This window comes from Medicago sativa, chromosome 8, assembly GCF_051527215.1.
Source record: "Medicago sativa cultivar Bolivia chromosome 8, Bolivia_mono, whole genome shotgun sequence".
NCBI lineage: Eukaryota > Viridiplantae > Streptophyta > Magnoliopsida > Fabales > Fabaceae > Medicago > Medicago sativa.
This window is the reverse complement of record NC_140756.1, coordinates 55,928,095-55,998,860: the sequence shown is the minus strand read 5'-3', so window position 1 is coordinate 55,998,860 and position 70,766 is coordinate 55,928,095. Positions and strand designations below refer to the sequence as shown.

At 34.6% G+C, this 70,766-nt stretch overlaps 7 protein-coding genes, 1 long non-coding RNA gene and 2 pseudogenes across 14 annotated transcripts in view; 6 read left to right on the top strand and 4 right to left on the bottom strand.

Moving 5' to 3' along the window:
- The window catches only part of LOC146899708 (FBD-associated F-box protein At4g10400-like), a 3,914-nt gene extending 1,837 nt beyond the window's left edge, over positions 1-2,077 (top strand). The window contains exon 5 of the mRNA XM_085737760.1: positions 1,724-2,077. The gene's annotated coding sequence lies outside the window, so the exon portion shown is untranslated. The remainder of the gene's footprint in view (positions 1-1,723) is intronic.
- A 2,217-nt stretch (positions 2,078-4,294) lies between these two features.
- LOC146899707 (F-box/FBD/LRR-repeat protein At5g56420-like) lies at positions 4,295-8,063 on the bottom strand. Of its 3 annotated transcripts, none has more exons than XM_085737757.1 (5): positions 7,407-8,063; positions 6,769-7,177; positions 6,526-6,675; positions 6,101-6,389; positions 4,295-4,602 (listed from the first exon to the last, which is right to left on the bottom strand). In XM_085737757.1, exons 1-4 carry the CDS (start codon positions 7,898-7,900, stop codon positions 6,102-6,104), a joined length of 1,341 nt encoding a protein of 446 aa, XP_085593883.1. In that variant the 5' UTR covers positions 7,901-8,063; the 3' UTR covers positions 4,295-4,602; position 6,101. The 3 variants fall into 3 exon arrangements, with proteins under 3 accessions (XP_085593883.1, XP_085593884.1, XP_085593885.1); XM_085737758.1 differs by having other exon boundaries at positions 4,295-4,597; XM_085737759.1 differs by having other exon boundaries at positions 4,295-4,592.
- A 12,935-nt stretch (positions 8,064-20,998) lies between these two features.
- Positions 20,999-24,977, top strand: LOC146899706 (FBD-associated F-box protein At4g10400-like). Of its 3 annotated transcripts, none has more exons than XM_085734625.1 (5): positions 20,999-21,587; positions 21,692-22,166; positions 22,254-22,403; positions 22,529-22,817; positions 24,649-24,977. In XM_085734625.1, exons 1-4 carry the CDS (start codon positions 21,115-21,117, stop codon positions 22,814-22,816), a joined length of 1,386 nt encoding a protein of 461 aa, XP_085590751.1. In that variant the 5' UTR covers positions 20,999-21,114; the 3' UTR covers position 22,817; positions 24,649-24,977. The 3 variants fall into 3 exon arrangements, with proteins under 3 accessions (XP_085590751.1, XP_085590752.1, XP_085590753.1); XM_085734626.1 differs by having other exon boundaries at positions 21,010-21,587; positions 24,633-24,977; XM_085734627.1 differs by having other exon boundaries at positions 21,010-21,587; positions 24,053-24,977.
- A 1,659-nt stretch (positions 24,978-26,636) lies between these two features.
- On the top strand, positions 26,637-31,935 carry LOC146899705 (F-box/FBD/LRR-repeat protein At5g56420-like; annotated as a pseudogene). The gene is made up of 5 exons (XR_015023207.1): positions 26,637-27,188; positions 27,268-27,691; positions 27,790-27,939; positions 28,055-28,340; positions 31,109-31,935. The product of XR_015023207.1 is annotated as an F-box/FBD/LRR-repeat protein At5g56420-like (transcript).
- A 4,273-nt stretch (positions 31,936-36,208) lies between these two features.
- Positions 36,209-43,403, top strand: LOC146899704 (ABC transporter C family member 14-like). Its single transcript, XM_085737756.1, has 11 exons — positions 36,209-38,478; positions 38,583-38,903; positions 39,023-39,109; positions 39,408-40,031; positions 40,122-40,286; positions 40,857-41,151; positions 41,443-41,657; positions 41,842-42,147; positions 42,329-42,392; positions 42,499-42,738; positions 43,105-43,403. Exons 1-11 carry the CDS (start codon positions 36,382-36,384, stop codon positions 43,197-43,199), a joined length of 4,509 nt encoding a protein of 1,502 aa, XP_085593882.1. The 5' UTR covers positions 36,209-36,381; the 3' UTR covers positions 43,200-43,403.
- A 3,675-nt stretch (positions 43,404-47,078) lies between these two features.
- On the top strand, positions 47,079-52,120 carry LOC146899703 (hydroxyproline O-galactosyltransferase GALT6-like). Its single transcript, XM_085733947.1, has 7 exons — positions 47,079-48,143; positions 48,951-49,183; positions 49,256-49,546; positions 49,658-49,786; positions 49,885-50,058; positions 51,100-51,207; positions 51,634-52,120. The coding sequence occupies exons 1-7, from the start codon at positions 47,330-47,332 to the stop codon at positions 51,841-51,843; spliced, it is 1,959 nt and encodes a 652-aa protein (XP_085590073.1). The 5' UTR covers positions 47,079-47,329; the 3' UTR covers positions 51,844-52,120.
- An 860-nt stretch (positions 52,121-52,980) lies between these two features.
- On the top strand, positions 52,981-54,643 carry LOC146899702 (glutathione S-transferase U17-like). Its single transcript, XM_085737754.1, has 2 exons — positions 52,981-53,425; positions 54,054-54,643. The coding sequence occupies exons 1-2, from the start codon at positions 53,102-53,104 to the stop codon at positions 54,429-54,431; spliced, it is 702 nt and encodes a 233-aa protein (XP_085593880.1). The 5' UTR covers positions 52,981-53,101; the 3' UTR covers positions 54,432-54,643.
- A 1,299-nt stretch (positions 54,644-55,942) lies between these two features.
- Positions 55,943-56,606, bottom strand: LOC146899701 (histone H3.3). Its single transcript, XM_085737755.1, has one exon. It carries the CDS (start codon positions 56,521-56,523, stop codon positions 56,113-56,115), a length of 411 nt encoding a protein of 136 aa, XP_085593881.1. The 5' UTR covers positions 56,524-56,606; the 3' UTR covers positions 55,943-56,112.
- A 1,337-nt stretch (positions 56,607-57,943) lies between these two features.
- Positions 57,944-65,856, bottom strand: LOC146899700 (uncharacterized). Its single transcript, XR_015021938.1, has 2 exons — positions 65,213-65,856; positions 57,944-58,388 (listed from the first exon to the last, which is right to left on the bottom strand). It is a non-coding gene; the product is annotated as an uncharacterized LOC146899700 (long non-coding RNA).
- LOC146899699 (protein FAR1-RELATED SEQUENCE 5-like) lies at positions 61,028-65,856 on the bottom strand (annotated as a pseudogene). The gene has a single exon (XR_015021937.1). The product of XR_015021937.1 is annotated as a protein FAR1-RELATED SEQUENCE 5-like (transcript).
- Positions 65,857-70,766: the final 4,910 nt, after the last annotated feature.

Here is a 70,766-nt window from a genome sequence, read left to right as displayed (position 1 = left end):
ATCAGCCGATTCGTGAAAATTTTAAGTTCAAAGTTCACTCAAATAGATTTTCATTTCAAACTAGTATAGCTATCGTGCTTTCCAACAAAGATATGAGATATATTGTGAATAGTAGAACAACTGTGACCATAACATATCGAGAGGGAATATAACTGGTTAAAGGTAAGAAGGAATCATTGACAGAATATATGTGGTTTTGTTGTGGAGTTGCACTTGTATGCTGAGGATGTGGTTTGAAGCATCAATAGGGGCGTTGATGTTAGTGCAAATAGATGAAGTCTGATGCAGAAAATTTATGTTTTGTTAGGTGACAACAACACTTGCAAGCAATTAGGCCCCGGAATCACACGCACACATCACAAAGACAACAAACATTACAATTAGGCACTTAACCAATAGTTTCGTACAAATCTAAATGTATCTCTATTTTTCTAAACTAGACAATGACCCCTTTCATAAACATTAATAGATACCATTCTACAGATATCCTAGCAGCACAAAGTCTTAATTCCCATTTTTCATATTGGAAGTGATTCAACACGCTGTTCATGCCTGAACACATTTTCAGGATCCACTCTAGTCTTTATCTTAACTAACTTGTTGAAATTATCCTTAAAATACCTATACCCCCAACACTTGCTTCTATATAGCTTGTATTGTTCTTGGAGTTACTTCCCCAATCAAGATCCCTATAAGGGATCATATAGTTATAAAGCTGACTCCTCTTTCCACTATATGGTTTCCATATCATCAAAGGGCTATCTTCAATTAACAACCTTTGCCACAATCCTTCAATACCAGTTTCTGGTTTGCCTTTGAAAAGAATTTTAAGTGGTGTATCACTTGGGAAGCTTGCAATATAGAGAACATATTTTATCCAACTAGTTTTTGACAAGTTTTTCCTTGTCTAACCCAATTCAGAAAAACTTGTTTCCATGACTTGAAGAAATGTCTTCGAGATTATTTTTCCAACACTTGTTGTTTGTTTCTAACTGCTGTGCAAATGTTTTAACTTGAGGTAGGTGTCTTGCGCCTCCTACTTGAGCTGCGCTTCGTGAGCCCATGTGAAGATCATGTTTAATAGATTTATGAGTGTGCGTGTGTATGTACTCTCCACTTAGTTGTTTTGTAATTTCTCTTTTACTTCCATAGTTTCTCCTTTTCTTTTTCAATAATGACACTAGCTGATCAAGACCCTTTGGGGTATATCAGAATGTATGTCACAGTTAGTTGAAACTACTGACTGTATCAGTTTGTTAGCCTACATGGCAGCTTCTAGATCAGCTTGCAAAAGAAATTTCAGATCGTAAAAGTTAGTGCCAGCTTAGAAGTTATTGCACTGCGGTTTAATCTTAGGTTGTGCAAGTAAAAGTCAATTATATAGGTGACCAACCTCATTGTAAGTAATTCTAGATTTAGAATATTTAATAGAAATACAGTTTTGAGAAATGTGTATTAGCTCTTTCTCTCAAATCCAAAATGATCCCCAAACATAATGAAATGTACTATGCCAATAATTTTATTAGCTAACTTGGAAATTGTTAACTAATGTTAAATGGAATGATTTGCAAAACTTGATTATGCATATTGATTGTACGAACTACTAACAATAGATTTATGAAGCACGGTTTTTGCAAAGTATGGCTAGTCACTTTTAGTCTTCCATGTTGGGAATAAACTTAATGAAATTTGAATAACTTATTTCACTTTATGGCTTCTGCAGTGTGCTTTGCGGCTTCACTAAGAAAATGATGACATTGGGAGCAAAACGTATGATTATGTATTTTTCATTTCAGCAAGTTCACAAGTCTCTGGCAGTGGAAGCTATTATAACTTTTTCTTCTTGGTGATTAGGGAGTCTCGTGGATGATTAGTTTAATACTTGTTATGGGAAATTAGTCAAGGCATTCTCTGTCTCATTATCTTCTCAGTCTGTTTCTTTTTAACCTCACTCCCAACCTCTAGTGTGTTACTTGAATATTCCATGTCATTGTATATATCCTCTCTAAATTTCTTTATCACTAGAAGACAAATATCTTATTATAATTTTAATGAGGTAAAACGAGTTGACGTAAAACTTGAATAAGTTATTTGATTATCTGACTATCATACCCATCTAAGAAAACAATGTTGGTATTCAATGCCGGCGTGGTGCCATTAATGTTGTGTGAGGTGTCATGTGATAGACCATATGCCTTGATATGTTGGTATGATTCCACTCTATTTTACGAATAGATTTGGAGGAATGCGTTTCTTGGTTAAATGCAATGATTTGTGTTTTGAACATGGGCTTAGTTTAGTGTACATTATTAAATTGTCAGTCTAATTATTTGCTAAGCACTTCATTGGAACCAGACGTTTTATGATGCATATGAGTCCCCGTTCAGTTTTTTCGCACTTGTATATTTGTTCGTGTGGTTGAAAAGTTGATACTGTCAATGATCAAGGTCAAGAGGCAATGCTTATAATTCATTAGTTGTGGGTATTCTCTTTGCAGGAGCATTCTGTTTTTTTTTTTTTTTTATTTTCTGAACAAAAAATTCTATAATGCAAACTGTGAGATTCAGATCTAATTAGGGAGCACCAGTCAATCAGGAGCATTCTTTGTGATTTTCCAAAATCAGAAGGAAGCTTTACAGAATAATTCTCTTTCTGAAAAACATACAAATAACGTTTATACAAATATTGTCCATCTCCCCTAGCGAGTGTTTTTCTACTCTTAAAACTAACGATGTTGTATACAATAGTGTCCATCTCCCATTTGATCTCTCTACAAATGGTATTTAGTACACCCTATCTTTTATCATATTCAAACTCTACTCATTGTCATCTTTGTTGTGACCGTGAGAATCTCTAACCAAGCCTTCACATGCGGTGTTCCTCAAAGAAGCAAATAAAGATTCATCCACAATGATCTTTTATAACAACAAGAAGGGTGAGGTGACCCAGAAATACCTACCAGCAGTTATACTAAATGTTGGAGATAAGGTTCGTTGTTGATTCTTCCAAGTCTCACTAACTGCAACACTAAAGAGTAAAAATTACAATCAGTTGAGACGTACCAATATTCTTGGTACTTGGATCCTCTCCTCATTCTCTCCTTCTCCCTTCTTCTCGAATTTGAGATAAATTCTAGTTAAACCAATTATGTAAGCCTAAACTAAAGAACTACCACAATCTGAATCAATTAAAGGAGACTAAAATCCCCTAATATCTTCGCAATCTCTAAGGAAGTGCATGATAGATTCAAAAACATTTTCACACCTTAAACAAGTATCATTAGATGTCATTTTCAAACATATATTTGAAGAGAAGTGTTATATGGCACGACGTGGGTCTGGGTCATGATTTCTTAATAGTAGTTATGCCTAAAGTCGCCTTAATTCAAATATTTATTCTTGGGCAATATTTAATTTAATACTTATATACTTCTAATCACAGATCACAATTATATGGCATTTTAACAATGCAATGCATCTTTCAAAAAAAAATAAAAAAAACAATGCAATGCAATCATCTTTTATTACATAAGTGACGGTGCTTGGTTCTTGAATGGAATTTTGAAGGTGTTTCATGCAAAGAGCAATGGTTTTCTGTTGTTTCTAAAGTTCTACCTTATAAAAATGGAATTCTCAACAACTGCGCTGCTACTACATTGAGCCAGAGAAAATGCTTTTGTATTTGAGCCCCATGTTTAGCATCCATCAGAAAATTAATAAGAAACCGCAACATACATTTGAATAAGGTACAGAGCGTGATGACCAAAGTTTTAAATAATGTCATTTACACCTTTTCAACTATCTGCATACTCTACATCTTTGCAAAAAGAAAACCACAAAGTACGAGGATGCAACTAAATAATATCTTATCTGATCCCCTTCTTAGGTGGTCTTGCAATTCTATGCTGTGTTTGAAAACTAATACTGCAATTTATTAACTTGAATTCTAAAAGAAGCCATTGAAGCACACATTTGTTCAATAATTTTAAATTTTGCAAACAATGCTTACTCAAAATGACATGAAATATTTATCATGACAAGGGAAAGGGCATGCTCAGGAGCCTCTAACTAACAAATAAGAATGACTCAAGACAGCACAATTCATTCAAAATCAACTCTCAAACTTCTATATCGGCCATTGTGGTTAGATTCAATTGATTTACTTGTATTTATTTGTTCTAAAAACCTTGAAAATTATAATACAGAAACGTTATGACTTGACTTGTCTAGAACTACAATGACTACTATGAACAGGAAATCAAATTCTTTAGATCAAAATATGCAACAAGATAAAGTTTGAACCTCAAGATTCGTACCATATATATATATATAATGGTGACATTACAGAGTTGTGGTCATTAGTCAATCTAAGAACTGACTCCAAATCCCATAATTATAAAGTCAAGAACATAAATATGACCTTATTGGCCAACCCAAAAAAAAAAACCATACTAATTTCCACAGACTTGTCACTGAAATGCAAACTACATATTTATATGTTTTGCTTTAAATATCATATTTTTTATGAATCCCCAAGCATCTAACCAAACAAGATTCTGCCAGCTTCAGAAATCATTGCACTCCAAACACGCACTGCACTGCACTGCCAAACATATACCAAAAAAGTTATTCAAAGCATGTAAAATTTACTGTCAACAAGACTGAAAAATTAGAATCTGCAAATACCTAAACTATCTGCTATAATGAGATACAAAAAATTACCAAGTCCACATGATTTCAATCTATAGACATAATGAGGTTTTACAAATCAAAACATATAGCATTATATAATAATTTGATTCTGGTAAGATATCTAATAACCAAGAACAATCAAGTCAAGAACGGTAGCAGCACATAGCAGATTATTTGAGCTTTACTGTTTTCCTTTGCCCAGAGACTATTGCTAGTCACAAAATTGAGTTTTGGAATGCATGCTAGGCCAATTTTAAGACTGTAAAAGCATAGACATGATCTTAGTCAGAGAAACTACAACAGATAACTATTGCCCAACTAAAAATTAGTTGTTTTCAATTCCAACCATGAAAGTTGAAACAACTAAATTACCTTTCAGCATCCAACTCTGCAACAAAAGCAATGGCAGTCTAACACAAACGATCTTCAAATGAAACGTAACATATATTTGTGTGAACTTTGTATGAAAAATTTGCTAAAATTGGTTAGCATCAAAATTAATTAAATATTTTTACCAAAAAAGCCAAACAGCTGCATAACATATAGTCCAGGGATACCTTTGACGAATGCAAAACATTAACAAAAAAAGGGAGGGAAAAGGTCAAATGCCTTGTTTCATAACTACCTCCTACACCATGAAATTTCATCAAAGCTTGGGCACATTTAAAGCGTTACTATGTATTTCAGAATGGAAAGAACCTCTTGAATCCTAATTCCTAACATAAATTACATTAGCACTTTTCCTTTTAAACAGAAGAAACTATGGTTTGATAATATTTACTCTAACAATCTATACCATAAGACCTGGTCAATTACAAAAAAAAAATATGGTTGAACCTACTAACCTACTAATTTACAACTAGTACATAAAAATGTAGGAGAAAAAGTTACAAATAAGGAAATTCTTAACTGATTCATTAGCCAAAGAAGTTTACCTATTTCACAAAAGAGGAATGCTAGCAACACTCTTTTCAACACTCTCTCAGACACTCACTCTCTTATTAGGTGATTAGGTGAAATCAATGTATGTCCCACCAAAACGTAGGATCCACATTGATTTAACTCAATTAGAGAGTGAGTATTAGAGAGTGTACAAAAGAGAGTGTTGCTAACACTACTCTTCACAAAATATTATAACACTATTACAGTTAAATTGAATGCAGATTTTCTGCAATATTTGTAAAACATGACATTTGTTTGTTTTTTTGGAAAGCATATTTTCTCTTATTTTAGGATATGATAGATGATAGAACATTATTGCGGTATTTGATCCATACTCCACTTAGAGGTACAAGGATTGATTGATTGATAGTGGCATACATATAGTAAAATCAAGTTAGAACTAAAACCAGCCACGATTAACTTTGACTCGGTAAGACAGATAAAAAAGAGACAGTGAGAGTTATCACCTTAAGAAGATACAGTTGGGTCAAATTTAAGTTGGCAGTTGACAGAGCCCCTTGGTATATCGGTTAATCTTTTGACAGAACAGTACTTATTTGTTATGTCCATTGAAGTATCAACAAAAATAAGCATTGTCTCCAAAACAAGTCCGTTCCTCAAAATATATTCAGCAAATGTCAGCTCATCTTCAAATCCTTGATATCCTTCCATGTGAATATAGGTCAGGTGGGATTTGAGACATCTAGGAACTGTTGTTGACTGTGGCTCCCATGTTCTTAAAGGTGATGGTTCCTCCTACCAGCAACAAAGGACAGGGACACCATGACTCAAATGTATACTTGTGTGTGTACTATACAGATACAAACACACATACACACGCGCACACACAGACCAAAGATTGATTGAATTAAAGTTGAGAAGTGAAACAAACCTTGTTGCTCTTAATTATGAGAACTTCAAGCATATGACATTTATCAAGCACGTTGAGAAGAAGATTTGAGTTGAAGCAAGGGAGATAGAACTTTAGATGGTTTAATATGTGAAATTCTGGATAATTTAGAACAGTGGCATGAAGTGGCCGCTGCTTGTATATAATAACAAGTGATGGCACAATGTTAGTACAGAACTACATATACAAGTACATATATATAAACCATAAAAGTTTAAACTTCACCTTTGATGTCAAATGATTCAAATCTAGATGTAAATAATCATCAACACAACGGTCTTTGAGAATAGGGTCGACAAATTCACTTTCAGCCAGAGAAAAGACATCAAGAAATGCTTCCATCATACTGTGAAAGTTGCCAACAATGCCCAAACTGGAGTAATGTAGATCAAAGTAACTCCAAGTGAAACTGTCATTGGTGGATTTCAAGCTCTTGGAGCTGGAGGAAATTGGAATGGGAACCTCTTGTGTATAGTAAAATGAAGTCTTCAATGTTTCTAGGCTGGGGCAGTTAGAGAGAAAGGCAGCTACTGAATCCACGGTGCCATTTTCGAATTCCAGGTTCTTGAGTGATGGAAAATGAAGTGAAGAATGTTGAAGTTGAAACTTTATTTCGACTAAACCACCTAGAAGACTGCAGTGTTTGCAAAGGATAGACATTAAAACAAGAGTATTGTTAACACTTTTCATTTCCACAGTTAAAACATTTTGTCAATTTCATAGTATTAAAAATTAATTTAAAACAGAAGTCAGCTAAATTATAAGCTTTTGTTTTCATCTCATTCTACCTTAATTTTAAATATAATGATGAAACTAGAAAGAAAAAAAATCTAAAAATAGCAAGTAGGTTGAAATTAGGTTACCAGAGGGAAACGAGATTTGTGCAATTGATCAAGAGCAGAGGGAGGTCTATTGGAGCGTCTGACCAGAAAAACAGTTCTTGAAGGTGGGGCCCAGTAGCAGCACGGATCCACATTTCAGCACATTCGCTTTGAAAGTCGCCGTTATCACTGAAATCCCAGCAGAAACGCAATCTTCGAATATCGCGGGATTTGCGGAGGATGAGCACATTGTTCACGAATGATGCAAACCTCCTGAAACTTTTGAATGTTTTGAAGCTTTCCCTCTGACCTACCTCGTAACCTTCGAAGTTAAAACCCTGGATATCCTTCCAGAGATGCCGCCACCGGCGAGAAACAAGGCTCATAGTCCAAACAGAGATTCTAGTTGGAAGGAAAGACATGATATGACACAGGATTGGGTCTGGTAGACTACTCAGCCTGTCGGCGTGGTCGGTGTCTCTCCCGACTTCTTTTATTTCTTTCCGTCGTCGTTTAGAGCTTAATTTCGGCGCCATCGCTGTTGTTACGGTGACCAACAGCAGCTGCTCTGCTCCGATTTGAAACTGTAACTTTGTTTTCTTCCAATTCTAACCTAAAACCCCAAATGCGCCATTCGCTTCTTACAAAAAGTATAAGCCCTCGCATTCCTTTTTCTTTTTCTTTTTTTACTCGGATTCTATCTATTTTTATTTTTGGCTAAAAAAATATGTAATAAAGTTCCTGACCCCACTTCTATGTTGATTTGGCACAATTTTGCCTATATGTTACTCGTTAACCGTGCAAACTTCATTATGTGGTACTCCCTCCGTCCTGTAATATCTGATCTATTTTCTAAAAAAAGTGTTTTAAAATAACTGAGTCATTTCAATTTTCAATACAACTTTCATCATTTCCAATACAATATAACTCTAATTAATACCACTTTCATCATTCCCAATACAATATATTCCACTTTCCCCTTTATTTATACATTTTTCTTAATCTGTGTGAAAAACCAAACTGGCTCAGATAAAACGGGACGGAGGTAGTACCTATGAAGCCTGGATACTCCAAAACGGAGACGTACCCGTATCCGATACGTATCGGATACCGATATTCCACGGATACTCGCGGATATGCACCCACGAAGTATCAAAATTAATTATTTAAATTTTAAAAAAAATATTTTAAACGGATACTCATATGATACTATACATAATGATACTTACTTCACATATAACTATCCTACGAAAAGATGGAGAGTAAAAAAGTGAGACAATGTTGTAAACATTCAGGAGAGATGTATATGATTCAATTTTAGATATGAATAACTATAATTGTTTCTCAATTTAGATATGAATAACTAGAATTGTTTCTCGATGAACCACTTAAAATTATACTTCTTGTGGATGAGGGTAACGAGAGAGAGGTGATTCAGTTAATCAACATTAGATAAAATTTATGTTGAATTCTTTTAATTAATGTTTATTTTCTTCAAGTTTTTACATACATATAAGTTTTAGTATAAATTTTTTGTTAATGTATCTTAGCCGTGTCGTATCCTAAATTTTGAAAAATTCACGTATCCGCGTATCCGTATCGTATCGTACACGCACCTGTATCCATACATGGGCTTCATAGCGTGGTACACACATGGCAATTAAATTTAATTAAATATTTATAAAATAAAAAATCCGAAATTAGTTTTTTATTCTAATTGTAAATAAATGTTGACTAGGGTTTCACCCATTGTGGGATTAGGTGCCGGGCCTTTTACGGTAGGACAGACGGCCATAAAGATGCGTCAAACAAAGTGGTCAAACATGAGAAAACGTGTTCTGACAATCAACATGCTTTTATACCATTTGCTTTTGACATTTTTGGTTTCCTAGTGTAACATCCCAGACGACTTTCAGGATTGCCGACTGACCCCACAAATCAACACGAGTCTTTTCAGCGTGTTTTGTCCTCACTCGCACGCTTACCGGGAAACTTCCCGGTAGGTCACCCATCTAAAGACTAATCCAAGTCAAGCACGCTTAACTGTGGAGTTCTTATGGAATGGGCTACCAAAAAGAAGATGCATCTTGTTGATATAGGTAGTATCTAACAATTCTTATAAGCCTTTCTTCAACCATGTAGTCCCATACCTACACGGCCTCAGGATCCCTCTCATTCGGATGTGATTCGGTTCCTCTAGAAACTGTTGGGAGCCGCTCATTGTCGTGCCTTGTGCACCGGCGATCACTCCCCTGCTCTCGTCAGCCGTGGGTGTTACATGCCCACCAGCTTCCGCCTGGTTTGTCCCCGAACCACATCGTACTGGGAGAGAAGTCAAGCACGCTTAACTGTGGAGTTCTTATGGAGTGTGCTACCAAAAAGAAGATGCATCTTGTTGATATAGGTAGTACCTAACAATTCTTATAAGCCTTCATTCAACCATGTAGTTCCATACCTACACGGCTTCAGGATCCCTCTCATTCGGATGTGATTCGGTTCCTCTAGTAACTGTCGAGAGACGCTCATTGTCGTGCCTTGTGCACCGGCGATCACTCCCCTGCTCTCGTCAGCCGTGGGTGTTACACCTAGCACCAGAGGTTGTTGACATTCTACATAGAGTTCAAAAAGTCATGCATAGCAATGTCATGTCTCTTAGGTCCATGAATCTTGTGTTTACGATGGTTGGTTTTGTCATCCAAAAAGGCTTAGCGGCGCAACTTGTTGTCTGTTTGCCTTCTATTCAAGTGTAAATAATGGTTTATATATACAAAGGAAATATTGTTAATTCACTCTTTAAAAAAAATCGAATTTTAATAGAATAAACATCAATTTCATAAATTCCTCCTTTATTAGTCTTCATGTTCATCCCCAAATTGCTCATTCTCCACCCAAAAAATTCCGAATTGAAGACTCACTCATTTTAATCAAACGTTTTTCTGAACAAAATTTTCTTCTCTACTCCTAAAAACCACAACATTCATTCTTTTGGGATATGTTTTCATTTACTACAACACAAACACTGTTATACAAATTTATCTTCTTCTCCTCTCTCTCTCTCTCTCTCTCTCTCTCTCTCAAGATCAATCTCTTCGGACACTAGTTATCCCAAATCAAAGCCACATGCCCACACCTCACTCCTGTGTTGTTACATTCATTGCACTCACTACATATCCAATTCAACGCAAACCCATTCCTCACATACTATTCAAAGCCACAACAGTTTCCACCATGGAGTAGGTGAAAGACAACCTTTATTGATGTTTGATCTTGAAAAAACAACAATGGAAACTCTTAACGAATGATTTTGATAGAAAATCTTGTTGATTGTGAATTGTGAATTTTTTGTCTACGTTGATGAAGATGAAAAACTAGGTTACTTTAAAAACAATGAAATTGGTGCTGATCATGGAAGAAAGACAAGATTGACGAAGAAGGTTCAGTTCATGCTATTGTATTGTTCTAGGTGTGTGTAAAGTTGTAATGAAAAAAGGTTGAAGATGAATGAAATGTAGCTTTTCTGTATCAATTTTACCATCATAATAGTCCATGAATTATTTGTCTAAGTGTCAAATTGATCGCTACATTATATTAAAAAACTAGCAAATAAGTCCTTGAATTATATAAATAGAAATCAATTTGATCCTTGAAGTAGCCTCTGCAATGTCCCACAAACATAACTCATCAGCATCCATTTTTTCCCAAACACAGAATTCACCACAAACATATTGCAGCCTCCGATACTCATCTCACTATAAACCACCACCGTGATGCAGGATTAGAGTGATATTGTCTTCCATCCTAAGAATTTTCGCAATAGTAGTCTTAATCACAAACAAAACAACATCAAAATGCAAACCATGAAATGCAAACCCTTTTGATACACTGTTTTAATCAATCAATAATTTCCTTCATTACTAAGTTAATCTTCATCAATCTTAATCAATCAGGAGCATTATGTGATTTTCCAAAATCAGAAGGAAGTTTTACGGAATAATTTCTTTCTAAAACATACAAATAATGTATATACAAATGGTGTCCATCTCCCCTAGTGAGTATTTTTCTACTCTTAAAACTAACGATGTTGTATACAATAGTGTCCATCTCCCATTTGATCTTTCTACAAATGGTATTTAGTACACCCTATCTTTTATCACATCATAGCACCCTATTCAAACTCTGCTTCTAATCACAGATCACAATTATATGGCATTTTAACAATGCAATACAATCATCATCTTCTGTTACACAAGTGATGGTTCTTGGTTCTTGAATGGAATTTTGAAGGTGTGTTGTTTTTGGATTTCCAAACTGTTGTATTTGGATTTCCAAATTCTAAAATGAATATCTACCGAAGTTGTTACTAGGTTGAGTCACGACCAGGTCGCTCTCTTTAAGACGTTTCGTGGCACTGCCCAAAATTGTGCAAGGCAGACTATCAACCACGTCGCCTCCAAGATAAAACAAGTCCAGCTACAACTATGCGGTTAACTACTGCATTGCAGAAAACCGTTCGAGAATTACACGCTCAAATATGGTACTAAGACCACTATTTAATACTGAAACCACTTTAATATGGTATTGTTACCACTCTGTTATGGTGCTGAGACCACTCAAATATGGTGTTACCACCATTCTAACCTTAATTTCTCCAAAACATCAATATGGCACTACGACCACTCAAATATGGTGATACTACCATTTCTCCTCAAATAAAAAATATTGAAATATTTTATATACCGTTAAGATCATTCATTCTTAATTTCGACGAGACATTATTATTCCAAAAAGGGACTATGATCTTAATAGTACTCTTTTATTTTGAAGGGACTTATATTATCGAAGGGACTATGCTTTTAAGACCATTCTTAATTCCGAAGGGACATTAAGGTCATCCTAAATTAAAAAATATGATAATGGATCCTGTTGCAACTCCATTGCGAATAGAAAAACCTGCCTTGGATGTTTTTCCTTGTTGCAACTCGGCCACTATGTTCCTCAGAAATGGATCCTGTTGGATTTCTTCCATAATTTTCTTAGCGTCCCACCATTCGGGGCGGAATACCATAGTTGATAGACACTCTTCTTGATTCTCAGACATTTCAATTGGATCGTGCATTCGAGATAAGGCATCTGCACCTTTATTTTCCAAGCCTGGTTTGTAAACAATCTCAAATTGATATCCCAATAGTTTTGCAGCCCAATTTTGTTGGTCCATGGTGGTAATGCGTTGCAGCAATAGTTGTTTAAGGCTCTTTTGATCGGTACAAATCGTGAACTTCCGACCCAACAAATAAGGTCGCCAATGTTGTATGGACAAGGCGACTGCCATCAATTCTTTCTCATAAGCTGATTTGGTCAGATTGCGATCTCCTAACACCTTACTAAAATAAGCTATAGGGCGCCCTTGCTGCAATAGAATGGCTCCCAAACCATTTCCAGAAGCATCACTTTCAATCACAAACTCTTGGTTGAAATCTGGAAGTGCTAAGACCGGTGCGGTAGTGATATGGTGTTTGAGCTTATCGAACGCCTCTTGTTCTCTATCTTCCCACTTGAAACCCTCTTTTTTTGTGAACTCGGTAAGTGGTTTGGCAAGCTTGCCATATCCGCAAATGAACTTGCGGTAATAGCCGGTGAGTCCCAAAAAGCCATGTACTCCTTTGACATTCTTGAGAGTTGGCCATTGATGCACACACTCTACTTTGGACGGATCCATAGCGACACCTTCTAAAGAAATCACATGGCCTAGGTACTCCACCTTCAGTTGGGCAAAAGCACATTTCTTCCGGTTGGCTACTAGCTGGTTGTTTGCTAAGACATTAAGGGCTGTCTTTAGATGTTGCAAGTGCTTCTCCCAAGTTGCGCTATAAATTAAAATGTCATCGAAGAACACCAAGACGAATTTTCGTAGCATCGGTTTGAAAATTTCGTTCATCAAGGATTGGAATGTGTACGGAGCATTCGTCAAGCCGAAAGGCATAACTAAGAATTCATAGTGTCCTTCGTGTGTGCGGAAGGCAGTTTTGTGAATGTCTTCGGCGCGCACCCGAACTTGATGATACCCGGATTTGAGATCAATTTTTGAGAAGTATTTGGCACCATGCAGTTCATCCAATAATTCATCAATGACGGGAATTGGGAACTTGTCTGGTACTGTTACTTTATTTAGAGCACGGTTGTCGACACACATCCTCCACGAACCATCCTTCTTTTTGACTAGTATGACCGGACTCGAGAACGCACTATGGCTAGGCCTAATGATGCCGGATTGCAACATCTCACTCACTTGTTTCTCAATCTCAGATTTGTGATGATGGGAGTACCGGTATGGACGTACATTTACTGCTCCGGTTCCTTCCATTAGGTGAATAGCATGTTCTTGTTGCCTTGTTGGGGGTAGCCCTTGCGGTTCTTGGAAAACCTTCTCAAATTTCCTTAAAAGGTTCTCTAAGTCTTGATCTTGAGATGTTTTGGCCTCCATTTGTTTCAGCCTTTGATAATAATTTTCTCTTTCCGACCAACGCGGTATTTCCCCGAAACGTTCTTGAGGGTACCGTTTACCATCCATGTAATCTTGGAGTCCGCGTAATTCTGCTATATCTTCCTGGATTCCTTTGATCTCGACCCACTCGTTATCGAATTTGAAACGCATCAGTCTTTCATTCCAGTCAACCCACATACGCCCTATGCATGTCAGCCATGTCATACCCAACACCATGTCTATGTTATTCAACTCCAGAATCGTAGCATTCAATTTGAATTCCAATCCTTGTATTTCTACCTACATGTCTTGACATTGAGCTACACTTGTGTTAAAATGACCATCTCAGAGCCGTATTCTCATTTGTGGCATCAGAGTAACATCCAACCTCAAAGCTCTCACCACCTTAGGTGAAATGAAATTGTGGGTTGCTCGACTGTCCACCAACATTAACACCGACACTCCTCGGATGTTTCCTTCTACCTTCATAGACCCGCACTGTCCTTTCTTTTGTGATCAACCCATACAAACTCATAGAGTTCAATTCTGTTGTTACTACCTCTTCATCATCTGTCTCTTCCATAACCTTGAGTTCTCCATCAATGACCTCATCTTCCTCTATAATTATAACTCTTAGATGTCTATCCGGGCATTGATGTCTAGGATGAAAAGCTCCTCCACATCTAAAACATAATCCTTTTTGACGCCTATCAGCGATTTCTTGTGAGGTAAGGTGCCTAAATCCTTTGTCTCGGTTGCCTCGCTCCTTTCGATCACCGGTTTTCTAATTTTGGTTACTAGAGAAACTTTTGTTGTGGTCTCGGTCATCCTTCCTATCTTTGATATAGAATCCATCATTGCTACCAGAGCGTCCATTGTAAGGTAAGCTGCCTGATTTATGGAAATTTCCTCGGTTATGATTGCTTGCATTATGGTTAGATTTCCTTGAAATGCCATAGGTTGACTTCCCTTCGACTTCGCGCTCTACTGCCTTTGCTAAATTCATTAGGCGATGACGTGAGATCGGTCCTAATGTAATAAGGCTGCGGACACGTCCTCGAATTTCTTCCTTCAGACCATGGATAAAGTATCCAATGAACTGTTCATCAGACAAACGTGGTACTTGAGAAATGAGGCGCTCAAAGTCCTCAATAAAGTCTTCCATGTTTCTCTCCTGTTGTAGAGAGGCTAATTGCTCAAACACATTTCCTTCGCTCACTACCCCATAGCGCTCCAACAGAGCCTGTTTTAATTCTTCCCAAGTGAGCCCTTCATTTTCTTCCATCAAGGCCTTGAAAAAATGAATGGTTGAACCCTCCATACTAAGTTGTGCCAAATTAACTTTAATTTCTGGGCTAGTACCTTGAAGCCGAAAGTATACTTCTGCTCTAGCGATCCATCAGGCTGGATCCTCACCCGAAAACATGGGAAGCTCCACTTTCTTGACCAAGAGACGAAATTCGTCCAAAGAATCATGGATGAAAGATTCTATTCCAGCATCGTTATAGATGATTGATTTTCCAGGTCCGCTGTTTGATTTTTGCAATTCTTTCATCATTGAAAGCAACTTATTAAAATTGTCTTTCCATTCTGCTTCAGCCCTTGCGGATTACTCTTTCAATTCTGCAGACAAATTTTTCATAGTATCCTTAGTTTCATCCGCGAGTTTTTCTGTACTTCGTTTAGACTAACCTCTAGGTTAGCAAACTGCTCTTCCAGCGTGATGATGCGAGCTTCCATGGTGTCTGCGCTCGTATTCTTTTTGGGTGGCATAGAAAGTTTAGTTCCTCTCTGAAGTTTTTGTGTTGTTTTCTGGTTTGTTCAGTATCGTATGGTTCTGTTTTGGTTTAAGGTGTTGTTTCTGGGAGTATATAAAGGAGAAAAATATTAAGGTTTGTTATTTTAGAGAAGGGTAGTAAGGTTTGTTATGTTGGTGAAAGATAATAGGGTTGTTAATTTGAAGACAGATAATAAGGTTTGTTACGTTGAGGAAAGATATTGGGATTTGTTACGTGTAACGAAGATCTAGGAGAGGATATAGGAAAAGGATAACTAGGTTATTGTTTTGGAGGCAGATAAGGAGTTTTTTATTTTGTAGAGAAAATTTAGGGACAAAATTTCTGGAGATTTGTTTTGGAAGTACTGTTGCGATTGTGACTGACAGGTTAGGTCTGGCTGTTGCCGGTATGGGTTTGCTTCAAGGGTATGGTTGTACGGTTCTGGTTTATGGGATAAAGGGAGGTGGTTGACACTCGAATCCGGTAGGTCGGACCAAATTGATAGGAACCCAAGGATCCTAGCAATGAATCAACAGTAAGGTAACCAAATAAGGAACAAATAGTTATCAAAGAAATAGGGTGCTTTATTGATATGAACGGAAATAGTAAAATAGTAGCAGAGAGGATCTCTAACTACTCCCAGAGCAAAGCTCCGACACAACTCAGAGAGGAATCCTACTCTGGCCCTGAACAGAAAACTCAATCTGTAATGTCCTCTAAAAGACTATTACTCCTACTTAAATACTACTAAAGAGATAAGCCTACTTCTAAGGGATAAACTCTGAATGAGATCTTTCTAGAATATATTATTCAGAGATTATAATTATTAAATAATGCTAGTAAAATAATTCTACTTAGACACCCTATAGTTTACTAATGCTCCTTACTATTAACTTTAGCCACTAGTCTTCTTATCTCTTCTTTTATAAACTCTCCATATCTTTGGTCTTCCTATAGTATCCTTCTCATCATTAGCGTTCCCATCATCATCTCGATGATTTCTGGCTAAAAGATCTTAATTCGTGTCGACTCTTCAACAAAATTGAAGATGCTGGATATATTTTCGGCTCTATTGTTTGTGTCAGATTTGTATTTGTCAATTTTGTTTATCAATGTGGAACTGAATTGTGAATTTTCCCATGCATATAAAAATTTCAACACTTTCAATTGGTATTGTTATGTCCAGATCCAATATTGGTCATTATCACCCAAGTAATGACAAGAGATTTAGTGCAAGCATATAACAATTTTTTCCACTGAGATGATAGAGTTGATGAATTGGGAGTCAGAAGATAGAAAGAACTTCCATACAACGTCGGAATAGGTGGCAGAAAGTGAAGTCTTGGAAATGAGGGAGAGCCTGCAAGTGTTGACGAGAGTTGTAGGAGTATTGCAGTGAAGCATCCTTCTGGAAACTCCTTAAACGTTGTCATTCTTTTGGGTCGGAAAATATTTGGGACCAAAACTTTTTGAGATGGATTAAAAGAAAATTTGAAATATTTTTTTTTATGGACCAAAAATTTATTCAAACCGAAAATATTTTATCTGATTTCGAACTCTGTTGATGTGTTTTGTGTGAAATACGACACCAATTATTTAGTTCGTACGAGTTATTATCATCGTTGTTTATTATCATGTCTACAAAACAATACTATTTATTATATTAATCCATGTCTTATTTTAATAATAATAGATTTTTTTTTTGAGGAAATAGATCTTTGCTTCAGAAGCTAGATCTTGAGCAATCACCGACACAAAAACGAACAACATGAAGATCTATCTTGAAACCGTTCAGATCGAACCACCACCTAAACAAGCAAATGTCATAATCGAATTCTAGACTTAAAAAACCAAAACCCACGGGCGCAATGGCCGCCACGAGCCGTCGTAACCGAAACTTTATAATTTCGTCGTAACCGAAACTTTATAATTTATACTACAATTACTTTAAATTTATGATAACTTATATGTCAAATACCATACAGATACTATAAGTTTGTGTGAGATGTATTTTTTCATGACCGAAAACAACATTATGATAATAATATTTTTTTTTAATGTTAAATTCAGTTTATAATTATACGTATAATTTTAATATAAAATATTATTATTTTAAATCATTTGATAAAAAATACATTAATTTCCCGTGCCGGGCACAGGTCTCACATTAGTTAACTAACAATCTGCACCTCCCTATATAAGGGGCCTTTATACATTTCTCAATAGGAAACAATATTGTACAATATTTTTCAACCTTTAACCCCAATTCAGCTTTCTTACTGACTTGAGTGTCGGAGTGTATATAGGTACCCCGCTGTTGCAACCACATAGCGGCAAGGAGCAACCACACAAATTTAGTCGTCCTAGCTCCAAACAGAGGAAGGGAATCTGGTCATCGTGACTCAAGGAGATCATATGCCCGCGTTAAAAACGACCAAAACCAAATCAGACGGGCAAGGAACTTAAACAAAGGTAACTCAGTAATTTCCGCCCCCCACTTAGTGAAAAATACCCCTTGGTTAAATAGTTAGTTTAAGAGTGTTTTGAGTGATGTCTCATTAGTTTTTGTATACACACCCTTCTCCCTACTTTATATAATATAATGATCTTTGAAATACTTCCTCTGCATAAAAAAACTCAAAAGGAAAGTGACTTGGAAAGTGTTAGTACTTCAAATCACTTAAAACACACTTTTCTTCATATTCTATTTGAAACGTTTTTCACACTGTAAATTACAATTAGAATCATTTTTCAATTTTAATATAGGCGATTGCACATTTGAATCATTTTTCAATTTTAATATAGGCGATTGCACGATTCAAATCATTTATTGTAAAGAACCAAATAATCGAGTCAACACAATTTGAATCATTCGATGCAAAGAACAGATGATACTGATCATTTTTGGTCTAAAAGTTTTTGTAATCGAACTATTCGAATCAAAATTAAGACGATTTGAATCATTGTTCATCAGAATTATTAAGATTCGAATTGTTGTTCTTGTGCATCATATTGTTCTTCATGGAAACCCAGAAGTCAGTTTTTCACAGATGATTCAAATCAGTGTTTTAAAAATAGAATCGGATCTGCCAATTGAACCGGTTGGTACCGGGAACCGGTGGTATGACCAAGTCAAGCTGCTCACTGGTTCAGGCATGCAATAGAATCGGTAAGAAGTGACTAGGTCAAAATCGGAACGGTTTGTTGAACCAGACCAGTCAATTTTTGTTATTGAATATTATTTTTTGATATATAATAATTTTGTTATTGAATATATAATAATTTTTTGTTATTGAATATTATTTTTTGATATATAATAATTTTGTTGACTTTTAGTAAAAGCTTTATAAAAGTATCTAAATAATAATTAAGCAAGTATATTTTATACTTTCCTAAAAAAAAGAAGTATATTTTATACTTTCTCTAAAAAAAAGTTATATTTTATACTTATATTTATCTTTAATCTAGACATAAAAATACATTAAAAGTATTCAATACAAATAAATAATATTGATTAATTATATATTTTGAATCAGTTTGTCAAAAATATATATTGAATCAAATACATCACAAAGTTTTTTTTTAAATACATCACAAAGTTTGATATACATACAACTAACTACTAAATTATTAAGATAAGAAATGGAAGGTCGTGATTTTTTTTAAAGACGGTAGTGAATTAAAACTCGGACAAATGAACAAAATATTAATATTCGTTTCATTTAACTTAATCCAATTTAATACACATACAGTTCATAAAGATCGAGTCATACAACCGAGTCATTCGGTTCAAACCGATTTTATTATGCGGTTCAACCAAAGTTTCGATGGTTCGACCAATAAACCAGTAACGTATCGTCACCGAGTCGATCACCAATCCGATTTTTTAAACTATGATTCAAATATCAAAGCTTACTATTCGAATCGTATCAAGGTTTTCTAATTATTTTGTGCTTAAACTCGTTTCAAACTCCTTTACCTTTAAATACTTTTCACTACTCATTTTCTCAACAATATTACACACTCTCTAAAATTTCTCTCTTTTGAATTCAAACTCTTGTGAAATCACTTTCACAAGAATCATTATAGAAAATTGTGGAATCAAGGTTCCAAAGCAAAAGTAATGTAGATCTTTTGTCCTTCAAAGAGAATTATGAGGGATTTTCTCAAAGTATCAAGGTTGAGGGAAATTGAAGGAAGCTTAAGTAATTAAAAAGATTCTTTATGAAGAATGCTTTAAAACTCGATGATTTGAAGACCTCGGAGTTTCAATTTCAAGAGAGATTAGAGATCGGGTAAATTAGAGTTCTTACTTTGAATGAAGGCATTAGATATAGTGGATTTAGTAGCTTACAACCATTTTAATAAACTCTCTAAATTCATATCATCATGGAAGACTGCAACAAATTTCAGTGGATTTATTCCCTGACAGAGAATTGACTCCATAGTGAGGAAGATTAGGAGAAACTTCTATAAAATCAAAGGGTAATTTCTCTTTCTCGTTATATATATTTTTTTGTCATGCTAACTTGTAAGTTAAGAATATAAAAAAGGAATTAAAACATTAGTTTAGTATTGAAAAAAATAAGTTTTTAAACTTTCAAGACATTGAATGCACGATTTCCAAAATTAAGTTTTTACATTTGGCTTTTAAATTTGTACCTTGAAGGCACAAATCATCATTTTTTTTTATTTCCACATTTAATCATATTGAAATTGTTGAATTAGGTTTAAATCCTTAGTTAAATTGATTGATTATTCATACACTTGGCCCCATTTGGTTTGGGTTTATTTTGAGATTATGAAAAATAGTTTATGTAAATAAATATGCATTTATTTTAATCTATAAGCTCTCACTAATGAAAATTGTATCTTCATAAACGGTTTTTTCATAAACTACCTTATAAACTTATAAATAATACATAAAAACTTATTTATTTGCATAAACTATTTTATATAAGCTCTAAAATAAGCTAATTCAAACGGACCGTTTAAAGAAATTGCTTAATTTATTAAGTCGAGAATTACCGTACACACGGTATGCCGGTGCGAAAGTAACACTACTATTTTCCTATAAAAAATGCATGGAAAAAAAATGAATGGTTAAATATGTTTTTAGTCCCTATAAAAATATACCAACTTTTCGTTTTAGTCCCTCTAAAATTTTCCTTCAACTTTTAGTCCCTATAAAATTTGGAAAATGCTAACAAGTGCCCTAATGGCATTGTTTAAGCATCTAAAAGTAACAACTTTTGCATTGAAAATGATACGATTATAACTTTGAGAGCCCCTAATATGGTCCCCTAATATGGACCCCTAATATAACGAAAAGTTGGTATATGTATAAAGATCAAAAACATATTTAACTCAAAAATAATGAATTAAAATGCGATTAGTTTTTTCAAGATAAAAAAGGAAAACATAATAAAGGTATCCGGGGCAACGGAAGCAGTCTATTGAAACGACGTCATCTCCTTCAACCTAATCGACGATGGCAACGGAGTCAAGCATGGAACGATCGCTTGTTGCAGAAGAAGACAACGTCACGGACAGATTGAGCAGTCTACCGGACTCGATCCTGTGTCATATCATGTCCTTCCTCCCTACCAGAACCTCCGTCGCTATGATGAGAGTCTCTCGCCGGTGGCGCCACCTCTGGAAGGATCTCCAGATATTCAACTTCTGCAGTCGCAATCTAGATTCACATTCGTTCAAAAGGTTTTTATTATTCCTGAACGCTGTCCTCGCCCTCCGCAAATTCCGCGACATTCAAAAGTTTCATCTCACTCTCACCTTTAATCGATCCGGGATTTATGACAACTTTCATCTCGCTTGTATTCGTACGTGGATTCTTGCTGCCATTGGACCCCACCTTCAACAACTCTATCTCTACATTGTCAATGCTGCTGTTGTAGTTCTCCCTCCTTCCCTCTTGACCAATTGCTCCAACCTCCTTTACCTCAGGTTATAATTGCTTTTTATGCCCAAACTCACTTCTAACATTTCATCTCTTGTTTTTTTTACTTTTTTTTTTGTTCTTTCCTAACATGTATGTCTTTTGAAAACAGTCTTGTAGGTTCTTATAGTATAGAGGTAAAACAGTCTTCCGTTCATTTTCCATTGCTCAAAGTGCTGTCTCTCGCCGCAGAAATTGTGAGTCTAAAAGAAATAGTTTACCTTCTATTTGGCAGTCCCAAGTTGGAAGTTTTGCGGGTTTACTTTTACTTTATCTCTGAAGAACTTGTGCCCAAAGCTTTAATTCCACCTTCCTCCAGCTCCGAGAGCTCCAAATCGGCCAATGACAATTTTACTTGGACTTACTTTAAAATAGTTAACACAAATAATGAATGTATCAGATTGGGCATCATTGGCAACTTTCACAGTATGGGGGAAGCATTTCTTGATGTCTTTTCCTTGACTGAAAGTGAATTTGTCGACCCTATTCTCAACCTCATCCGAGATGATGATAGAACTGAATTTTATAAAAACCTCCCAGCTGACTGCTATGATGTATATCTGCGGTTGCGTCATTCAACATCAAAGGTGATGTTTTATTCTTATGGTTTATATGTATATCTACGGTTTGGTACTAATAGTGCGTCATCACTTGTTGTTATCGTGTACCTGCAGTGGCGACCTCATGCCCGTGTTCTAAATTATCCTGAATTTAGCCGTTTACATCATCTGAAGTTCATTCTTCCATGTTTCGACTCAAATCTGCTGGTCCATGTTCTTGAGCAATGCCACATGCTTCAAGTTCTCATAATTCAGAGCAACAAGGTTCGTTGACTTCTCAAGTTTAATACAAACAATCTTTGGTCTGCCTATATATACATGTATGTATGTATCTATCTGTACACCAATATATTTTTGAGTAATGACATGGTTTCCCTTGTTGGTGGTAGGAGGAACCACTGCCATTGAGAACATGGCAGCTGGAGTCAACAACAGTTTTTGAATGTCTAAAATCCCACCTGACTTATGTTCACATAGAAGGATATCAAGGACTTGAAGATGAGTTCACATTTGCTGAATATATTTTGCGGAATGGACTTCTTTTGAAGACGATGCTTATTTTCGTTGATAGTTCAATAGACAAAACGGACATGGATTGTTCTCTCAAAAGATTAACGAATATATCAAAGGGCTCTGTTGCTTGCCAACTTAAATTTGACGTTGATGGGTCTCATTAAGGTACAAACCCTCACTATATTAGTTTTTCAATGCATGTTAATGTCAACGTCAATGTTACCAAATTTTCAACTATATTGTGGTGGAGATACGTAATTCCATACATGCAATGCATCTAGATCTTTTGTCTCTAGTTTTTTTTCCTCATATCAATACCAAATTGCGATTATCCCTCTACACTAAACTTAAATATTAGTCTTTCCCCTAAAACAATGTTTGTTATAGGATTTCAAGCTTTGCAATAATTGAAATTTGCAAGATTTAGAAGGTTGAAGAGAGTAATGACCTTTACATGCTCATCAAAGTTGATGGAAAAACTTCGATTTCATGCCACTTATTGCAACTTGGTCATTATTTTCATGTGTACTCTTGTGGTCATTATTGCTAACAAATATTTGTTTATTTGGGGAATTGATGCTCACTTTGACGCATCCACATCATCTTTGTCAATAAAGCTCTCTCTCTGCTATAAACTGGTTATGTTTTTTGGATTCCTTAGATTTATCGATCTTCTACAAATCCTAAAATAAAAGAAATATGTTTAAAAAAAGAAAGCAAATAGTGTCATGTTTTACAAATATTGAAGAAAATACACCACTTTTTTGTGGTATTTGAATTCAGTAAAACTCTTATAGTGTTACCATCTCCAGTGAAATAATTAAACTTTTGAGATGTTCTTGAAACAGTTAAGAAATTTCTTGCAAGTGTTTTCTACATTTTTATGTACTGTTTGTAGTTTTTAGTGGGTTCACAAGTCCTTGGATATTTTTATGCTTTTTTGGTTGGCTAATATGAAGACATGGTACACAAAATGTCACAATTATGGTCAATTCTGGAGTGCTTTATTATTATTATTTTTTGACAAGAATACGGAAGTGGTTTTGGTCTTTGAAAAGTTGTGGATGCTATTAAGTTATTGTCCTTATGATTATGTGGCACAACATATTTTGATTAGAAGAATTTGATTTCCTTTACATATCATTGTTCCTGGTAGTCATTGTAGTTCTAGAGATGAATACTTAGAAATTAGAATAATAGTCAAATCATAATGTTGATTTTTTTATTTATTTTCAATGTTCTTAGAAGAAATATAAGTAAATCACATTAAGGCTCCATGAAAAGGAAGGCATATTTATGCATAGATATAGATATGAACAAGAGTGATCTTATTAATCTGATTAGTACTGAATGCTATCTACTTATAAGGAACTTACTAAACCCTTTGGATTCGTACGCAGCCACCATTTATCACTGGAAATGGATTCGGAAAGCTAAAATTCTAAAGATACGCATTTTTGTTGGTCGATCTTGCAAAAGCTGCGGTGTTTTGCAAAACTATCTTGCTTAAACTCTAAAAGGACTGTTCCGTGTCTAAATCTATTTGGGAATCTTTAACTTTTTTTCCTTTTAATTCCCTTTTTAGCTAGTGGCCTTGGTTTTTTATGCATGCCATGTCCTTGAATTCATATTTGTTCATCACTGCTTGCTAGATCTTGTGGAAAGCTAGGATTACGGATGTTTTTAATGACATGAAGTGGCATTCTTTGTACTGTCTAAACTAGATTTACTCTACTTATCTTTCTATTATGCAATCTCTTTGCAGCCATCCTCCCCTTAAAATGCATATACATGCTATGTGGTCTCCTCCTTTGATAAATTATTCCATTAAAATTAATGTTGAGGGTAGTTTTTTTAAGTGATTATAGTCGGGCTAGCTATTGCAGAAATGATACAAATAGTGGCATATTGTGTGTCTGTGGATTATAACAATTTGTAAGTTCTAATTCCTACAACCTCTCTAAATTTGATATATTGTAGATTGTTTCCAATGCAGATACTGGCATCAGATATCCATCTTGACGATTTCCTGCTACAATATCTTAGTTCCTGTCAACTCTCTTAATCGAATTTGAAGAAGCGCATATTTTGGTCATTTTGTTGCTGTGCTAAATCAATGATGATTTGTCAATATATTTTGAATATGGTAGTATTTAGCATTTAGTTTAGTTTTGGTGCAAGCATGCAATGCAGTGTAGATGTTTTCTAAAATTTTCTTGCTTTGAAGACCTATTATAAATTTATAATGGCAAATTATGTGGGATTTGTGTACGTGGATTTTATTTATCAATGTTGAATGGAATTGTGATGCTTCACATATCAAAATTTCAAATTTTTCAATAGGTTAAGTTATGTCTGTCATGTCTGGTGTGGTTGTGGTGATTCACCACAAAAAATTAGAACCTATTAATCATCATTTTTTCAGATGGCCTGTTGTAGAAGGAAGAGGTGAACATGTGATCCAATTTGCAGGACTGATGGAAGGAGGAAGAGTGGTGGAATGAAAGGGTAGTTGATGTGTGGTTCTCTAGCATATGGGTGATTTGGAAGACTAGAAACATGATATTTTCACTAAGTTATTTTTTGAAAGAAAGTCGACTAAGTTATGTTAATTATCCAATTGTAATATTTGATATAATATTCTATAAAATTATATTAGGTGTTATATATGGTATCAAAGCTCTTTATCTCATTCTAAGCTTCATTTTGTCATTGCTCCTAATGATACTATCGTAACCAAATCGAATCATTTTACAATACTAAAAATACTAACTGATAATTTTGCAAAAAATAAAAATACAGTTTTATTTTATAGAAATTAAAAACGAAATTCTTAATATTTATTGGGATAAAAAAAACGGTGGATTCTAAGGTGAGGGTCCAATTAGGTCCCTCACATGTGGACCATGAGAAAAACACCGATAGATGAAGTAGATGGTTCAGATTTATTCAAATTAAAAGAGAGAACATGGACAACTTTTCACATTTAATATTATCCTCAACTGATTTTCACTTATGCACTCAATTATCATGCACTCAAACTATAAAATCTGAGATCAAATTATGAACCCTAAATTAAAAAAATTCTTATTCTTCTTCAAACATCAATTCCCCCTTTTCATGTGCTGTAAATAACTTTCTGTAAAGCCAAATGGAGAGGAGGAAAAATGCCAAACCAATATATATATATATATCTTAAGTCTTAACAAAGCAATCAACTCACTTTACTGCCGTATCCATTTTTGCCCATTTCAATTTATCTCAACTATTTAATGGCTTTTTCCAGTGGATCACTGCGGCTACATTCAATGCAAAGGTTTCCTTTGAAGATTTTATGGAATTGCAAATATCAGATTTGTCGAAGAAGAAAAAATTAGTTGATTTTAGGGTTAATAATTTGATTTTCATATTTGATGGTTTGAGTCTAAGAACAGTAACTGTTTATGGATGAAGAAATTGATTATGGAGGAAGAATTAGAACACTGATTGTAACTAGGCTGAAACCATTTTAGGATAGGATTGAATGTGAGTAGTTGTATATGTTCTCACTTTTAATTTGAATAAATTTGAACCGTCTATTTAATCTATTGATATTTTTCTTGTGATCCACCGGTGAGGGACCTAATTGGACCTTCACCCTAAAATCCACCTAAAAAAACATGTTTAACCATAATCTTCTTCTTTTAAAAAAAAACCATATTCTTCTTCTTCTAATAATTATTTATAAGAAAAAGTTGACTTGTTAGATTTATTAAATAATTAATGTACTTGGTATAGAATATAGACCAAATAAATCATTTATGCAATAAATTAAAAAAGTCAAATGTTTCTCGATAGAAGGGAGAAGATAGTTTGCAACTAAATATGATAATAATATTCAAAAAAGAGTCAACGGTATTATTTGGTTTCAATTTCCTTAAAAATATAAAAAATGATTTGGTTTCAAATTTGATTGCGAAATAATTTCGGCGAAACGCGGGGTAGTTTATAACGAAACGACGATATTGCCGTAAACCGAACAAATATAGAAGACACACTCATTCATACTCGTTAGTTATCACAACGCACGCTTTGAACGACGTAATCGACGATGGCACGACGGAGATCAGCCAAAGACAGATTGAGCTGTCTACCGGACTCGCTCTTGTTGCATATCATGTCCTTCCTTCCAACCAGAACCTCCGTAGCTACGATGACTCTCGTCTCTCGCCGGTGGCGTTATCTCTGGAAGGATCTCCAAGTCTTCAACTTCTCCGACGAGTCGCTATGTTACAAAACAGTGTCTGATGAATTGTTCAGAAAATTTGCATTCTTCGTGAACGCTGTTCTCGCCCTCCGCAAATCCCGCGACATTCAAAAATTCAATCTCACTATCACCTATCCATTCGGTGGCATGTTCCTATTCGACTCTATTCAATTGTGGATCCTTGCTGCCGCTGGCCCTCACCTTCAAGAACTCTCTCTCACCATCAAGGATTTCGCAGTAATCCTCCCTCCTTCCTTTCTAATCAATTGCACAAATCTTGTTTCCCTCAGGTGAATTATCATCCTTAAATCGTGTTTCTTTAGTTATCAATGTTATCAATAACTTGTTTGTCTTTTCAAAACGGAACAGACTTGAGTGTGAAGTTCATATCAATGAACATTCTGCATTTCATTTTCCATCGCTGAAGAGATTATATATCATCTTAGGGGTTATGATTTCAGAAGTTGCCTTACTCTCTGGCTGCCCTGGCCTCGAAACTTTGGATGGTTGCTTTTGCTTTGACCCTCCAGACTATGTCACCAAACTTCTCATTCCACCTTCCTCCAGATCCAAGAGATCGAAATCCACCGCTGACAATTTCACCTGGAGCTGGAGTTACCTTAATGTAACTGGAAATATCAAATTGGGCATCATTGGCCATTTCCACAGTATGGTGGAAGCATTTCTTGATGTATTTTCCCCAGTTGAAAGCGAATTTGTCGACCCTATTCTCAAACACCTCCGAGATCGCAAAGAGTATATGAATCTACTTTCGTGTCATTCAACATCTAAGGTGAAGTTTTTATTGTTTGTATTTATTTGTATCTATATATATATATATAGTATTGCACTAATTTTGCGCTATCACTTGTTGTTTTCACGTACAACCAGTCGCCACTTCATGCCCATGTTCTAAATTATCCAGAGTTTCGCAATTTACTTCATCTAAAGTTCATTCTTCCCTGTTTCAACTCGAATGTCCTGGTCAACGTGCTTGAGAAATGCCACATGCTTCAAGTTCTCATAATTCAAAGCAAGAAGGTTTGTTGAGTTCTCAAGTTTAATTAAATCAATTTTTGGTCTGTTCATGTATGCATGTATGTATCTAGCTATACACAAAAATATATTTTTGAGGGCTGTCTCTTGTTGTTGGTAGGAGGAACTATCACCTTTAAGAACATGGCAGCCGGAGTCAACAACGGTTCCTGAATGTCTCAAATCCCACCTGACCTATATTCACATAGAAGGATATCAAGGATTTGAAGACGAGCTTACATTTGCTGAATATCTTTTGAGGAACGGACTTGTTTTGCAAACAATGCTCATTTTTGTTGATACTTCAATGCACACAACGGATAAGTACCATTCTGTCAAAAGATTAACTGATATACCAAGGGGCTCTGTCACCTGCCAACTTAAATTTGACCCAGTTGTCTCTCGTTAAGGTGAAAACTTTCACTGCCTCTTTTTTTATCTCTCGTACTCATTCAAAGTTGATTAAGGCTAGCATTAGTTCTAAGTTCCTAACAGTTACACATGCCTTATATTATGATTATGATATCTTTGAAATTGTCGAAGTCTTATGGTATGAATACTGAGTATATTAATGTAATTTTCATTTTGAGTATCAGTAGAGGATGCTATTAAGTTATTTTTGATTGATAATTGGTATTTTTGAAAAGTAGTCGATGCTATTAAGTTATTGTCCTTATCATTTTGAGGCACAGCATATTTTGATCAGAAGAATTTCATTTCTTTTACTTATCCTTGTTCATGGTAGTCATTGCAGTTCTAGAGATGAATACTTAGAAATTAGAATTATAGTCAAATCATAATGTTGATTTTTTTTTATTTATTTGCAAGGTTCTTAGAAGAAATATAAGCAAATCAATTTAGGGTTCCTAGAAGAAGGGATGCATATTTATGCTTCAATATAGATATGGAGTGGTCTTATTAATCTGATCAGTACTCGGTGCTATCAACTTATAAGCAGTTTATTCAACCCCTATGTAGACAGCCACCATTTATCACTGTAATTAGATTTTGAAGGCTAAAATTCTAGAGCAAACAGAAGCATTTTTATTGATTGGTCTTATGAAAGTTGTGGTGCTAGGCAAAAAAAATTATTTACACTCTAAAGGGACTGTTCCTTGTCTAAATGTATTTGGGATTCTTTACTTTTTTTCTCCGAACTCCCTTTTTAGTTAGTGGTATTGGTTTTGATACATTGGTCCTCGAATGTTTTCTTTGTACCGTCTAAACCAGATGTATTCTACTCATCTCTCTATTATGCAATCTCTTGGTAGCTATCCTCTCCTTAAAATGCATTTCCATGTTATTTGGTCTCCTCCTTTGATCATTTATTCTGTCAAAATTAATTCGAGGTTAGTTTTTTTAAGTGATTCTAGTTGGGCTAGCCATGGCAGAATTGTAACAAACAATGATGGGAAGGAATTCGACCTCACCTTGTGCATATGAATGAATGTGAAAGACTATTTCACAGGGGAAGATTAACTACCAAATACATTAGATGTTGTCAAAGACTGATATTAATGAAATGCAAATATACATTCATATCCTATGAATTGGTGCTTAAGGAATTTTATCTTGTACGCATGAAGTCAATATTCCGGAATTAGGATTAATGTCTATTAATGAATTTTCAAGAATAAAGTGAAAAAGTTTTAATCCATTGTGCACTATATTCATAATTTACATCTTGACAAGTATATCAGCTTCTCCATGCTTGCTCGAAGTATTAAGTATCAAATTTTTCTTATATAATTGATAATAATTGATATAATCACAGTTTGTAATTTCCAACCAACTCCTGCAACCTCTCTAAACTTGATATGTCATTGATGGTTTCAAATGCAGATACTGACTTCATAGATCATCTCGATGATTTCCGGCTAAAAGATCTTAATTCGTGTCGACTCTTCAACAAAATTGAAGATGCTGGATATATTTTCGGCTCTATTGTTTGTGTCAGATTTGTGTTATGTCAATTTTGTTTATCAATGTGGAACTGAATTGTGAATTTTCCCATGCATGTAAAAACTTCAACACTTTCAATTGGTATTGTTATGTCTGGTGTGGTTGTGGTGGATTGGTGAGTTCATCATCGAGTTGTGATAATTGAGTTGATATAAATAAAAAAACCAATCAGATTCTGAAGTTAACAAATTTCAATTTAGTATAGTATCTTTGGTATTGTTATACTTTAGAATTATTAGAAAGACAAAGTGATAATTACCCATGAACATGTTTTATTCTTTTTGGATGTGTTCTCAGTTTTGCTGGTTGTGTTGTACATTGAAGTGATCTTAATTGGTCCATCTATAGCCTTGATTAGCCTTCATTAGTTTACAAAATTGGGTGTTTTCATAATAGTTAAGAAACTAAATTGACGTATTTTTTTCATAGTTTATGAACCTTTTTGTTGATTTTAATAGTTAGGGATTAAGAAACTTAAAAAAGTCTCGTATTATAAAGGTCAAAAACATTTGATCGAAAAATTATATTACTTTTGACCGATGGAAATAAACAATCAACCGAACCTTTTAAGTAAAGTGTGCAGGTGTATTTGACCAAAAAAAGGGTGCAATTGTGACAGGTTTGGCAGCATTCTAACACGTAATAATTATTCTTGTCCAATTACTATAACAAGGACAATGAAATTAATCATATTGGTTTTGTAGGTAGAACATGTGGTCCTTATTTTTGGATCCAATTACTACTACATTATCTCTCCCACTTGTTTCCTTCCCCGTCAGGTAGGTAGAACATGTGGTATTCCAAAGAGTCAGAGGAGGTACAACACTATTAGCATTTATTATACACTGATGAAATAAGATGTTGTTTGACTTTGATCTGAGGACAAAAGTAAAATTCATTTCCAAACAAATTCGTCAAAAAAACCAAATAAAAGTTGGAAAATGTTGGTCCAGCAACACTTCAAGTCAGAAATAATCACTCATGATCACTTTAGAACTCTTCATGGATATATTTGCCCGAATTCAACACTCTTATGATCTTTCAAAATATCACTTATGACAATAATTTCAGGTAACAGAGCTTCGAAAATATCTCTATTTTAGCCCATATGAATATTAGAAGAGGTAAAAGCTAACTGTGGTGATTGGGAAACAGTTCATTGTCAAGGGGAAGAAAATGGAAGACCCAACTGTGTATAGACAAGCTATATGAGCATTACAATATCTAACCAACACACGTCCTGACATTGCATTTTCTGTAAACAAGTTGAGTCAATACATGAGCTCTCCAACCATTGATCATTGGCAAGGAATAAAAAGGATCTTAAGGTATCTACAAGGTACAATAAACATCTGCTTGCATATTAAGCCTTCTACTGATTTTGACATTGTTGGATTATCAGATGCAGACTGGGCTACAAGCATTGATGATAGAAAATCCATAGCAGGACAATGTGTCTTCCTTGGTGAAACATTGATTTCTCGGTCTTCAAGGAAACAAAGAGTAGTGTCAAGGTCTAGCACTTAATCTGAATATAGGGCCTTAGCTGATCTGGCAGCTGAGATAATATGGGTCAGATCACTTCTAAATGAACTCAAACTGCCATTACCAAGAAAACCAATCATGTGGTGTGATAACTTAAGTGCTAAGGCACTTGCATCCAATCCGGTTATGCATGCTCGTTCCAAACACATTGAAATTGATGTTCATTATGTAAGAGATCAAGTGCTACAAGATGAAATCACAATAGCTTATGTTCCTACAGCTGACCAAATCGCAGATTGCTTGACTAAATCTCTCACTCATTCAAGATTCAATTTTTTAAGAGACAAACTTGGAGTGACTCCCTCACCACCAGTTTGAGGGGGAGAGTTAAGGAATATGATATGAAATTAATTATCATATTAAGACTGACTCTCTCATTATGGAGGTGTATCAATCACAGTATTATTTGCAATAATGCCTAGCACAATGTAAGGATCATATCTGTATATTTATACATACACAATGAGTGAATAACATACAACATATTCCTTATCATTCTTTTTGTCAACAATGTTGTTAGCAATTCGCATGTTTTTGCCGGCTGTTTCTGTTGTGGTGAAGATGATAGATGCACTCCTTGCAGCAAGAGATTTTCCTAGACCAACAAGATGGTTTAGGTGTCCTTGTAATGGAAAAGAGACAAGGAGGAGCTTAATGGGATCTTTGTTTGCCATTTTTTGCTTTGTATCATCGGGTCCTTGTGCCTCTGAGTCTTAGGGACATACGGGTCTTCAGCCCTCTTTTCTCTCCGAGCACTAGCGGTACTCGCCTCTTTACCTCTCCGCATCCTATCCTCTCTAATAACCCGCTGCTGCTCATCCGTATCCCTAGCCATATCTGTACAAAACACAAATTAAAAGAAGGCATAAATACGTGGACAATGTATACTTTACGGTAACATGATTCTAAGCCATTGAACCTAAGGCAAGTAACATGTAACATATCACAAATTTAACTTAGGCATTCATAAAAATCCAAACTTAGAATCATTCAACTTGGGCATTTCATCAAAAAAATTATGTATCGTATAACATTATGTCATTCTTAAACTTGCCAAAAAATGTCAAAATCCAGGCTTATAATAATTAAAACATCTATACATTATAAAATTGAACATACTTGAAAAAAAATTACACAAAAAAACAACAATTTCTCACTTAGGCATTTCGTCAAACACCTTATGTGCATTATAAATTAGGAGCATAATTAGTGTTATTTGAACATCTAAACAACTATATTGTACCTACACTTACTCTAAACAACAATTCCAGCATAAACAATACATTAAAACATCTAAATCATAGTTAATTTTCAATTTTCTAACCTAATCTAAAACTAACATTTTGCTCAAAATTATGAAAACTAACACCCTAAACAAACTTTTTTTTTTTTTAAGCCAAAAAAGGAAATAAATTAATAAAAAAACCAGGAAGTACAAGATTGGGGGGACATGTACCTGACCCAATAAACCACAAAAACAACCCATAAAGAGTGATCCAACAATTAAGTACATAAGTGGTATAGAAGAGACATAACCCTAAACATTCACTACCACGGACAATCCAGCGAACCCACGTGTGAGCGCGGAACCGAATTGCAAGAAAACGTAGAGTGAGCATCAGAGCATTTAAGAGGCGTATGAATCGTCTGCCAACACAGAAATGATCCAAGGTCCAACAACTCCCTTCAAACGAAGCAAGTTAAAAGCCCTTTCAGGCCTATCCAACCAATTACGAACCGAAACACGGAGTCGCATAGGTTTTGTCAACACAATCCATCAACGGTGCGTGAAGCAACTGCGACAGATAAAATCCTTATCTGAGGTTGTCCCAAAGGTGCGATAAACGACTACGACCGTCAACACGGCGCACCTACGCACCTGGCCCTTTCGAGCAAACATCAGGACAGAACCAGATATCCAAATCTCAAATCCAGAAAATTCCAGGTTCAAGATTAACGAACTAATCAAGTCGAAACAACCCTCCAACAATCTTCAGCTTCCTGTAAACAAACAGCAGCACAAATAAAAAACAACAACACAGAAACAGACGGTTGAACAAACAACAACACAAAACAGCAAAAGCAAACAGCCGGTGCCGGCGCCGACTAACAAAACCTCCAGCGTGGAGGAAGCTCACCCAAACCTGCAAAACGACCCTGAAAAAAGGATCCAGAGTAGATCTACAAACCCAGATTCACCACCAACCACCGGATCAGCAAGAACCCAAACCTTCCGACGTTGAGACCATACGACCACCAACCCACGTCTGGAATCGGAGCAAGCCGCAACAACCTAAAACCTTAAAACCACCTACAAGGATGAATCTACCAAAAACGCCGGCGAAGAAACGCTGACGAACAGAGAACACCGCATGTGATTGCGAAGGAAGGAAGAAGAGAGTGAAGGCAAGACCGACTGCCGGAAAGGATGAGAACTGGTGTTGCGGAGGACATAAGTCACTCATCGCAACACCACAACAGACGGCTACATCACAAAACCAAGGTTTGGATCGGTTGGGGAGGCAAGGAACAAAGGCGGTTTGAGAAAAAGTTAGAGAGAAGGCAGAGTGTTTTGGTTAGAGAGAGGACCTCACACCCTAAACAAACTACATTGCATGTAAATAGGGAAGAATGAACTTACTTGTGAATTAATTGATGAAATTTGGCGCAAATTCGTGAAGTACAAGTTTGGAGAAATTTGAAATTGTGTTTTTTGTGTTTGTGTTTCTGGAAAATGAAGAAATGAGGGTTCTGCTGTTGCTAAATCGCAGAACTCAGCGGCAGTTAACAGCCACTGGTTGCCAGCGGTAGTTAACTACCGACGCTTTAACCAGCGGTAGTTAACTACCGTTGGGGATAAAAGCGTCATTTCCATGTGTCAATTGGAAATATTCATTGTCAAAAAAGCAATTTTCCTATGGTTTACCCATTAAGGGCCTGTTTGGTTCAGCTTCTGCCCAGCCAAAAGCAATTCTCTACAGTGCAAAAGCAATTCTAGCCAAAAACAACGTGTTTGGTTTGGCTTTTCAGAATTGCTTTTATCCTCCAAAAGCAATTCTCCATGAAGCTACAAATCCTAGCTTCTAGCTTTTCTAGAATCAATTATAAACAGTAAATATTATATTTTATTATTACAACCTATTATTTTCCTTTATTGCCCTTTATCAATTCTCATTCTTTATCAATTCTCCTTTAGCTATGTCTATTTTAGTAATTGTACATTCAAAAGCAATTCTACATAATTGTATCCAAACATAAATCAGTTTGTTTAATCAATTCTACATAATTGTATCCAAACATAAATCAATTCTCTCAGAATCAATTCTATCAGAATCAATTCTGTCAGAATCAATTATATTCAAAGCTGAACCAAACACACACCAAGTCTAGTACTACAACTAACACCACAAATCACAACTACCTATGCTTTTATCACCATTCACCAAACGTGGAGAGACCTGGAGCATTTAGTTAGTTTTTGAAATACTCGTGACCAACAACACGCTCTTAGCCTCTTACCGTAGTAGTACCATATGTTCCACGTACCAGTCACAACTACCTAGAAGAACTAATACTACCACCTCACAGCTGCCGACATTCATTTCTTCGGAAAATAAAGTAGAGAACTCTCCACTTTTTTCCAACAAAATAAAAATAAGAAGTGTCACTTTATCAACTAGTACATCAAAGTCAAACAATAGCTTTATTTATAAGTTTATTGTAGCTTGTGTCCTAAGAACAAAAGTTAGGAGATTAAAAAGGTATTAAAAATTAAATTTTATATTAAAAATATAAATGTTTAAAATTTTACAACATTCAATATCCAAATTTTAAGATAATACTTTTATCTTTAGTCTTTGACAGACTAATAGATCAAACTTAGACTTTAATTTTTTCAACTAGATCTTACCTATTTAAGCAAAGCCCGACTCGACCCAGCCTATTCTCACTCCTAATCATTTTAGTATTTTTTTTTACGCCTCAACATAATTGTTGGTTAAGAATATCAACACAACATATATTATTTTGTCATAATAATATACTCTTATTTATTCTTCATCAAAAAAGTATACTCTTATTTATTAAAATTCTACTTCATTTAACTACTTCATTAACTACGATTAATAAAAAATATTTCAATAATTTTTACTAATTTTACTATTGAACCTTACTTTTAAAATGAGAGGAGGGAGTGGTAATGTAGGTGTGCAATTAATTTTTCTTATAAAAGATGTTTGCAAGTATTGTACACATGGACAATTGAATAACGTCATGTGAACATTTATTATATTTGACCTTTTATAAAACTCGTGATTTCATGTCAGATTCACTACGTGGATACGCGGCTATCACAAACAAAAGAAAAATAATAGTAACAATTTCTTCCAAAGGTTTTTCTCTTTACAAGAATTCGTTTTTAAGAACTCTTCTAATCTCTAGGCTTAATCACTAGAATTTTACCATCCATTACGGTCTATGAAGAACGGATACGGACACAGACATGCAAACATCGCTAATAATTTGAGAAAATTACATAATTCAATGTAATTATAAGTATCGTGTCCGACACGATACATGTCCGACTCCAGGACACGCCTATTCCGAGGAGTGTCCGTGCTTCATAGATTACAATGTTAGTCGAATATTAGTCTATGTAGTTTGATACAATGTTATCCTTATTATTAAAAAAAATACTTTTTTACATGTGTGTGACCAAACACTATTTCTTTGGTGCCGTAATCATATTAGAATTTCTCTGTTGTTGCAGAGCATACTGGTTCACACAAAAAATTATTGTTCATATTATCACAAGACAAAGTATAGTTGCATGCTGCCTTTCTATCATGTATCAAACTTGTTATATATTTTCTTTCTAACATGGCATAACATATATGATGAAACCTTAACAATTCTCATCACATGAACTTTTAAGTTTTAACCATGTCTTCTTCTTCTTCTTCTTCATGGCTAACTTCTCCTTCATGCACCCTTTTACCTATAGATTCATCTTCCTCTACACCACAACTCATACTTCAATGGTTAACCTTTCTTTTCCTATCTCCATGTCCTCAAAGACTTCTCCTTTCTGCTCTTGATTCTTTGTTTTTGCTCTCCCTCTTAGCTTTTGCAGCTCACAAACTCTATTCAAGAATCAACTTAAATTCCAACAATAACTCCTCAATCACAAAACCACTTCTGAAAGAGAAAGATTCTGACTATAGAGTCACTCTTTGGTTCAAACTACCCTTGTCGGTAACCACCCTTTTGGCTATAACTTACACTGTTCTAGGAATCTTGGCTTTTACTCAAACCAATAACCTTTCTTCATGGAAACAAATAGAAGCACCTCCTCGGTTGTTTCAAGCAGTAGTCAACATAGTGATAGTGATTCTAATGTTACATGAGAAAAAGTTCAAATCTTCCAAACACCCTTTATCACTAAGAATCTATTGGATAGCAAACTTTGTGATTGCTTCTTTGTTTGCTATTTCAGCTGTTTTCCGAATTGTAAATGTCAGTGAGGAAAAATTGGAACTTAGTTTGAGAATAGATGACATATTCTCATTGGTTAATCTTCCATTATCTTTGTTCTTTTTTGTCATATCCATTAGAGGGTCATCAGGGATTCATGTGATAAGAATATCCGATGTATCGACATATACATCGGTTCCGGCTGATGGAAATTTGAGTCCTTATGCTGGTTCTTCATTTTTGTCCAAAACAGTTTGGTTTTGGATGAACCCTTTGATTAATAAAGGTTACAAAACCCCCCTTAAACTAGACGATGTTCCTTCTCTTCCTCTTGAATTTAGAGCAGAAAAAATGTCAGAAAATTTTATAAACAATTGGCCAAAACCAGAGGAAAACAGTAAGCATCCAGTTATAGTAGCCTTATTTAGGTGTTTTTGGAAACACATAGCTTTCACTGGCTTCCTTGCAATGATTAGGCTTTGTGTTATGTATATCGGTCCATTGTTGATTCAAAGTTTTGTTGATTTCACATCAAGGAAAGATAGTACTTCTAGTGAAGGTATTATTTTGATATTGATCCTTTTTGCAGCAAAATCAGTTGAAGTACTGAGTGTTCATCAATACAACTTCCACTCGCAGAAAATCGGTATGCTTATTCGTTCGAGCATAATCACTTCGGTTTACAAAAAGGGTCTGAGGTTGTCAAGTTCTTCAAGACAAGCTCATGGAACAGGACAGATAGTGAATCACATGGCTGTTGATGCTCAACAACTCTCAGATATGATGATGCAGCTTCACCCTATATGGTTGATGCCGTTGCAAGTAGCTGTGGCATTGGCTCTTATGTATAGCTATGTTGGTGTATCAGTACTTGCAGCATTGCTTGGAACTAGCATAGTGTTTCTTTTCGCGCTATATCGAACCAAGAGTAGTAACAACTTTCAGTTTCAGATGATGACAAGCCGCGATTTGAGGATGAAGGCGACAAATGAGTTGCTTAACAACATGCGTGTGGTTAAGTTTCAAGCTTGGGAAGAGTATTTCGGTAACAAGATTAAACAGTTTCGTGAATCCGAGCATGGATGGATTGGGAAATTCATGTACTATTTTGCTGTTAACTTTGGAGTTTTGTCTGCTGCACCATTAGTTGTAACTGTTCTTACCTTTGCAACTGCTACTTTTCTTGGAATTCCTTTGAATTCTGGCACTGTTTTCACGATAACTTCGATTATCAAGATACTTCAAGAGCCTTTGAGGACTTTTCCTCAGGCTCTTATCACGATTTCTCAAGCAACAATATCTTTTGGGAGGTTGGATGAGTTCATGACGAGTAAGGAAATGGATGAGAATGCAGTGCAACGAGAGGAGAATTGTGATGGTGATGTAGCTGTGGAGATAAAAGATGGGAAATTCTCATGGGATGATAACGATGAGAACGACGCTCTGAGAGTTGAAGAGTTGGTAATTAAGAAAGGGGATCATGCTGCTGTTGTAGGAACTGTTGGTTCAGGGAAGTCTTCATTATTGGCTTCTGTGTTGGGAGAAATGTTCAAGATCTCAGGAAAGGTATATATGCTTGACTACACTTTTAAAATGCATTTAAAAATATTTTATTGATTTGTGATTCTGTGAATATTGTTCTATGAAAATTTACTTGTAAAATTGTTCAGGTCAGAGTTTGTGGAACGACGGCATACGTGGCACAAACATCATGGATTCAGAATGCAACCATCAAAGAAAACATATTGTTCGGTTTACCATTGAACTTGGACAAGTACAGGGAAGCTTTAAGGGTGTGCTGCCTTGAAAAGGATCTTGAAATGATGGAAGATGGTGACAGAACCGAGATTGGAGAGCGCGGTATTAACCTCAGTGGAGGCCAGAAACAACGTGTGCAACTAGCCAGAGCTGTGTATCAGGACACTGACATCTATCTCCTTGATGATATATTCAGTGCTGTTGATGCTCAAACGGGATCGTTTATTTTTAAAGTAAGAACAAAGCTAAAATTCCTGGTTTTTTTGACATAATGAATTGGTTTCCATTATAAAAGAATTGTCAGTTTTAAATTTCTAATACAAATAACAACCGATTCTCTATCTTTTTGCAGGAATGTATCATGGGAGCTCTGAAAGATAAGACGGTTTTACTTGTAACACACCAAGTTGATTTCTTGCATAATGTTGACTCTATAATGGTATGTATAAGCTCACAACAAGTACCTAAAATGTTTGAGTTTTTCTGTAAATGATGACTCAATTCAATTTTTCCCAAGTTATCTTACTGATATATAGCGACAATACTCTTCATGTAGTATGTCTTATTCAAAGGTTATACTATGTATTCTGCATGCATTCCCCAAAAAAACAAATTGCATTATTTACATACATATACATAATCTTTCCTATTTCTCTATTGGATTGCGCACATACATAACATCTATTAGTATTTTGAATCGGGGTAGCTATACTAACATGTTGACACCAACTTTAAAGGTGATGCGTGAAGGGAGCGTGGTGCAAAGTGGAAAGTATGATGAACTTCTCAAAGCAGGTCTAGATTTTGGTGCACTTCTGGAGGCTCATGAATCCTCAATGAAGATGGCAGAAACAAGTGATAAAACTAGTAATGATTCCGCTCAATCTCAAAAACTAGCTCGCATCCCATCGAAAGAAAAAGAAAGCGGCGAAAAGCAGTCTTCTTCTGAAGATCAATCCAAGTCTGAAAAAACTGCAGCAAAGCTCATTGAAGATGAGGAAAGAGAAACTGGACAAGTGAACCTTAATGTATACAAACAGTATTTCACAGAAGCATTTGGATGGTGGGGAATAGCACTCGTGCTAGCAATGTCGGTGGCTTGGGTTTCGTCATTTTTGGCTGGTGATTATTGGCTAGCATTTGCAACGGCAGATGATTCTAGCATTATTTCTTCTACTTTCATTACTGTCTATGCTGTTATAGCTGTTGTTGCATGCATAGTTGTTATGGTAAGAGGTTTCTTGTTTACATATTTGGGTTTAAAGACATCTCAAAGCTTCTTCATTGGAATGCTTGAATGTATCCTTCATGCACCAATGTCATTCTTTGATACTACTCCTTCTGGCAGAATTTTGAGTCGTGTGAGTTTTCATTCAACATTCCTTTTAATGTTTGGGTTCATGCTTTAGTGTTTGGACTTGCTAACTCTACTCTTGTTATGAATTGTTTAGGTATCTACTGATATACTTTGGGTGGATATCGCAATTCCAATGTTTGTAAACTTTGTACTGATAGCATACTTACAATTACTCAGTATCGTCATTGTCGTATGCCAGAATTCTTGGGAGACTGTCTTCCTCGTAATTCCACTGTTTTGGCTCAACAACCGGTATAGGGTATGATATACTTACTCCTATTTAAATTTCAAGTAATAATGTATGGCAATAGTATAAGAAATTGTCAAGGATATGAGTATGAAAAAGAAAAGATAAAAAGACAACGCACAACCATATATAGATGGAGTCCATGTAAATTTGTTTTTGGAAGAAAAATAAAATCAAAGTTTCACATTAATTAGAGATACCGTCTAAATAGAATTGAGTTAGGCCTAAAAATTAGGATAATATCAAGGTTTATCCTAGATCAGGTTTTTGTAAAACTGAGTTTGGCCTGAAAACTGAGTTATTTAGAAAGCAACTGAATGAATATTTATCATGTTTGCATAAGCAATTTAATTAATCGTTTATAGCACAAACGCTTAGTGCTTATGTATAATCTATTTTATAACAAATGATAAAAGAAAGTCAAATTGTTTGCATCTAAACTATAGGTTTTTTTCACACGATATCATGTAGAGCTTACGGAAATAAACTTCAAAACAGTTTATGAACACGACATACATTGTTTTTATAAGCTCTCTCAAACAATCTATAGCGCATTTTGACACTTACTTTGTTCTGGAACAGATATATTATCTTGCAACTTCTAGGGAATTGACTCGCCTTGATTCAATCACAAAAGCTCCAGTGATTCATCACTTTTCAGAGACCATTTCTGGAGTTATGACAATCCGTAGCTTAAGAAAGCAGAATACATTTTGTCAGGAAAATATTGACAAGGTGAATGCAAGTCTAAGAATGGATTTCCATAACAATGGTGCAAATGAATGGCTTGGTTTTCGTTTAGACTATAATGGAGTTGTTTTCCTTTGCACTGCCACCCTTTTTATGATCTTTTTGCCAAGTTCTTTTATTAAGTCAGGTACAATCCCTTTCATCTTCTTTTCCTATAACAAAAGTTCTTATATGTATAAACTATTTTTATAGCAAAACCTAAAATAAAGTCAAACTAATTTTACTTACTACTTATGGTCCTTAAAGAGTGTTCCAGGGGCACTCGTTAGCTTATGATAGTGTCATAAGCTGTTTCTATAAGCTCTTTCAAACAGTCTCACAAGTACTTATGTCAGTAGATAAACTCAAACAAATGAATCCTAACATACCCTAGATAATGAATTGTGTTGTATATAATCGTTTTTTTTTTTTTTTGCAGAATATGTTGGTATGTCTTTATCCTATGGTCTGGCACTGAGTGGTCTCTTGTCATTTTCCATGACTATGAGTTGCAATGTTGAGAACAAAATGGTTTCAGTTGAAAGGATAAAACAGTTTACCATTCTCCCATCAGAAGCTCCCTGGAAAATTGCTGACAAATCTCCTCCTCAAAATTGGCCTAGTCATGGCACTATAGAGTTAAACAATTTACAGGTATATATTATAGTCACAATGGCCAAGTACAAATATATTGTTTACAAGATTAGACAGTTTAATATGGGGTGTAACCTGAAAAAATAAACCAAAGTTAGCAACATATATTTAAGTTTTAACACACACTTAGTAACTTAATTTGCACATATTTAATACTTTTTTGGTTATAAAATGGTGTGATCAGGTTAGGTACAGGGCAAATACTCCTCTAGTTCTTAAGGGAGTCTCTCTTACCATTGAAGGTGGAGAAAAAGTTGGCGTTGTTGGTCGTACAGGAAGTGGAAAATCAACACTGATTCAAGTGTTATTTAGGTTGATTGAGCCTTCAGCTGGGAAAATAATGATTGATGGTATTAACATTTCCAATGTTGGTCTTCATGATTTGAGGTCACGTTTTGGGATTATTCCACAAGAGCCTGTCCTCTTTCAAGGAACAGTAAGAACCAACATTGATCCTCTTGGATTGTATTCTGAAGAAGAAATTTGGAAGGTATATATATATACTACATTTGCTTGTTTTTTCATAAGCTCTTTAAAATTCCAATGTTAGAACCCGAGTTCAAATATTGGTTAGAACAATTTCAGTTAGATTTTACTTACCTGTCGACCGAACTTTATTGAGTTAATCATTTTATTTTTCAATAACTAAAAACTTATTTTTGTTGCTGCAGAGTCTTGAGAGGTGCCAATTGAAAGAAGTGGTGGCTGCAAAGCCTGAGAAACTTGAGGCTTCAGGTGATCAAATAAACTCTTCTCATAAATCTCGACTTTTTAATATTTTTTTATATGCAAATAAGTTAGGAGGAATAATAATATGTTGTTTATTATACTATTTTGTTAGTGGTTGATGGTGGAGATAATTGGAGTGTGGGACAAAGACAACTTCTATGCTTAGGAAGAATAATGCTAAAACGTTGCAAAATATTATTCATGGATGAAGCAACAGCATCAGTTGATTCACAAACTGATGTTCTTGTACAAAAGATCATTAGAGATGACTTTGCAGATCGTACAATTGTTAGCATTGCTCACAGAATACCTACAGTTATGGATTGTGACAAGGTTTTGGTCATAGATGCAGGTATGTTTATGTTAATTATGTATCTATATGTGTTCATGAGAAAATAACAATAATAAGCCATGAAAAAAATTTAGTAATTAAATGTAATTACATATGTTAGTTGGTGTCTGGCACCGACACGTCTTTAATCTGAAATGTCGGTAGTACATATTAATAAAAAGTTTAATAAAGTGGTTCCATCAAATTCAAAATTTTGTTAAAATTTGTTATAACCACAAAAATGGATTTAAAGTGAAGCATTATATGAAAAATATTAAGAAAATGTGATAGTGTTTTCTCAAAGTTTTTTATCCTTTTAATAGTGACATGCATAGATTTTTAGATTGGTAAAATAATGAATTGTGGTACATTTGATGTTTTTGGCAGGTTTTGCAAAGGAATATGATAAGCCATCACGTTTGCTTGAAAGACCTTCAATTTTTGCAGCATTGGTTAAGGAGTATTCAAATAGATCAACTTAATCATAGTTATGATGGTAGATCCAAATTTCTTGTTATTAGAGATATAAAGTTTGGCTTAATCTTTCTTTTCTTGATTTCTGCATCATTCTGGCTCTGTTGCTAGAAGCAGAGTATATAATTGGTTTTTTTTCCAAGCAAATTCAACTCATTTTATTTCATTAATAAAAAATGTTGAATATAAAGAGGTAAAGAAAATTAGAAGTATGGTACCAGTCCCAAAATTAGTCATCTTTTTTTTTTTTCTTGAGGGGAAAAATAGTCATATTAGTAGAGTAAGAGTATGAGCAACCTTATTTATTTATTTATCGTTTTCAGCCACTAAAGATATTGCTGAATTGAATTGCGGAATATATCACTTTTCTTAAGATAAAACAACCCATGCAAACTTATTTGTTTCCTACTACATCGTAGAAAAATCGTTTTCGAGTATTTAATGATATGTAAACTTTTAGTTTACAATAATGTGTGTTTCAATTGCACTAATATAAGTGTAGTAAAAAAAGAGAAGAAAAAAAAATTAACTTTTCCAATATACTTATTTTATCCAAAGTATGTCTCGTAATATAGAGATATTTAACATTTTTTTTTTCTGTTTCTCAATATGATATTTGTTTAGATGGATATCTTAAAACACAACAAAACTTTGAAACTTAGAGGAATATAATGCAATATCAGTGTGTAACTTTATTCCTCCATATAACAATACATTAGATCTTTAGGAACTTTCAATAATTTGTGAAGTGCAATACTAACATTGGTTTCTCGCATCATTAAGCATGAAGTTATTTTGAAGTGCAATGCTTGCATCACATTAATTTCTCTATATGTTAATAGTAGTTATTGTTTCTCCCTCAAAAAAATAGTAGTTATTGTTCTATCCGTCAAAAAAAGAAGTAGTTATTGGTTTACTTTAGAGAAAAACACTATTTTTAAGGCCTAAAACAAGAGTTTCAACAACCTTATGCTTGAGATCAAAGTGACTCAAAAATATAAAGGGTGCATATAATCTAACTTAAATGTAGGGGTGTTCAAAACCGAACCAACCCAATAGAAAAACCGCAAACCAAACCAATTCAAACCGAAACCGCAAAAAACCGCACTTGGTTCGGATGAATTCGGATGACTTTTGCACTGAACCGCGCGGTTCGGTTCGGTTTGCGGTTTGCATCTCAGCAACCGAACCAAACCAAACCAAACCGCAAGAATAATGAATATTACTTAAATATGTACTAGCCCAATTACATAGCTCAAGAGTAATTTCTTTTGATTCGATTTTTCCATCGTTGCACCATCAAGTTCGATTATAATTCCTTTCCATCTCTTTCAATTCATTTCCAGTTATGAATTTGTTTTCTTTACTTCCCAATAATTTGTTTCATGCTTATGTTTCTTCTTAATTTTACCTATTTTGATATAAGTTTTACCTAATATTTTATCATATAAACATCAAAATAAAATGTCCTATGTTTATTTTGTAACAAGTTGGCAATATTAGAGTTAATGTAATATTTTTTTTATCTCGCGATAAACCGCAAAAACCGAACCAATCCAAACCGCGTTGGTTTGGTTTGGTTTAGTTTGGATGACTTTTTAAAAATCAACCGAACCAAACCAAACCGCATGTTTTTTTATCTCGCAGTTTGGATGACTTTTTTGCTCAAAACCGAACCAAACCGCACCGCGAACACTCCTACTTAAATGCATGAGTTAATAGTGATGACAAAAAATATTTAGAGGACGAATAATTGAAGAAAAAATTTAGGGTGACTAAATCAAAAATTTGAAATTTTTTATATCAACCAAAAACTTATTGAATAAATCCTGATTTCTAATCCCCACAATTGAACTTTTATGTGACACTTGGCTTACATATATGAAGGCAAACGTAAACTAGACAATGTTATAATCGGAGAAGATCTCGACTCCTTTAATTATTTATTTTTTTTGAAGGAATCTCGACTCCTTTATTGATATTCTTTTTTGTTAAGTAGTCTAACAACTTGAAATTCATTTTTTAAAGGTGAATAAGTAGATATTTAGAGTTCGAACTCAATTCTTATATATAAGCATAATGTCTCTATAAACTAAGTTAAGCTCACATAAACCTTTTCATTAATAGTTTAATATCCTTTTATCTACAAAACTACGAACTTTCATGCCATTCCTTCACCTTAAATTCTTCTAACCAAAAAATCATCAAAATGAAAGTTGACAAATACTTTCGATAGTACCCTCAAAAACAAAAATTACTTTCCATAGTACACTCAACAAACACAATTAAATATATAGTACTATTATGTTAATTAATTAATAATTTTTTATCAAATGAATTAATTAATGATTAAAAGCTAAACATTACTTGAGAAAGAATAAACAAGTTAGCACCGACCCAAGGTGGAGCTGGAGGCTGAAAAGAATGAGGTGTGCCATTCATGACCACCTGTCTTACGATGATCTTGAGGTGTGCCACCAGCTTAAAAGACAACTTCACCGCAATACTTTATTAATTTATTAGTTATATCATATTCTCTTCTTATGAAATTGAAAACAAAAACAAAAATCATATCTTTGAAACTGATAACGGATCCTCATGAACAATTTAATTGATTTCTTTTTAGTCTTACATAAATTTCTTTCAGTTATATTCGAGATAACAACAAGTTTTATTCAAAAAAAATAATAAGTATAAACATTTTGTCGGTTGCAATTCAAATACTACTATTGATTTGTCACTCTTTGTGAATCTACTCCTTTTTTTTTTTTGGGTACAAATCTACTCCTTTTCCTATGCAAAAAACCTTTTATGGCTTTTTTGTCAAAAAAGAAAACCTTTTATGGCTTTAATGGATCTACTTTCATAAAAATGCTTAGTCAAAATAATAATAATTTAAAAGATTAATATTTATATACTTATTCTCTCCGATCATTGTTATAAAAAAAATCAATTTTAAAATTTAGTAAATAATTAATGTATTTAATTTTTATTATCATATGGATCAATTATCCGTTAACCTGTAAAATGACTTTTTACTTATATGCGTGATCCAAGTACAATATAAAACTATTTTGCTTGCCTGTCTAATCAAATCATTCCACAATACGAATTTTATAGATTAATTTATAAAACATTTTCACAAATATCAACATGATGTGATTTAATTTGATATATATGTGAATAAATTTTACATCGATGATGTATACAAATTAAATTTATAATATTTGTTGCGATATACTTATATCAGTTGAGTTAGATTTTACACACAATTGATTAGTTTTATATTGTTAGAAATATCATCTAAAACTCATATATACAATTGTGAGATCATAAGTTGGAACTTGGGTGAAGATATTGAGCCTAACAATATCACATTGTCATTTGAGTTAGATGTCATTTGAGTTAGATCACACAATTGATAGATTTTTATATTGTTCTCCACATAAAAATTAGGCATTATGAATATTTTTATTAATGATAAACATATTTTAATACTCCTTCATCCCTTTTTATAAGACTAATTTATAAAAGTCTTTGTGATTTCAACTTAGTTGATATGAACACTGTATAATATATGTAAGATATGAGGTTTAAACACCAACAACCACAACAAAAACTAATATACGAAAAAACACGGGTATTAAAAAAAAGTTGTTGAAGTACTAAATTTACCACAAATGCAAAAATGTCTTACCAAATTGTCACTTGTGCATAAATATATTTAAAGTTAAGTTTTCATATTTCACGATATATTAATAATATTAATTATGGGAGGTATGTTTTGAAAAAAGAATAATAAATGCATCTAAAAATTCATAGATGATTTTATATTTAAAGACAACTCTTTTTTATAAATAGTAAATGAATTATATGATAAGAAATTCAAATTTGGAAAGAAAAACACATACTTTCTTTTCACAAGAACACAAACCTTCTCTGTCACTTTGCCGTTGTAGTTTAAACAATGTGCAAGCTGGTCCCAATCATTGATATTCATATTCTTCTATAGTTTAGGACTAAGCTTCCAAAGTTGGTTCATTGAACATTACCCATAACACAAAAATTCCCTTTCATTTTGATTCTTATATAGTTTATTTGATTCATAGAAGAAAAAAAGTTGTAATCTTTTGAAACAATGAAGAAAATGAAACTAAACCCATTTTCACTCTTTCCAAATAGACCTAAACTTCTTCATATTTTCGTGGTTCTTATGCTTTTTTATTTACTCTTTACAACCTTTGAAATCAAAACTTTTGAGTTTGTTTCAGTTTCTTCTGTGCTTGTGAATGAAAACCAAAACACCCATCATAGAAAAGCTTTGAACTTTCCTTCAGAAGAAGCTTTTGGTGTTTACCAAGGTTCATTACACAGAAAACCAATGCAAGAGATGCAGAAAGTTTCCACCTTGAATTTCAATGAAGGTGATTTGAATGAATCTGATTTAGAAAAAGACAAATTTTCTGAGATTCAAAAGGCTGTTAAGGTTGCTTGGGTTAAAGGGAAGAGAATGTGGGATGAAATTCAGTTTCAGAGTGTTGAAACTGTGAATGTTGCTGAGAATATTTCTGATTCGTGTCGGCATTCGATTTCGGTATCTGGGTCTGAATTAAGGAACCAGAAAGGGATTATGATGATTCCTTGTGGGTTGACTTTGTGGTCTCATGTTACTGTTGTTGGGACGCCGCGATTGGCTCATTGGGAGGATGATCCTAAGATAACTATTGTGAAAGATGAGGATGAAAAGGTGTTGGTGTCACAGTTTATGATGGAGCTTCAAGGGTTGAAGGTAGTTGATAAGGAGGAACCACCTAAGATACTGCATTTTAATCCTAGGTTGAAAGGCGATTATAGTGGGAAGCCTGTGATTGAGCAGAATACTTGTTATAGGATGCAATGGGGTTCTTCACTTAGGTGTGAGGGATGGAAGTCTAGGGCTGATGAAGATACTGGTAATTGATTTCAACATTTTCTAATTTTAAGTTTAGAATTTTGTTGTTGATGTTGTTGACTTGGGCTCTGTTTGGATAATTGTTTAATTTAGTGCTCATAGCATAAGTGTTTATCGTATAAGTGCTTATGTATAAGCTATTTTCATTACAAAAGATGATATAAAGTAAAACTGTTTTCATATAAGTTATAAGCTATCCTGGTGTGCTTATGAAAATAAGCTGAAAATAATTTCTGAACATGTCAGTTTTCATAGGCTGTCCTAAACAATCTCACAAGTGTATATGCTAGTTGATAAGTTCAAGTTAGTCAATCCAAACAGGTGTTTGGTTTTATATTGAGGTTTACTTTGAAGTTACAAAAGGTGCAGAAAGTCGCTGTGATTGTAGCAACAATTGTAATTGTTAACTTGTGATGTGATTGTTGGAAGCAATTATAAAGTTGCTGATGTTGTGGTCAGATTGCAGTTGTGATGTGATTGTTGAAACCCTAGAATTCACCTTTGATTTCTAATGGCATTGAACTGTAATACACTGCAAAGTGAAAAAGATGCATTAGGCTCTCAGTTAGTTGATTCATGATGATAGGAAGTTCATTTTGAATCATTTGTTGCAAAAATAACAACGGGAAATCTTTCTCCCCCACCGCTTTATAGTTTTGTATAAATGCAGATACAAGGTGATTTTTTGGACCTTCATGTCCATGGATATTATTCCTGTATTGTGGGAGTTCACTGTGGTCTTACTGCGGCCATCTAAGGAACATTGCTCATCTTTGCAATTTTTTGCTTTTGTTTTTGCTTTATGAAGTTGATGGACAGTTGAAATGTGAAAAGTGGATCCGCGATGATGATAGCCACTCAGAAGAGTCTAAGGCAACATGGTGGTTACCTAGACTGATAGGGCGAAAACACAAGATCACTTTCGATTGGCCATACCCTTTTACAGAGGGCAGATTATTTGTTCTCACCTTAACCGCTGGCTTGGAAGGTTACCATGTTAGTGTGGACGGAAAGCATGTTACCTCTTTTCCCTATCGCACGGTACGTACAATCATCATGTCTCCTTTTACATTTTGAACGCAGAAATATCTAAAGCGTTTGTTATATTCTCAGGGATTCTCTCTTGAGGACGCTACAGGTCTATCTATAAAAGGGGATATTGACGTGCACTCTATATATGCTGCTTCATTACCAACATCACATCCAAGTTTTGCGCCACAGATGCATCTTGAATTGCTCCCTCAATGGAAAGCTCCACCTATTCTCGATGTAAATGTGGAGCTTTTCATTGGAATACTTTCTGCTGGAAACCATTTTGCCGAACGAATGGCAGTAAGAAAATCGTGGATGCAACATAAGCTAATCAAATCTTCACATGTCGTAGCTCGATTCTTTGTTGCTTTGGTAAGAGTTAATGCATCTTCCCTACCCCTCAGTAATGATAAAATTGACAAATACTTTCGTTTGTTACTAACATTATTTACTATTTTCTATTTCGTATTTATCATGTAAAAGCATGGAAGAAAGGATATAAATTTGGACATAAAGAAAGAAGCAGATTATTTTGGTGATATTATTATAGTTCCATATATGGATCATTATGACCTTGTTGTGGTGAAGACTGTAGCTATTGCTGAATATGGGGTGAGTAATGGCAGATTAGTGTTTTCAAATTTCTATTTCCTCCATCTGCCCTCAGATTTCTGCTATATTACTGATTGCTATTGAACTTGGTTATTCAGATTCGTACCGTAGCTGCTAAGAATATCATGAAATGTGATGATGACACGTTTGTTCGATTGGATTCTATCATCAGTGAAGTAGGAAAAGTAGGAATTGGCAGAAGCCTCTACATTGGCAATATGAATTACCACCATACGCCCCTTCGACATGGGAAATGGGCAGTCACATATGAGGTATTGATTTTCTTTCTTTTCTTTTTTGCACCTATCATGCCTTCAATATGTACTACTTCTGGTCTCATATATATGCAAAGTATCTTTTTTTAGGTTCATTGAATAATTAATGTATTTGGTCATTATTATCAACCAGATACATTAATTATTCAATGAACCTAAAAAGAGAATCTTTGCTTACATATGAGACCGGAGGGAGTAGTTAGATTTCTATATTACTGGTTGTTATGTGGGATGTGTAGTTAAAATTAAAATAGCTGCTTTTACTAATTCTTTTACTGTGCGTAGTTGCAAATTGTTTGTCTGGTCCATGTTTGACGTCAAGGTCTTAACTTTGCCAGAGTCCTTAGAGGTTTACTGTTTGCATTTGAGTATTTATTTAAACAAGTTTCTAGTACTTTGACCATGGATAGCTACTGGTACTTTGAGCATGGATTTTTGTGTGCGAATATACGAATACTTGGTGACTACTGCCTGGATATCTTTTTCCGGAAATCCCATATGATTTGGCGGATGAAGTCATTTGAAATATGGTGTGCATTTGAATTACTAGGTCATTTAATGGAAGTTCTGCTGGCTGTGAAATTCTGAGTAAATTATTACAAAAGTCTTAAGGGCCCATTTACTTCCTATGTGTCCTGTTTTCATTTTCACTTCAACTGATAAACGAGAATATAGATCTAATATTTTTCTCACCATTTTCATAAGTTTTGAAAATGGCAAAACACTGTTTTCATTATTTCTATCTCCTTGTAATATACATTAGACTTCTATCTACAATAGTATTTTATCACAATAAGTAAACATGATTTTAGAAAGTGAAAACAGAAGGGGTTTTCACTAAGTAAATGGGCCTAAATATTCTGCTCTTAGGAGTTTCAAGTAATATGACTAACATTTCAGTGAGCTTAAGTTCCATTTGCAACAATCATTATCATGGAATTTTGAGACAGTGAATTAGACATCATGTACTATATTTTATAAGAAAATACTTAAGTTCCTTTTGTGATTGTTTTTAATTCTTTGTTCATTAACTCTCAGGAATGGGCGGAAGAAGAGTATCCTACCTATGCTAATGGTCCAGGTTATATAATCTCATCAGACATTGCTCAGTTCATTGTATCGAACTTTGAGGAGCACAAATTAAAAGTACGTTCGCAAATGAATCTTTGCTTATTACACCAGTCCCTGCTTGTGCTTTCTGTTCTCTACCTCTAATTTTCCCCTTTCGTGATGCATGGATACTGTGTTTCATCTTTAGGTTTGGTTTGGATAGACAGCTCAATTAAGTGCTTTTCAAATAAACGCTTATGTATCAGCTATTTTTTATAATAAAAAATAAAATTATGTCAAGCAATTTTCACAGGCTATCATGGAGAGTTTATGAAAATAAGCTGAAAACAGCTTATGGAGATGTCATAAGTTATTTCCATAAACTCTCCCAAGTCACAAACAGTCTCACGATAAACTCAAACAAGTCAATCCAGACGGATTCTAAGCCTGCTAGTTTGTGCATATACTTGTGTCTGTTGACATACGGCAACCTCATCACTAATGAAATTCAATGTGTTTCAGTTATTTAAAATGGAGGACGTGAGCATGGGAATGTGGGTAGAACAATTCAAGAGTTCACGACCAGTTGAGATTGTGCACAGCTACAAGTTCTGCCAATTTGGGTGCATTGAAGGTTACTACACTGCACATTATCAATCTCCAAGACAAATGACATGTATGTGGGATAAGTTACAACACAAGGGAAAACCACTATGTTGCAATAACAGATGACATATTCTATAATCATATGTTCACAGATTTTAATCTGTCTGCACATATGTACTGACAAGGTTTTGTTACCTCCATATATTCATTCATTGTTTATATAATAATCTTTTTTTTTTCTTCCCTTTTGATTCTGTCAAATAGATGGCTTATGTTATGTATATTAAGTAATGTTGGATATACTACAGCAATTGCTGTAGGAGAAAAGTAATGATTTTGTAAATTTATAATGTAGAGAAACATGGTACAGAACAGAATAGAATGAATTTTTTTCATGCTTTGACTTTGTTTGTTGTTGGCTATACCAAAAATTGATGTTCAGTATTAAGTGGAATAAGGAGCACTCATCTTAATGTGTCTGGGAGGGGAAGAAGGAAATAATTGATAGTTGAGTCTTAGGATTACATGGATGGCAAATATCTCAAGAGTTTTAGTGTGCTAAGATATCACCATCCCCGTCCCATTGTCTTTGAGGGAATTTCTTTCCCTTCCTTGTCTCGTTTATGTCCCTTTATGACACGATTAGTTAATGTCAATGTTTTTTTTTTGTCAAATGGAGGCTGTGATGAGATGATGAGTTAATGTCAATGTTTCTTTCCCTTCCTAGCATACTTTTTTTTTAAAAGAATCTTCACATAATACTTGTCTAAAAAATGTGAGATTTTTCCATTTTTTTTATATATTTCCCACTTTCTAAAGATAATGAGAAAATGAGTCTCACCAATATCGTTCCACTATCATCAATATCAATAATGTATAATAATAATAATAGTATACCACAACTGTACTAATAATTTTTCTCATCATTTCACTTTTATTTTTTGTCATCTTTCCACCAATTCCCACAAAAGATAGAATTGATCTCATATGTAAAATAAATAAGATTAATTTGTAAAGAAAATAATTAAAATAATAAATAATTTTAAAATTATAGAAAAGGGAAACAAATCAAGAAAGCTAACTTAATTTTTTTGGACTAAGGAAGTTAAGAAATGAAATAAATTTCAATTGATTTTTTTATAGAAGGGAGAGTGAAAAAATAAAAAGTTTTCAAGCAATGTCATTGACAAGGACACTGTTTGTCTGTTTCTTTGTCTTGTCTGCTGGTATAAAGTCACTAGTTACTACAAAAAGATTCTATCCAATGATGATATTTAGGTCAACCAATAAAAAAATAATGATATTTTGATATAAACAATGTAATGTAATTTTCATTTCTCAAACTTTGATCAACACCATTATTCTTCAAAGATATCCAATTTCAATGGCAAAGAGTGATGTGAAGCTTATTGGCAAATGGTCAAGTCCTTATGTGACAAGAGTGAAGATTTCCCTTAATATCAAATCCCTTGAATATGAAAATTTTGAAGAGAATGAAACCTTTAACCCCAAGAGTGATATTCTTCTTCAATCTAACCCTGTTTATGGCAAAGTCCCAGTGCTTATTCACAAAGATAAACCAATTTGTGAGTCTCTCATCATTGTTGAATATATAGATGAAACATGGTCCAGTGCTCCTTCTATTCTCCCTTCTGATGCTTATGACAGAGCAGTTGCTAGATTCTGGGCTGCTTATGTAGATCAAAAGGTAGCTTCTCTTTGCTTTTTTGTTTTTATTTTCTTGTTTGAAATGAATTCATTTGATATAATTTAGAAGTTCAAGTTTATGTTTGGAGCTTATTATTGTAACATAAAAAAGTAAAGGCTTAACTGACTCATGAAAAAATAAAGTTATTTGATCATGAGATATTAAAAGCATCAATTTAATCGGTTCTCAAAAGTATGATTGTTGGTCAAAATTGGACCTCTTTATCGACTTATTTGAGCTTATGACATAAGCACTTGTTAGACTATATCAATTAGCTTATGGAAACAACTTATGACTTGTCTATGAACTCTCTATAATAGTTTATAAAAACATTGACAGCTTATATGGAAATATTTTGACTTTATTTCATCTTTTGTTATAGAAATAGCTTATGTACAAGTCCTTTAAAAAATAGCTTAGATGTAAGCATTTACGCTATAAGCTTTTAAATAAGTTATTTTCAAAACACGGCTAAACAAAGCTATAGTACTAACGACAAACAAACATCTTTCTAAAAATCGTCTTAAAAATGACTGAACATTTGAGAATTTTCAGAACCAAATCATCGTATTCATGTTTTATGAAGTTTAACTTTTTGATTTTATTATTTTGTATGGAAATGGAATAGTGGTTTCCTCCTATGCAAAGCATAATTACTGTTGAAGGAGAAGATGAAAGGAAGCAATATTTTGATGTACTGGAAGAAGTGGTTGAGAAAATGGAGGAAGCTTTTGAAAAATGCAGCAAAGGAAAGGCCTTTTTTGGTGGTGATAGGATTGGTTATCTTGATATTGCATTTGGGAGTTTTTTGGGATGGCTTAGTGTGATTGAGCATGAGTATGAAAGGAAAGTGTTGGTTGAAGAAAAAGCTCCTAATTTGGTGAAATGGGCAGAGAGATTTGCTTCTGACCCTACTGTGAAGGGGCTTATACCTGAGACTGAGAGACTTGTTAAGCTTTCTAAAGCTCTTCAGATCAAGTGGCGAGCTGCTATTTGCAAGAAATAGAGTTTGGGACTTGGAAATGCTGTTGTTCAAATGTTGTGCTGTATGATGAACTTGATGAAAGAATAATATTTAATATGTGGAATTGGTTTCTTCTAGATGTTGTCATTAATTTTCTTCTATCTTTAGTCCTTATAGGTTGCACTCTGTTGTATATTAAGTTTGTGTTTTGCTTTGATAGTTTTGCATCATGAAAATGGAAAATGGATTCTCTGAAATCAATTATCTCAGTCGTTGATGAGGATTAGATAGTTGAGATTTTTGAGTTTTAGTTTAGCCGAAGTCAGTATTCTGAATCATAGAATCTTGTATCCGATGATCGAGATGACTTAATGCAGTGGCTACAAACATTATTGAAGAAATTGATTCCTTACAGTCATAGTGAATAGTGACTGCAGGAAGACACTAGTCGTCTAATTTTGATCAATGGCTTACAATATTTTTTATTTATTTGCCGAGCTCTAAATTTGAATCGTTTAATTTCAATCAAAAGGTCTCCAAAGTGATGACTATGGAACTCCAAGATTGTCCAATTAAATTAAAGAGAATTAAGCTCATTATTGATTGTAGTGAATTTGAGTTCATGTGTGTGTTCAATGACTTCTACCATTCACAAAAGCAAAAGAGAACATTTTTACCACATATTCAGATTGTGGATGAAATAAAAGTGGTGTCTTGTAGGCTTAAGATTGCTTCATGCCTATTCTATGAATGATCTTGGAATCCAAAAGAGTGTCTAAAGAGGAGCTGGCTGCATGTGTGTTTCTTCTGTCAGGGTATGCTGGTTCGCGGAGTTGGCTGTTTAGGGGATGCTTGGCGTTTTGGTTTTCTGCTATATAGCAGTTGATGTTTGTTTTTGTTTTGTTTGGTGATCACTGTTTCGGCCCTTGGAGCCTCTGCGGTTTTGTTTTTTCTTCAATATGTGGTGGTTTGTTAATCTGGATTGGTTTTGTACTCTAGAGCCTTTTGAGTAATGAGTTAACACATCAGTAGATTCATTCGCTGTATGTATATATTTGTTATTGAACACTCCAATTCCCATTGTTCCATTTCATTAGGTCCTCCATCAACAATTACCTACTTCTAGCTAGATGTTATATTCTAAATCACAGTGAACGCTATCACCAATTTCCCAACAAAACTCAACAAAATCATATAACAATAAAGAAAATAGGAAATCAAACCGTCTCAATTCTGCAAATGGAGGTGAATAACTTCAGATTACTAGACCGTCAAAAATCAGTGTAGACATAAGGTTAATGTAAGCTTTAAGTATAAAAAACCAGAACACCATCTTCAGTGATACAAGTTTATTAGCCATAGCCCCAATTCTTGTCTTTTAATCAAACACGGGATATGTGAAAATATAGCTTCAAACATAAAATTAAGTCCAGCACCTGCCAAAAACTTTAACATGCAATAATAAAATGTTCATTGATCTTGACCCTTATATGTGCTTCTTTTTCAATCTTTGTTTATTATTTGAAATTTGAAATATAACAAGAGAAACATAATTGCGTGCAATTGCAATAGTTTGAATTGTAATTGACCAATTACAAACTAAAATTGTCCACAAAAAACCCTAATATGAACCTTATTGGTTCAAAACTATACAAAAACGCATAAAAGAAACTTAAATTCATAAAAACCCTAAATCATTCCAAAATACTACTAATCCATAACCCTAAGCACGTTCACCACGAATACGACGAGCAAGCTGAATATCCTTCGGCATAATCGTCACCCTCTTAGCATGAATAGCACACAAATTAGTATCCTCAAACAATCCCACAAGATAAGCCTCAGCCGCTTCCTGAAGTGCAAGAACAGCATGACTCTGAAACCTCAGATCCGTTTTGAAATCCTGAGCAATTTCACGAACAAGACGCTGGAATGGAAGCTTACGGATCAGAAGCTCAGTACTCTTCTGATACTTACGGATCTCACGAAGAGCAACGGTTCCAGGACGATAACGATGAGGCTTCTTCACTCCGCCGGTGGTTGGAGCAGATTTCCTTGCAGCTTTGGTGGCGAGTTGCTTCCTTGGTGCTTTGCCGCCGGTGGATTTGCGAGCAGTTTGCTTCGTACGAGCCATTGAATCGGAGAAGAAGAGAAAAAGCGTAGAAGATTGATTGATTAGGTTTTCGTTTTGGAAGCGAAGAAAGAAGAAACAGTGGTGAAGATTGTGTGAGAGAGGAAGTGTTTATATTTGCGTGGGTTAAGGATAGTTAAGTCGGTTTAATTGTGATGAGATGAGAATGAGAGAGATGATCTTAACTTTTGATTTTGGAAGATTCAACGGTAATGATCAATTTTTTAATTAGGAATATTGATTGCGATCCGTGTCATTGATTGTGATTGGTTGATTTTCTGAGTTGCGGATTGCCAGCGTGTACAATTTGTGTTTCTTTTTTCAGGGACTTTTTTGATCAAAACTTACAATGTACGGAGTCTTTTTGGTTACTTAACTTGGTACAAAAAAATTTTGAGGAAATGCGGTACAAATTTTTTTGAGGATTATTTTTCTTTAAATTTTATTTACAATTTCATTATTTTTATTTAATAAAATAATTGAGATTTTCAAATATATGTACTTTTATATATATAAATAGGGTCTTGTTAACCGGTGTCCCGAATCACTGGTTAAGGAATCTATAAATAGAATTTCTGTCTTGAAAATATAAACCGTCACTTTTTATCAAGTAATAATCACATTACTTTTTAATAAAAATTGGTGTTTAACCAATGCCCCGGGACACTGGTTAACATTCTCCATATAAATAATAATAATTACATTACTTTTTAATAAAAATTGGTGTTTAACCAATGTCTCGGGGGCACTGGTTAACATTCTTCATATAAATAATAATAATTTTTCAAATATATATACACATACACACACATATAGGGTCTTGCTAACCACTTTAGCATTCACCATATATGTGTGTGTATCACATTAGAGGAGTTTTATTGTGGAAGGTGAGATGGTTAAATCATATTCATTTGATCAATTTTAACGGTTCATATAAAATGTATATCTCTCCTTGCTTTGAACATGAGATTGCTCTTTCTTCTTTTCCTTCTATTCTTGGTTATCACTTTTGCTAGATTCACAACAACCTTCCAAAAAATTCACAACTTGGAAAAATTTGATTATTAGAAGAAAAAAATGTTTAGTTAAAGATTGAAGTCAACATCATATAAAATGTTCAACTGAATTTATTTGAGATTTAGAGTGAGAATTAGTTATATTACTATATTTTAATCAAAATTGTTTTTCATGAAATTAAACCCTTCAAAAAAAGTAATCAATGGCTGCCACACATAGATAGATGTATGTGTATGGCAAAAGAGACGAAATACATAACCACTTCTGGATTAGGGTTTTAGGCTTGGTTTGATATGGATTAGGTCATTAGACTCATCCAACAATTCAAATACAAAAAAGTTTACTCACTCATGTTCATTGTAGACATAGAGAAGAAGAAGAAGAAGAAGAAGAAGATAAAAATAAATAACAAGAAAATAAATAAGAACTTCTATTCAAAGAAATAATTGTCACTTAGAATTTCCAAGAACAAAAGATGAAAATATATGTCTGGTGGCTGCTCTATTTATAGCCTAAAACTAACTTAAGCACCAAGAAATAAATCACTAGAATGTTCCACAAGGAAACCCATGGGATTTTAGGTCAGAAATAAAACTAAAAAGGCAGCTGGAACCTTGGCACGGCCGTGCCAACCTTGCAACAAAAGCAGCAAAAGGGGATGAATGGCTCGGGCACGGCCGTTCCAGTCTCTCTGGAATCTGACCCTTCTTTGAAACATTGGAGGCACGACCACGCCATTGCTAGGCACGGCTGTGCCTAATATTTTTGCACAAGGTCTTCATGTTTTGGCCTCAATCAGCTCCTAATCCCCTTTCTTTTGCTCTGAGACTCAATCTTTCATATATTTGTTCCTGAAATTAAATAACAAGCAATTGAAGTAAAATAGTTCTAAAAAGTAAATAAAAACACATAAAATCTAAATAAAATAAACTCAAATAACCACTTAAAAACATTAATTAATGACTCATCAGTCGTATTGGTAATTTAAGTTCTACCACATCTCGACTCAAACATGGCATCTCGTTGTAGTCCCATGCGAAATAGTCCTTGTATTTCTTCAACAATTCAATAATTTGAACTTTAAAGTCTTTGTCAATTTTGGTGCTATTGTAAGTTGGTCTTTTTATTGAACCATCACCCAAATCGACTTCTTCCAAAGGATCCTGAGCCTTCATTTTCTCAGCTGATCCCATTGGATCTTTCTCGAAACCTAAAGGTTCATCGTCATAAACACAATCCAACCTTTGGCTTTCAATTGAACCGAATTGAAAATCGTCATTAGCACCTTTGATTGATTTTTCTTGTTCGATTTCGGCTTCTAAAGCCATTTTTCACTATTTTCGGCTACATAGGTCGTAATCTTGTCCCAAACATTGGGTTCAGTCATGATCAACACTGACATCTTCCCACCCAGATGGTGAGACTCCAATTTCAGGATGCCCCCAGGCTGAGGCCCTTGGATACATAGAGGCTCTAGTCCTCAACACATTATCGTCAACACATTCCTTCTTCTAGATGAAACCTTCTTTTGGATGTAATTTCATTGACCAAAGGAAATTTTCATGGTTCTCATAACCAATTATAGAAATAGGGCATGACCCAATTCTTGCCAGTTGTTTATCGAAGGTTTTCTTTGTGATATTCGCAACTTCAGCCACAAAGCAACTTTGGTCTGCTTCAATATTTTACAGCACACCATTTTCCTTCCAGAGAGAGTCTTTGATGCATTGCTGAAGGAACAACCCCAACACCATGTATCCATTCTCTGCCAAGTAGTAGATTGTAGTTAGCCTTTGATTCCACTGCCAAGAATAAAGTCGGCCTTTTCTATCACCAGGTCAACTTCAACAGCACCAAAGGAATTTCCAGATTTCCCTTCGTAGTTGCAAAGAACTACATTAGGTGGCTTTAAATTAGACTCTGACAAACTAATCTTTTTCAAGAGAAAATGTGGTAATAGATTTATTGTTGCACCTCCATCAACCAGCACCTTGTTTATTCCAACATCATTAATTTTAGCCTGGATAAACAAAGGTTTGAGAGGATGTTGCATGTGATGATCAGGTCTTTCGAACATAGCCTGATTTCCTTCAAGATAACCATTATGCATCACATAATAGCACTTTGGCTGGTGAGCAACCATTTCTTCAGTGAAATCTTCCTCATCTTCCGTAACTTCTGATATAACGTCATATTCAATCGGAATCATTGATATGATAAGAATTATATTGAGGCTAGCTTCAGAATCGGTGAAATTCAAAGTTAACTCTTCATCTTCGACAAAAAGACCTTTCTTCACAACTGAAAGGGGAGGAAAGATGCTCTCAGTGGCAGGCTTTCTAAGCGTATCGAAGATAGTTGGTTGTTGGTTGCTTCCTTTGTCAACATTCTTGCTAACATTTGTAACATCTTTCAAAGCATCGGCCTTTTTCTGACGCTGGAATCTACGCCATTAAGTTTTTGTCATGGGATTTTTCCCTTTGTAGTTGACGTTATGGACGAACCTCTTCAAACCATATGTTTCTTCTCTCTTCTGATTAGGCATCTCACTTCGATCGCCATTTCCAGTAGTTCTCTTTCCACCAGAAAGTACCCACTGTTCAATTGGACTGGGACACATTAAGTTTAAATTCAAACTTGGCAATTCAAAATTTAAGTTATACTCTGTCATCTTTGTTAGATGGATCATTTACTGACACACTATCATCTTCTTCAGCATTGTTCATTGTCGTGACTTTGGCCTCCTAAATCAAAAATTATCCATGTTAACCTTAAAAAACAACATATATGAGGTCAAGAATATGGGATTAATTTGATTGAACTTACATTCAGTGCCATTAGTCTCCTTGATGCCCTAACAGGTGCCTCACCACACGTTCTTCTTTTCCTTTTCTGTGCTTCTTTGGCTTGTTCAGGAATCATCACATAATCCTCGCCGTCTATGTTCTTATCCTGCCAAAAATTGAGAAGTTAATCAAAAGGTGAACATTAATTGTGCAGTAAGTAAGTCATTTACATTCCTATATTTAAACACATTGTTGGTACTTACATTCATATTCACGGATCTTTGTGAATCCTTGACAACCTCGCTTTAACTACATCCCTTTAATCCTTCTACCACGTCTTTTTGGCAAGCACTCTGAGACATAAGCGCATAAATATGTTGATTGCTTGCAGAACAAGTCTTTTTCTTTGATTTCACTCTCTTTGATCCTTCTCCCACGTTTTTTTGGCTAGCATGATGAGACATGGACACAGAAAGATGTTCATTGCTTGCAGAACAATTCTTTCTCTTTGATTTCACTCTCTTTGATCCTTTTCCCACGTCTTTCTGGCTAGCATGCTGAGACATGGGCACAGAAAGATGTTCATTGCTTGCAAAAATATTCTTTCTCTTTGATTTCCTCTCTTTGATCCTTCTGCCACGTCTTTTTGGCTAGCAGGCTGAGATTTGGGCACAAAAATATGTTCAGTGCTTGCAGAACATGTCTTCCACTTTGATTTTCCTCCCTTTGATCCTTCTCCCGCGTTTTTTTGGCTATCATGCTGAGATATGGGTACAGAAAGATGTTCAGTGCTTGCAGAACATTTTCTGGCATCATGTTGCGTGCTGCCACAGTTTGAACATTCTTACAAATCAATCTTCACCTTTTTTGTCCAACGCAATATAATCAAATATTCTGGAATGTGTTCAACGCGTTCTTCCTTCAACAAAAAAAAATATGGGAGCATGGAACCTCTCGAGATTCAAATTTCTTGCACGAACACTGAATTGCTGACATCGACTCATCGTATAAAATTTCATAAACACCTTCCTCAATATATTTTGTCAACTTCATTGTTCTCAAGTCACCCTTCACTTCTTTTTCCTCCACACTCATTGCAACACCTTTCATAATCTCTTCTTTCACTTCTTGAAAGAACTTTGCCGTATAGATTTCAGCAGCCTCACGTTCAAGACAATGCAGATGAGTTGTCAGCACAGGGGATGAAAACTTGGATTTAAAATTAGCCACAAGTTTATTATTTATGTAGCCTCTCATTGCCTCATCAAAATTATACAGAAATTCAAAGATGCTTCCTTTCTTCAGAACATAACTCTTTATGATTTTATTAACAGACTCACATTGAGTCGTAGTTCTTCTACCACCAAAGAAATTGTCACGCAGGTATGCAGTTGCCCACAATTCCTTGTTCTCCTATGTTTTGGTAACCCAGGGATTGTTCTCAAGGCCATTTTCCCTCACCAAGTCAGCCCAAAACTCTTCAAATTCCTTCTCCGTAAAATTAGAGTACATTGCTTTTTTAAAACCATCCAAAAAAGCTGAATTGTTAACATTGTCAACAACATTCTTGTTCAGATGCCAAGCACAAAGACGATGACGCGTACTTGGTAAAACTGCCTTTATCGCCTCCCTCATAGAACCGTCACCATCTGTTACAACTGCTTTTGGAAGTTTTTTCATACAATCTAGAAAACTGGTCAACACCCACATATAAGTTTCTATTGTTTCATCCATCACCAATGCAGCACCAAATATAACTGTTTGTGAGTGGTGGTTGCAGCAGACAAAATCACCAACGGATAGTTGTATTTGTTCTTGTTGTACGTTGTGTCAAATGCAACCACATCGCCAAAACAGAAATAATCTGATCTACTTGTGCCATCTGCCCAAAATAGACATTCCAAACGTCCATCATCAGTGGTAGAATATTGACAAGAGGAATGTGGATCAGTTGAGGATTTAACATTCAGATAGTTTAAAGCAGCTGAAACATCACTATCCTTAATAACAACACGCATTTTTTTGTCAAAGTAATTGTACAAATCTTTCTTAGTGAACCCAACACCAGGATATCCACCCTTCTGAGCCACAATGTATCCCATTATATGACAAGTTCTTATTCCGTGTAATTGAAGACCATGAATTTGTGCTTTATCTGCCTCGAATATTTGCCGATAAACAAGGTGTAAATGCACAACACTAGATGGAGTAAGTTCATGGTTGTGACTCTCTTCAAAAATATACATAACATATCTACCCTTTTTGGGTCTGTAGTGAACACGAAGCCTAGCTGGACACTTTGTACGAGTGAGACGTCGATGATCTCTTTGCCTATCTGACCTTGATAAATGCTTCTTCTCTCTGAACCCCTGCTTGTTGCATACATACTGCCTCATTACAATCTCATCGTTAACATTGCGCCTAATATCACTCTTCTTAACAGCAAAACCTTTACACTTACAGTACTTAAAATAAAAATCGTAAGCTTCATCAATACCCGCAAATTCCATTTCCATTATTCCTTCAGCAGTTAATGAATTTATCCTTACCATTTCCTCACCAACAACTACATCATCATCTTCATCTAAATTCTTATCACCTTCACTACCATGACCTTCATTACCATGACCTTCACTTTCATCACCTTCAGTTTCATCACCTTCACTTTCATCACCTTCACTTTCATAACCTTGACTTTCATCATCTTCACCTTTATCACCAACACTATAATCACCAGAACAACCACCATCATCACTTTCATTGCCTCCAGTTTCATCAGAACTATCGTCACCTGCATTCGCTTGAGAATTCTGAGTAAAACTACCACGACTCCCATCAGAACTATCATCTACATTTTGTTCAACATTCTCAGTAGATTTACCTTGACTCCCAACAATCATCGGATAGGTTTCGTCTTTCAAATCCACATTCGTAGAACCGTAATCATATTTCGGTGAACCAAAATCCGAAAAGTCATTGTTGTTTTTTTTTTTCCATCTGGCATACAAAATTTAAAACCAAAATGAGATAAACCCTTGTAGACCAAGATTTTCGGGTGTCAAGCCATTGATTGGACTTGAACCTTCAATCTACCGGACTTGCTCGATTTTATTCTTGGGAAGGGAAAAAGAGATTGAAAAACCCTTTTTGGATCCGGGGGTCGGTTACGATTCGGGAAGGTGTTAGGCACCCGCGTCGTTCACGGTACTCCGTGAGAACCTCTTTCTAACTTTATTTTTTTATTTGAAAATTTATTGATTAAAGTATGAGTGAAAGAATGGAGGGAGAAGAAGTAGGAGTTTTGGTTATTTTTATTTGATTGATTTGAAAGGATTAAAGCCTCTGCCTACGTACCCTTTAAAGGGATCAAAACCGTCGTAGTTCGCTCTCAAAAATATTTTTGTGGGTTAGGTTGATTTTAATTTGATTTTGAAAATGATTTTGAGAAGGGTTGCGAGACCTCAAGGTATAGAAGAATGAAATAGGAGTGAGGTTGTTTCATTTTATTTATGAAATTTAGTCTAAGTTTAATTTAGATTCATTTAGGAATTTGATTAAGAAAATAAAGGAAAAATCACTTGGATTTGGATCCAAGGTTTATTAAGAAAATAATTTGACTTTTTCATTTGATGTTTGAGATAAAAAGGATTTTTCTAGACTGACGGAAAGCGAGCGTAACAACGTGAAAAATAAAGCGAGAGTAAAGCGATACGCAAAGTGATAGTGTCGGTGCAAGTGTCGGTGTGTGCAATTACTACGCTATTACATACCATCCTAGGGCATTCTAAAGCAAGAAAATAAAGCATGAATGACATTACATAAGCCTATTATACACACTAACATTGATATTGAACATAAATTGCAAGAGTAAAAAAAAATGCATGAGATTAAACTAGAGATAAAGCAATCATAATGAGATGATAAGAAACTTAAAAGCATTGCATGGATTATCACAAGAAAGCATGATGTCAAAACATTAAGGAAGTGCATGAAGTAGAAATTGAAATATTAAAGCAAAATTAACAAAAGATATTGTGGAGTAGAAACATTTAAAATGCATGAAATAAAGCTTTTTAAAACATTAAAGCAAAATAAAAGTTATGGAAATTAAAGTACTTTAAAATGCTTGGAACAAAGTCCCAAAATGAATTTAAAATGCATGAGTTATGGATTAAATTTTGAACAAAGTTGAATGAACAGTAAAAGAACATGATATGGAAAAAAAAAAAACAGTCTTGAACTAAAATGCATGAAATATGAATTAAGTCATTGAATGAACTAGATAAAAAAGCTTAGTATGGAAAATGATTTTTGGACTATAATGCAAGAAAATGTAACTAAGGTTAAATGATAAAAAATGTACGATATGAAAGTGAGACATTAATTAAGATGCATAAAATAAGATTAGGGTATCATATAGGTTTAAGGAAAAAATGAACATGCGTGAGTTTTTCAAATATGCAGAAGGGTGCATTAAGCAGGTCTGGGAGGATGTAAGCAGCAAACACAAAAAACAAGAAGTGGGAATGGGCCAAACAAACAGGGCCCAGTCTGAGATGGGTAGGGTTGAGAGTCAACCGGGTCGGTTCATGGGTTGAAAGACCCGGTTCAGCTTAGTTACAGCATAAAAAGGCAGTTTAAACAGAAACAAAAAAAACTTGCTCTTCTCTCTACAAAAACATATTCATCAGAGAAGAAGGTAGGAGGTGTCGAAGCTGCTCCGACGCGGTGGTCGGACGGAGAGCCGCCGCGTCGGAGTTTCTTTCAATTTTATTTTAAATCCGCACCTCTTCGCTTCCTCTTCATCCAGATCACAAATTAAACAACACAAAATAGAAATACCAACACAAACTAGATCAATAAGACTGAAGGGAGGGAGGAATCATTACCTCTTATGCGTTTGACTCGGATTCGGTACAGTGGCGTTTTGCTCTTGCGTTGTGTGCTTCTCGTAGCCGGTTTCAGATCCTCCTTCCTCTACGTCCGGATCCGGTTTGAGCTTGCTTGCAGTCCTTCCTTCACTTATTCGATCTGGTTTGAGCTTGCTTGCAATCATTCCTTCACTTCTTGTTCCGATTTGTTCTTCCTCCTTTGTATTTGATTCGGTTTTGGTTTGAATTCAAAGTGCTGTTATCGGTGAGTCCAAAAATGAGCATGGCAGACTTAATTGGGCTCGAAAATAATGTTAGTTCATGGTATTGTTTTGAATTTTGAGTTGTTGTGACAGATGATTGTTGATTCAGTTGAGTGTTGGTGTTGAAGAGGTTATTTACGATTTGGATTTGGATGTGTAGGCGTGTATGAAGATTCGAGAACTTGTTGTTGTTGGTTATGAGGAGAACGTGATATTGTGTGAGTGAAAATGAAAATGGAGATCGTATAGTGATGGTAGAAAATCGATGATGAATGGTTTTGAGTGCTTGAGAATTTTCTGATAGTGTTCTTGAGGCTTTGAAAGAAAAGAGGATTTTGATCCAAAAAAAAATTCTTGCTGCCGTTTCTGGGGTGTTCTTGCAAGTTTCTGTGCAGCCCCCTCAATCAATCATTGGCAGGTGTACTTATAGTGGTACCATTAGGGTTGTATGAAAATGACTTTGGACTAAAAAGCCCCTAAAGGGATCCCATGTTAATGGACAGCTGTACACTAAACTTGGACCAAAAGTCTCTCCAAATTGCCTTGTTAATAAAATAAAAACTAAAAGAAAAAATTAAAAGGAATGGGACCAAATGTCACGTGAGTGACTAAAAAAAGTAAATAATTATTAAAAAGGATGATGATAAAGATAAAAAGAAAATGTGCCTTTTGGTAATTAAATGAGCTCTTTAAAAATACTATCTGCCGAAACTTTGTCTGAGACGATGAAATTACTCTGGGTTAAAAGTACGAATAAAAACGGTAAATACAAAGAAAAGTGGTCAAAATTTGGGGTATGACAACCCTAATCACTGATCAAACCAAATGAAGATATAAACCATAATCACTAAACAATAAACAACCAACAAAACTACTCAATCCTAAGTTCTATTCACTATTGAACCAACGAATCTACTTAATCACTAATTTCCCTAACCCTAATCAGCAAATCAAAAACTATTTCCTTAATCAAAACCAGCGAATCTACCATAATCCCTAATTTCCGTAATTGATTTCGCATGACCTAACCAATATCGATAATATTACATGTAGAAGAAATAGGTGTAGTTGAGCTTACCTCAGAGTTTTAGCGCTTCACACTTGAAATACGAATGCAAGGGCAACGATAGGGAAAAAGGGTGGAGATTGGAGGCGACGATGGAAGGGCAACGATCGGGAAAAGTGTGGAGATTGGAGGCAAAATCCTTCTACTATGGTGGGAAAGGAGAAAGAAAAAGATGAAAGGGGTAGGTTTCTGAAAGAACAGGGGAAGGTTCAAAGTCTTTTTTTAATCTTAGGGTTAATTAAGTTTTTAATCCGTATAATTATTCACAGTTTTGTTTTTAGTCACTATAAAATCACACTTTTCAGTCCCTGTGACATTTTCTTTAAGCATTTTAGGGACCAAAAATGTTGATGGAAATTTTTTATAGGGACCAAAAATGCTAATGGAAAAATTTTATAGGGACTAAAATTGCTGATGGAAAATTTTATAAGGACTAAAAAGTGTGATTTTATTTTATAGGGACTAAAAACAAAATTCTGAATATTTACAGGGACCATTTACTTAATTAACCCTTAATCTTAATGTTAATTTTTTAACTTAATTGTTAACATATGATTAAAATTAATCTTTTAAAACCAAAAGGAAAATAGTGCAATTAAAATTAGTTTAAGAGCTAAAGTACAATTAAGTTTGCCTGAAGGAACACAGTACATACCATGCATCCGCCAGTATCATATAACATGACTAAAACATGTGGCACGTTCTAATTAGTTGTAGGATTACTTCACCGAAGAAGTTCTTATTTTAGTAAAGTAAATACTAAAATATTACTATATTAAACATCCATTTTATGAAAACCATATTTAAAGTGTATAACTAATAGCTTAATGAATGATGTCCATACGGTATTAAAGGGCCTCATTGACTATTCATATAAATATTAATTACTTAACCATAATACTATATTCAATGAGTATTATGGACATAGTAATTAAAATAATATGGTTCTTCATATGTTAATTATCGTAAATATGTTTCCTGGCAAGTTATGTTAATTACCTTTGAATAAACGTGTGGGTAATATAGATTATCTTATGAATTTATAATTTGAAATGATATGCCAGTTTATTTGTACCCAAGCTTTGCCGAAAGGGTTTGATTACTCCATAAGTTAATAACTATTAGTACAAATACTATAGAAGTTGACCAATATTAACTATTTAACTATTATAGGTTCACACTAAGAACCATAGGGAGCATTGCTAGTAACACTTTGTTGATCAATAAGGTATTCAACAATTCCGCTTAAAGGGATTATTAGTCTCTTCTGCCTACTCTGAGACGCTATCATCTTTTCTTGAATCGTCTTAACCTTTTCTGTAGTCTTTTGCACAACTTTCGATCCTAGCAAAGCACTTTCAACCAAAATATGTCACACAAAAATAATGTTTTGTGTGACATATACACTAGTTAATTTGCATTAAGGTTGAAGGGTTTCCAATTAGGATATTTTGAAAAAACCTACACATAACCAAGCTGTCAAGATAATTTAACTTATGAACAATACAAACACCACTAATTATTTAACGATCATATTATTATATTAAGACTATTTTGATCACTATAGTAAGTTCAAAATATAACGACCAAGCTATAGTCCATTTATTATCACCAATGCCTCCTTATATAGTTAACTAATAATTATGGGAAGAGTATTAAAACCCTTACTACATCCTTCAAAAAAAAAAAAAACCCTTACTATAATTAACTTAAGTTTGCACTATAAGTATTCATCAAAGTATGATATTTACTCATTATAGGTGGATTAGCTCACCTTGAGTAATATACTTTAATTTGCTTATGTGTAGTTCATTGTACTTAACCATATGTACCATAGGTACCTAATTACTGCATAACTTTATTTTTGGATTATCACATATGTTTACAAAATTTTTGTTCATAAAATGAATAGGGTTAATTATAAAACTAGTTCCATACAACCTAAATATGTAGGTAAATACTGAATATTAGACTATAACCTATTAAATAATATGTATGATTATTTACAATAAGTATCTGTTTATAAGCTAACATCGTCATATGAGAAACCAAATCCTGTAAGTTCCTTACAGTGGTAAACATTAATAATTAGCAAGAGAAGAAACAATAGTTAATTTCAAACCACGATTAATCAAAACAATTCATTAAAAGTACAATCATTAAGTTGACCCTACATAGGTTATATAAACTTATGGTGTTTGCCTATAAGTTTATTTTATATAGGTATAATTAACCAATATTATGAAAATTAGCTATCCTATACTATAAGGGAGTATAAGTGTATAGTTACTAAGTCTTCCTCTTTAATTGATTCCATAGTAAGGACTCACTACTCAATCAAACTATGTTTCCCTATTAAGTCTCATAATATATGGTCATTTACCAATTAACTAAGGTCGAAATTCGGTTTGAATGGCGCAAGAATGGTGAAATTTGGATTTGGGGGTGAAATTTTCGTTTTTTTAGAAGTTGAAAATGGAGGTTCTGTGTTGCTTGTTGGTGAAAACCAACTTAAGTAACGCTGCGCAACTTAAGTTGCATTACCGTTATAACTAACGCATGTTACCTTGCGTGGCATGAGTTAACATGCGTAAGGGTATAAATGTAATTTACTTTGGGACTGAGCAATACTGTTTGGGTAAAGAGCAGAATTCTTCTTCTTTTATATAATCCTTAACGGTGTATGTGTTCTTAACCAAAAAAAAATTGTGTATGTGTTCTGAGATTTTATTGGCTTTATTAAGGGCATCATTGTCAACGATAGAACAATACAACATCAGCGTATGAAATTTTAAGGAAACGGTTTGAAGGATATTTTTATTTAAAAAACTAAATCAAATGAAATTTACAAAATATCCCTTTATTTAGAAGTGATTTGATATAGTAGAAAATGGTTTTTTAGTCAAAAGCAGGGAGTAGAAAATATCATGTTTTTGAGTGAGAGTAAGTTAGCAGCCCCCATATATATATATATATATTTGCTAGAACACACCCACTAATTTTTATGTAGGAGTGTTTTAGCAAGCTACACCTAAGGGTGTATTTAACTACTTTTTAGTTATATATTGCTAAAACACACCTTCTAAAAATAAGTGGGTGTATTATAGAAAATGTCTATAGGAGTTGCTAACGTACACCCACTTATTTTTTAGAAGGAGTGTTTTAGCAATATTCACCTTAAAGTGTATTTAACAACTTTTTAGTTATATGTAACTTATGCCTACTTCACTTTGTTAATCACCAAAATTCTTTAAGATCCTGCTTTCATGATAAAGACCCAAGTCTTCCCTTGAAACCTTGTAAAATAATTTTACTTTGAATTATGGATTCCGATATGTATAGTTCATCAATATAGGAAACATTTTATAATCTAAAGTTTGATTTAATTCATATATGTCCGTTTTATACCGTATCTTAGATGCAGCCAGTAGGATTAACAACCCGAATTCCATTGGAGCAAGGCAGTAGTTGTAACAGCCCAGGCGGGTCCCGGCTAGGCACTGTACCCCTCGGCACTGTTACTCACAAGCTTAATCACCACCCCCCTATAGTGGTGTTTTTGCCTCCCGTGGGAATCGAACATAGTACCTGGGGTTAAGTACTACTTCAATGCATTCCCACTACCAATTGAGCTAATGTAACACCCATACTAGACGTATCTAGAAAGTCTAGCATGTGTATTAGTTTAGTACTGGATACATTAAAAATTTACAACAATACAACTACGAATGAATACATATACAACCAAATGCGTTCGTACATAGTAATACAACTCAACTCTCTAAAGTATAATAGATGCATCCTAGAATATCCACATCGTCCTGCAGCGGTACGAACGAACACTTGTCGCATCATCCATTCCGCTACTAGCTTGCTAATCCAACCTGTTTATCTGAAACAAATAAGGATTGGGATGAGACATAATGTCTCAGTGAGTTCCCCTAAATCCTAGGCTATAGGCAACCTCAAGGGAAACCTACGGTCACCACGTGTCTAAAATACAACCTGACGGTTGATTTTACGTGTGTGGGGACTTGCCTACTTAGACGGTCGTGCATACTAGGGCCGTCATAGTCTTATCTCACTTGTTATAGGATTCACTTCCTATACGTGTCATGGCGGTCAAGGGGAATCTAAAACCGCAATGCCAAGAATACGCTCTACGTATCGAGGCCTAATTCTAACATAATCATGACACGGTTCTAAACCGGACGATTAGGGGAAACCTAAGATCGTCATCGGC

Bases quoted from the DNA above. Each gene is read 5' to 3' on its own strand.
- LOC146899707 (XM_085737757.1), bottom strand. From the start codon at position 7,900: ATGGCGCCGAAATTAAGCTCTAAACGACGACGGAAAGAAATAAAAGAA. The intron at 7,178-7,406 runs GTAACCTAATTT...CAAACACTGCAG, and splicing joins ACAAATCTCGTTTCCCTCTG to TCTTCTAGGTGGTTTAGTCG. The intron at 6,390-6,525 runs GTTTGTTTCACT...TGTTGCTGGTAG, and splicing joins TCATAATTAAGAGCAACAAG to GAGGAACCATCACCTTTAAG.
- LOC146899706 (XM_085734625.1), top strand. From the start codon at position 21,115: ATGGCAACGGAGTCAAGCATGGAACGATCGCTTGTTGCAGAAGAAGAC. The intron at 22,167-22,253 runs GTGATGTTTTAT...GTGTACCTGCAG, and splicing joins TGCGTCATTCAACATCAAAG to TGGCGACCTCATGCCCGTGT. The intron at 22,404-22,528 runs GTTCGTTGACTT...TGTTGGTGGTAG, and splicing joins TCATAATTCAGAGCAACAAG to GAGGAACCACTGCCATTGAG.
- LOC146899704 (XM_085737756.1), top strand. From the start codon at position 36,382: ATGTCTTCTTCTTCTTCTTCTTCATGGCTAACTTCTCCTTCATGCACC. The intron at 39,110-39,407 runs GTATGTATAAGC...CCAACTTTAAAG, and splicing joins ATAATGTTGACTCTATAATG to GTGATGCGTGAAGGGAGCGT. The intron at 40,287-40,856 runs GTATGATATACT...GTTCTGGAACAG, and splicing joins GGCTCAACAACCGGTATAGG to ATATATTATCTTGCAACTTC.
- LOC146899703 (XM_085733947.1), top strand. From the start codon at position 47,330: ATGAAGAAAATGAAACTAAACCCATTTTCACTCTTTCCAAATAGACCT. The intron at 48,144-48,950 runs GTAATTGATTTC...TGCTTTATGAAG, and splicing joins TAGGGCTGATGAAGATACTG to TTGATGGACAGTTGAAATGT. The intron at 49,787-49,884 runs GTGAGTAATGGC...TTGGTTATTCAG, and splicing joins TAGCTATTGCTGAATATGGG to ATTCGTACCGTAGCTGCTAA.
- LOC146899702 (XM_085737754.1), top strand. From the start codon at position 53,102: ATGGCAAAGAGTGATGTGAAGCTTATTGGCAAATGGTCAAGTCCTTAT. The intron at 53,426-54,053 runs GTAGCTTCTCTT...GAAATGGAATAG, and splicing joins CTGCTTATGTAGATCAAAAG to TGGTTTCCTCCTATGCAAAG.
- LOC146899701 (XM_085737755.1), bottom strand. From the start codon at position 56,523: ATGGCTCGTACGAAGCAAACTGCTCGCAAATCCACCGGCGGCAAAGCA.